Source organism: Triticum urartu, chromosome 3A, assembly GCF_056163025.1.
Source record: "Triticum urartu cultivar PI428250 chromosome 3A, HENAU_Tu73, whole genome shotgun sequence".
Taxonomy (NCBI): Eukaryota; Viridiplantae; Streptophyta; class Magnoliopsida; order Poales; family Poaceae; genus Triticum; species Triticum urartu.
This window is the reverse complement of record NC_141875.1, coordinates 724,501,008-724,573,096: the sequence shown is the minus strand read 5'-3', so window position 1 is coordinate 724,573,096 and position 72,089 is coordinate 724,501,008. Positions and strand designations below refer to the sequence as shown.

Below are 72,089 nucleotides of genomic sequence, written 5' to 3'. Positions count from 1 at the left end.
GAATGGTTGACATTGTTTCTGTGTCGCTGCCTGATTTTATGCATGATATGATCATACCATAAATTTAAATTGTGTGAATCTGCATATTATTAACATGAGATTTAATAATGTGTTCAATATTTTGTCTTATGTGTTAGTTTTACAATCTATTATCTATACAACTGTGGGAGTTACGAAACATGGCGAGCTGAGATATGTTTATCTCCTCTAGTATGTGGTTGTCTGTAGTGGCATCATAACTAAAAGATATGTTTATGATTTTTTATGTGTCCAAGCATTCTAAGAAATATGAACGCTTGTTAGTTGGCTAGGCATTGGTAATTCTTGCTACTATTATTAGGATATGGGTAGTTGACATGTAATGCTGCTTCTTCCGTACTCTGGCTATCTGAGTTGGTTGAGGAAAAATCAAGACTGTATTAAAGCATAGGCGTTAGCTGCTCTCGGGAAGCAAGTAAAAGGAGTCAATTAGGTGGCTTACACTAGAACAAATCGTCGGTGACTGATGATCTTCTTTGGCCAATAGAGCTATGCTATCGTGAGTGAGTAAGGCTGTTTCTATTTGGAGCAATACATGATGTATTGGTTGATGTACTAAATTTACGGTTCACCATGATAAATTTTGGGTTGGTAAAAATAACCTAAAAAGGATGTGTGGATATTTATATCTAATGCCACCCTAGCTAGTGGGTGCTCTACCAAGTTGCATACACAAATTATGAATTCTATTATCAAAACCAAATCTTGAATTTCTTTGCTTGCTGGCCCGAATAATTCTTATACGGATGTCCACTGGAAGTTAGCTATAGCTCTTGTCATCTGAAAAAAAGCTATAGCTCTTTAGTAGATACTAGTTACACTCAGTGCAAAACTGCAAATTATTTGGCATTTGCACTCCGTATAAACTGGTAGTTGGGAACAGTGATAGCCATAAAGCAGAGATGTTGCAATATTCTTTAGAGCGGTTTCATCGACATAGTCGGGAAGTTTGAATATCAAGAAACAACCATCAAAAAGCCGATACAAACACATACCGCCCCAACACACGCACACACCCAAGGCTGAATACATAGGTGCTGAGCATAGCTACACCACCCCTATCACTCCAATGTATGTAATACACACTCTTTACTCTTCAACTTGTCAATCTGTATTTCTGGACACATATTGTACTAAATTTGAGCTTCATGTCATAGTCACTTCGTGCAAGAAACAAGAAAAACCATCTACTGTGAAACTAAGCCAAAACACTTCACCTACAAAATGGGATTCCCACTTCAGACATATGGTAAGTATTTGTACTACGTTATTGAAATGCTTGGCTTACTAAATGACTTGCAATATTAATGTTTATCAATTGATAAATCTGATATAAGCCTACGGACAACATTGATAATCTATTCGGTAGAGACTTGCTTGAATGTACGCACACTACAAAGAAAGATCCTACATTTAGTCTGACTGCACCAAAACAAATCATAAGTACTTTGTAATTTGTGGAGGCTTCTCTTTGGACCTGGCATCTTTAGCTAGAATAATTGGAAACTATAATATTCCTATTACAGGTGATTTGTTTCCTATGCATGCAGAAAAGTTCTCCTATATGCTCCTGGTCCTATTTCATTTTCAGCTACAAGGGCTTAGCCAGGATGACATCAGGGAGAGAGCCAAGGAGCTGGTTTCGAAGGTGAAAAATCGATCCAGGCCGTTGGCGAAGGCAATCTGGGTTAGTTGAATTTGTTTCCGTCCAAGGTTGCCAAGGACCATGTATCTGCTATGGAGACATCTGCTAATGTTGGCAGCACTTTATGTAACCAACCTGCAAGCCTATGCAATGATCAGGGTACCGTGGGAGAATGGGAGTTTCCTTCTCAAATGAATATCGCAAGTGCCCAGCCAGAGGAAAGAAGGCCCGAAATTGGTACATCAACAATCGCATGTGGCAAAGTGGTGTTCTAGATGTGCTTATGACAAGTGTTTACATAGAAAAGTTGGATGCTAATATTCCTTTTACAGGTAGTTTGTTTCCTATGCATGGAGATGGAGGCATGCCTTCATACCCTGCAGCCGGAAATGAAGACAATGCAAGTGAGAACGTGCAAGAAGACAATGCTTCTCTACAGGTGATAGTGCCCGATGCCATACCGACGGTTCGACAACCCTCGCATGCCATGGAACGTCAGCTGGCCATTGCTAGCCCAAGGTGGGAACCAGACGATCTGGACGGGGGACAAAATGATCTGGACGAGATGCAACCAGGCCCTTCTAGCGTTGCGAGCTCACCTCCATAACTCTAGTTTCCTCCTAGTTTGTTAGGGACCTTGTTGGTCTATACATTAATTCCGGCTGTGTTTTGTTACTGGAGCCATCGCTTATTTCTAGTAGATTATAAACTATATGTTCCCGTATTGAATGGTAGATATTATTGTTGTGTCGCTGCTTGGTTCTATTTTTGATATGATCATACCATTTATTTAAATTGAGTGAATTTTCATATTATTAACATGAGAATTAAATATGTGTTCATTATTCTGTGTTTTGTTTTAGTTTTACAGTCTATTATATATAGAACTTGGGTGTTAAAAACATGGCAAGATGAGATATGTTTCTGTCCTCTAGGCTTCTCGTTGTGGCATCATAGCTAGAATATATGTTCATGTTCCTTTAAATGTCCAAGCATTTTAAGAAATATGAACGCTAGTTAGTTAGCTAGGCACTGGTAATTCTCGTCCTTAATTAGTACTAGGATATGGGTAGATGACATGTAGTGCTACTACTTGTGTACTCTACCTATCTACGCTGGGTGAGGAAAACATCATGGCTGTATTAAAACATAGGCTTTAGCTACAATCACGAAGCATGTAAAAAGGAGTCAATTAGCTGGCTTACACTAAACAAAACTTTGGTGAGTGACAATTTTCTTCGGCCAATAGAGCTATGCTATTGTCAGTAACCAAGGGTTTAGTTACTTGGAGCAATACATAATATGTATTGGTTGATGTATTAAAATTTCTTGTTCACCATGATAAATTTTGTTTCGGTAAAAATAAAATAAAAGGAGGTCTGGATATTTATATCTGAAGTCATGCTAGATAGTGGGTTCTCTACAAAGTTGCATACACGAATGATGAATTGTTTTATCAAAATCAAATCTTGAATTTATTTGCTTGCTGGCTAAAATAATTCTTAAACCAAATGCGAAGATAGCTATAGCTCTAGTAGTAGTTATGCTGATTGCAAAACTGGAAACTATTAGGCATTTGGAATCTTTATAAACCAACAATTGAGAATAGTGATAGCCATCAAGGAGAGATGTTCGATTTTAGGTAACTATCTATGTGCGAAGATTGATACTCTAACATACAGACAATTGCGTAACTATCCTATTTATTGGCTGGCTTCCTAATTTGGTTCCTTGGCCTTATCATTCTTTGAGGTAGCCTCATTTAAAACTTATGGGATTCGAAAGTCTAGATTTATTCTGGTTATGACAATGAGTATGTTCTCGTGTAAATATTCCCTCCTTTCCTGTTTATAAGGCTCAAATCTCAAATCTCATCAACCAAGGCATTTTGTGAGTGCAGGAATGTATCTCGTACTTTACAAAACTACCCCAATTAAACTCATGCATTAATTTGAGTTAATTGTAGTGCATGCATTCTTGGCCACTAGATGAGTAGGAACATTACATGCATTGGTGTGTTCCTCTTTAAATCTTGCATGCAAAGTTTTAATGTGCATTGGAAACTAAAAATGAGATGGAGATGAGCTCTCCAAATTGGAAAAACAAAAAAGTTGAAATAAGCCTTATAAACCAGAAAGGAGGGAGTATTCATGTGTGCTAAAGCTAAGACGATGAGTAATTTATATGGTTGACTCTTCCGGTGGGATATGTGAGAAAGTAAACTCTAAATATTCTGCAGTTCTTGCTAGAAGTAGTGGTTATTTGAAGGTTTTAAGCACAAAGTTTAATAAAAAACATGGAGTTACTGCCTCTAGGTGCCCATTGTTCTTATGCTTTCAGTGCACTTCTTGAGTTTTTGTCGGCATCACCTCATCTTCGTAGGAAGTTCGGGCCTTGGTAGAGAGGCTAGTCGAGGTGGCCGAGCAAGGGCTGGCCACCTCAGCCAATCTAGCTAGCATGATGACAAGCTTGTGAGGTCTAGTCAAGGCGACGACAGCCTCCGCTGATTATTGTGTTGGTAGGCTGTGGTCCTTGATGACTGAACAAGGAATATTAAGGCGAGCAGTGGCCCATATGGAGATTCATTTTCTGTAACTACATGCATAATGCCAGTTGTCATGTGGAACTTCTCGACGCTCACGTTTCATCCTAAGGGTTTTTAGTTTTGTCCTAGAACAACGGCCATCGCACGAGGATGTTCATGACACCATTAGCATCATCCAATACTGATGAGCAAAAACATTTCTTATGAAAAACACATTATTTTAAAAAACTTGTCAACACATTAATATAACAACGGCTTTTTTTAACATATACATTATTATGTTCAAATTGCGTCAACAATTTATAAATACATGGACAAATATTTAATTACGCACATTTCCTTAAAAACACATATACTCACCTATCTCCAAAATGCATCCTTGTAATTTCCTTAAAACAAAAGAGAAATAGAGAAACAAAAGCAAAAAAATTAAAATAGAAAAGGAAGAATCGAAGAATTTCTGAAGCCACGTTGGTCTAAACAGTTTGAACATTTCATTTAATTACGCTGTACAGAATTCTTAAAACAAAAGGGCTTTGGCCCATCCATGGTGGGATCAATCTGGGCCGCGAGACATGAACGAAATGACTGAAATCACGATGCTGACGTTGGATCCCTATCTCTTCCCGCGCGGAGATTAAATCATACGCAGAAACATTACTTCCTTCCAATTCTGCCGAGTTTACTTCTTACAGTTTACCATTCTCCCTGAACCCTAGCCCCTCTTACCACCTATGCACGCTTCTATATATATCCAGCCTTTCCGTCCAATCCAGTCACAGGCTCACAGCCATTCCCTCCTTTCCTTCCATACAGTACAGAGTACATTCAAGCTCGCGCCCCAGGCTGTGCGACGGATCCAAAAGCCCTGTCCGCCAACATCATGTATTCAAAAACTTTTTAAACATATATTTGAAAAACTGTTCAAAACATATTTCAATAAACGTTCATCATGTATTTAGAAAAGTGTTAAACACATATTGAAAATGTTCATCGTGTAAATTAAAAACTTTAACCATGTATTTCCAAAATATTTAACATATAATTGGAAAAAAATATTCACATTATGTAAAGAATTTTCATCTGTATTTACTTCTTTCCTAGTATACCTACCCACACTGCTATATATATCCGGCCTTTCCGTCCAATGCAGTCACATAGCTCACAGCCATTCCCTCCTTTCCTTCCTTACATTACAGACTACAGAGTACATTCCAGCTCGCGCCCCAGGCTGTGCGATGGATCCGAAAGCGCTGGCCGCCAAGGAGGAGGACGAGTTCGTCGAGCAACTCTGCAGCAACCTCACCTGCACTGGCGCCCGCCCACATCCTCCCACTACCGACAGCGCAGCCGCCGTCGTCGCCAACAATCCCCCTGGTCCTGCTGTTGGCAACATGTCGCCCATGGCCTTCCTGTCCAACCTCCGACAAGCGGCCGTGGACGCATCGTCCGTCGTCGGCGAGTTCGCCTGCGCCAGACTTCTCATTTACGCACAGGGCTGGGGGCCCTGCTGGTCTGGGTAGGTACACGAGCGGCGCTCCGTCCAGTAGTGTTGGATAATCCAAACATGCCTACGTGCTACTACTACTAAGTTGTGTTTGAGTTTGGCAGTACTAGTTTTATGTGAGTAGGCCTAGCTTAATTGTGATCAGCGTAACCGGTAATTAGGGAAGTGTGCGTTGGTGTATGGCTTGCATGCCTTGAGTACTGTGTTCTGTTAGGTTATGGTGGAGTCGGCTACGTGCCAGGGTTAGGACGATGCATACATATATGCAGCGTTGGGTGAGTTCTGTAACATGGAGAAAAGAGAAAAGAGGGGCGCGGCACACGCCCTTGGCTATCATTTTTCGTGTGCATCTTTATCGTGATTTGATGTGATTGATCCTGTGGCGAATTTCCAATAAGGAGCTCGTCGATGACAAGATCTACCTCGACCGCAACCTGCCAGCCCAAGATGACCGAGAGGAGCAGGAGAGGGGGCGCAAGCGCAACGTTTCCTCCTCTAATCTCAATGGTGCCATCCCCGGGCCAAGTAAGAGGAAGAGAAGCCTCTCGCCGCCCAACATCACTGACCTGGCTGGTTCAAAGGTAGCTGCTGCCGAGGCCGAGGATGCTGGTCTCAAACAAGGTAGTAAGCCTAATTCTTTTATCAAGGAGATTAACAAGTACCTCTCAATCGTATGGTTCATTTCCCTCCTCAACTGATCCTATTACATTTTCAGCTGCAAGGTTAGGAGTGGATCAGGAGTTGCTCCAAGGTCATCAAGGAGAACAAGCAGACGGTGGAGCTGCATCTGCTTTCAAGACACAAGAAGAGGGTGACGAGGCTGAGGCCGAGGGTGCGCGTGCTTCTTTAAACAAGTGTAGAAAAAAGATGTAGAAAGGCTCTCCTATATACTTTTCTGAACACCTGATCCTATGTCATTTTCTTAGCTAAAATGCCACGAGAGGCTGGAGATAGACCTCGGCTCAGCCAGGCTGACATTCAGGTGCTTACCTCGAAGGTGAAAAACCAATCCACCAGGCCGTTCCCGGAACAATTTCTGGGCAGCTTGAATTGGTTTCGATCGTGTGTTGCCAAGGACTAGGGATCTGCTGTGGACACATCAGCGAACGCAAGCAGATATAATGAAGAGGGTACTGTGGGAGCAACGGAGTTGCAACCTCATTTCAATGTCACAAGTGCCCGGCCAGAAGTAAGAAGGCCTGAAATTTGTACATCTACAACCGCAGCTATAAATGTCTAGAGTGTTGTTTGCGTAATCTTGATTTGTGGGATTTGCAAAGTGTTAGTTCTACTTCTATGGCGCGGTGTTCGTCCGGGTCTTACTGGTACACGTAGGCATATATATACATGCTTATATTGTTTATGTCATAGAAGTACTAGGAGGTCAAGAACAACTAAGTTTAGACTTTGTGTAAGGTCGGTGGCAGCTCTACCTATATATGCATAGCAGGTGACTGCGTGTGTTTGTAACGTATTACGTGCTGGTGAGACAAAAGGAAAAGAAGTAAAGAGTGAAAACAAGAACTACAAGTATTTCATGCACGCGTGTTCATCTAGTTTGATGTGACCGTTCCTGAGACGAATTCCAACAAGTATTTAGATTGAAGAAGTGGAAGCTATAATATTCCTGTTACATGTGATTTTGTTTCCTATGCATGGATAAAAGTTCTCCTATATGTTCCTGATCCCATTTCATTTTTAGTTAGAGAATGTCACAAGACAAGCAGCCTCAATAAGGCGTTAGACCTCGGCTCAGCCAGGTTGACATCAGGAAGTGGGTCGAGGAGCTTGTTTCAAAGGTGGAAAACCGAGCCCGGCCGTTGCCGGAACACTATCTAGGCAAGTTGAATTGGTTTAGTAGGCAGGTTGCCTATGACCGTGGATATGATGTCGAGACGTCAGCTAATGTTCTTAGCGCTTTATCTCACCAACCTGCAAAGGCGATGCAGTGACGAGGGTACTGTGGGAGAAAGGGACTTGCTTTCTCAAATGAATGTCGCAGGGGCCAGCAAGAAGAAAGAAGGCCCGAAATTGGTGCATCAACAATCGCAGGTAGGAAAGTGGTGTTCTAGATGTGCCTATTACCAGTGTAGATATACCAGAGTTTAAATCTAATATTCCTGTTACAGATTGTTTTTTTCCTATGCATGGAGATGGAGGCATGTCTTCACAGCCTACCGCCGGAAATTAAGACAAGACAAGTGTGGACGTGCATGCTGTTCTGGGATCAAATTCTTCTATGCGGGTGATTATGCCGGATGTCCTACCCTCGCCTGCCTGGGAACGTCAGCTGGCCATCGCTAGCCCGAGCAGGGAAGCCGACAATCTGGACGGGCGAGAAAACGATCTGGATGAGATGCTACCTGGCCCTTTTAGCTCTGCGAGTGCTCCTCCATAACTCTTGTTTCCTCCTAATTTGTTAGTGACCTTGTTGGTCTATACATTAATTCTGAGCGCGGTTTCACTGGAGTTGACATTTGTTTCTAGTAGATTATAAACAATATGTTTTCGAATTGAATGGTTGACATTGTTTCTGTCCCGCTGCCTGATTTTATGCATGATATGATCATACCATATATTTAAATTGTGTGAATCTGCATATTATTAACATGAGAATTAATAATGTGTTCAATAGTTTGTCTGATGTGTTAGTTTTACAATCTATTATATATACAGTTGTGAGAGTTACGAAACATGGCGAGCTGAGATATGTTTATCTCCTCTAGTATGTGGCAGCTGTCTGTAGTGGCATCATAACTAAAAGATATGTTTATGATTTTTTAAGTGTCCAAGCATTCTAAGAAATATGAACGCTTGTTAGTTGGCTAGGCATTGGTAATTCTTGCTATTATTATTAGGATATGGGTAGTTGACATGTAATGCTACTTCTTGCGTACTCTGGCTATCTGCGTTGGTTGAGGAAAAAATCAAGGCTGTATTAAAGCATAGGCGTTAGCTGCTCTCAGGAAGCAAGTAAAAGGAGTCAATTAGCTGGCTTACACTAGAACAAATCGTTGCAGAGTGATGATCTTCTTCGGCCAATAGAGCTATGCTATCGTGAGTGAGTAAGGCTGTTGCTATTTGGAGCAATACATGATGTATTGGTTGATGTACTAAAATTTCTTGTTCACCATGATAAATTTTGTGTTGCTAAAAATAACCTGAAAAGGATGTGTGGATATTTATATCTGATGCCACCCTAGCTAGTGGGTGCTCTACCAAGTTGCATACACAAATTATTAATTCTATTATCAAAACCAAATCTTGAATTTCTTTGCTTGCTGGCCAGAATAATTCTTATACGGATGTCCACTGGAAGTTAGCTATAGCTCTTGTCATTTGAAAAAAAAAGCTATAGCTCTTTAGTAGTTATTAGTTACACTCAGTGCAAAACTGCAAATTATTTGGCACTTGCACTCCGTTTAAACTGGTACTTGAGAACAGTGATAGCCATAAAGGAGAGATGTTTGATTTTAGGTAACTATCTATGTGCTATATTTGTGCAATATTCTTTAGCGCGGTTACATCGACATAGTCGGGAAGTTTCAATATAAAGAAACAACCATCAACAAGCCGATACAAACACATACCACCCCAACACACACACACACACCCAAGGCTGAATACATAGGCGCTGAGCGTAGCTACACCACCCTGTCACTCCAATGTATGTAATACACACTCTTTACTCTTGAACTTGTCAATCTGTACTTCTGGACACATATTGTACTAAATTTGAGCTTCATGTCATAGTCAATTCGTTCAAGATACAAGAAAAACCATCTACCGTGAAACTAAGCCAAAACACTGCACCTACAAAATGGGATTCCCACTTCAGACATATGGTAAGTATTTGTACTACATTATTGAAATGCTTTATGCTGGCTTACTAAATGACTTGCAATATTAATGTTTATCAATTGATAAATCTGATACAAGCCTAAGGACAACATTGATAATCTATCCGGTAGAGACTTGCTTGAATGTACACGCACTACAAAGAAAGATCCTACATTTAGTCTGACTGCACCAAAACAAATCATAAGTACTTTATAATTTGTGGAGGCTTCTCTTTGGACCTGGCATCTTTAGCTAGAATAATTGGAAACTATAATATTCCTATTACAGGTGATTTGTTTCCTATGCATGCAGAAAAGTTCTCCTATATGCTCCTGGTCCTATTTCATTTTCAGCTACAAGGGCTCATCTAGGATGACATCGGGAAGAGAGCCGAGGAGCTGGCTTCGAAGGTGAAAAACTGATCCACGCCGTTGGCGGAACGCAATCTGGGTTAGTTGAATTTGTTTCCGTCCGAGGTTGCCAAGGACCATGGATCTGCTATGGAGACATCTGCTAATGTTGGCAGCACTTTATGTAACCAACCTGCAAGCCTATGCAATGATGAGGGTACTGTGGGAGAATGGGAGTTGCCTTCTCAAATGAATATCGCAAGTGCCCAGCCAGAAGAAAGAAGGCCCGAAATTGGTACATCAACAATCGCAGGTAGCAAAGTGGTGTTCTAGATGTGCCTATGTCAAGTGTTTACAAAGAAGAGTTGGATGCTAATATTCCTTTTAGAGGTGGTTTGTTTCCTATGCATGGAGATGGAGGCATGTCTTCACAGCCTGCAGCCGGAAATGAAGACAAGGCAAGTGAGAATGTGCAAGAAGAAAATGCTTCTCTGCAGGTGACTGCGCCCGATGCCATACGGATGGTTCCGCAACCCTCGCATGCCATGGAACGTCAGTTGGCCATTGCTAGCCCAAGGTGGGATCAGACGATCTGGACGGGGGACAGAATGATCTGGACGAGATGCAACCAGGCCCTTCTAGGGTTGCTAGCTCACCTCCATAACTCTAGTTTCCTCCTAGTTTGTTAGGGACCTTGTTGGTCTATACATTAATTCCGGCTGCGTTTTGTTACTGGAGCCATCACTTATTTCTAGTAGATTATAAACTATATGTTCTCGTATTGAATGGTTGATATTATTGTTGTGTCGCTGCTTGGTTCTATTTTTGATATGATCATACCATTTATTTAAATTGAGTGAATTTTCATATTATTAACATGAGAATTAAATATGTGTTCATTATTTTGTGTTTTGTTTTAGTTTTACAGTCTATTATATATACAACTTGGGTGTTACAAAACATGGCAAGATAAGATATGTTTCTGTCCTCTAGGCTTCTCGTTGTGGCATCATAACTAGAATATATGTCCATGTTTCTTTAAGTGTCCAAGCATATTAATAAATATGAACGCTAGTTAGTTAGCTAGGCACTGGTAATTCTCGCCCTTAATTAGTACTAGGATATGGGTAGATGACATGTAGTGCTACTACTTGGGTACTCTACCTATCTACGCTGGGTGAGGAAAAATTCATGGTTGTATTAAAACATAGGCTTTAGCTACAATCACGAAGCATGTAAAAAGGAGTCAATTAGCTGGCTTACACTAAACAAAGCGTTGGTGAGTGACAATTTTCTTCGGCCAATAGAGCTATGCTATCATCGGTAACCAAGGGTTTAGTTACTTGGAGCAATACATAAGATGTATTGGTTGATGTATTAAAATTTCTTGTTCACCATGATAAATTTTGTTTTGGTAAAAATAAAACAAAAGGAGGTCTGGATATTTATATATGAAGTCGTGCTAGATAGTGGGTTCTCTACAAAGTTGCATACACGAATTATGAATTCTTTTATCAAAATCAAATCTTGAATATATTTGCTTGCTGGCCAAACTAATTCTTAAACCAAAGGCAAAGATAGCTATAGCTCTAGTAGTAGTTATGCTTAGTGCAAAACTGCAAATTATTTGGCATTTGGAATCTTTATAAACCAGCACTTGAGAATAGTGATAGACATAAAGCAGAGATGTTCGATTTTAGGTAACTATATGTGTGGGAAGATTGATACTCTAACATACAGACAATTGCATAAATATCCTATTTATTGTCTGGCTTCCTAATTTGGTTCCTTGGCCTTATCATTCTTTGAGGTAGCCTCATTTAAAACTTATGGGATTCTGAAGTCTAGATTTATTCTGGTTTGACAATGAGTATGTTCTCGTGTAAATATTCCCTCCTTTCCGGTTTATAAGGCTCAAATCTCAAATCTCATCAACCAAGGCATTTTGTGAGTGGAGGAATGTATCTCGTACTTTAAAAACTACCCCAATTAAACTCATGCATTAATTTGAATTAATTGAAGTGCATGCATGCTGGGCCACTAGATGAGTAGGAACATTACATGCATTGGTGTGTTCCTCTTTAATTCTTGCATGCAAAGATTTAATGTGCATTGGAAACTAAAAATGAGATGGAGATGAGCTCTCTAAATTGGAAAAACAAAAGAGTTGAAATAAGCCTTATAAACCGAAAAGGAGGGAGTATTCTAGTGTGCTAAAGCTAAGACGATGAGTAATTTATATGGTTGACTCTTCCAGTGGGATATGTGAGAAAGTAAACTCTAAATATTCTGCAGTGCTTTCAGTGCACTTCTTGAGTTTTTGTGGGCATCACCTCATCTTCATAGGTAGTTCGGGCCTTGGTAGCGAGGCTAGTCGAGGTGGCCGAGCAAGGGCTGGCCACCTCAGCCAATCTAGCTAGCATGATGGCATGCTTGTGAGATCTAGTCAAGGCGACGACAGCCTCCGCTGATCATTGTGTCGGTAGGCTGTGGTCCTTGATGACTGAGAAAGGAATATTAAGGCAAGCAGTGGCCCATATGGAGATGCATTTTCTGTAAGTACATGCATAATGCCGGTGGTCATGTGGAACTTCTGGACGCTCACTTTTCATCCTAAGGGTTTTTAGTTTTGTCCTACAACAACGGCCATTGCACGAGGGTGTTCGTGACACCAGTAGCATCATCCAATACTGATGAGCAAAAACATTTCTTATGAAAAACAAATTATTTAAAAGAACGTGTCAACACATTAATATTACAACGACTTTTTTTAACATATACATTATTATGTTCAAATTGCGTGAACAATTTATAAATACATGGACAAATATTTAATTGGAACATTTCCTTAAAAACACATATACCCACCTATCTCCAAAATGCATCCTTGTAATTTCCTTAAAACAAAAGAGAAATAGAGAAACAAAAGCAAAAAAAATTAAAAGGAAGAATCGAAGAATTTCTGAAGCGACGTTGGTCTAGTAAAGAATTCTTAAAACAAAAGGGCTTTGGTCCATCCATGGTGGGATCAATCTGGGCCGCGAGACATGAACGAAATGACTGAAATCACGATGCTGACGTTGGATCCCTATCTCTTCCCGCGCAGAGATGAAATCATACGCAGAAAGATTACAGTTTACCATTCTCCCTGAACCCTAGCCCCTCTTACCACCTACCCACGCTGCTATATATATCCAGCCTTTCCGTCCAATCCAGTCACAGGCTCACAGCCATTCCCGCCTTTCCTTCCATACAATACAGAGTACATTCTAGCTCGCGCCCCAGGCTGTGCGACGGATCCAAAAGCCCTGGCCGCCAACATCATGTATTCAAAAACTTTTTAAACATATATTTGAAAAACTGTTCAAAACATATTTGAATAAACGTTCATCATGTATTTAGAAAAATGTTAAACACATATAGAAAATGTTCATCATGTAATTAAAAAACTTTAACCATGTATTTCCAAAATATTTAACGTATAATTGAAAAAAATATTCACATTATGTAAAGAATTTTCATCTATATTTACTTCTTTCCTAGTTTACCTACCCACGCTGCTATATATATCCGGCCTTTCCGTCCAATCCAGTCAAAGAGTTCACAACCATTCCCTCCTTTCCTTCCTTACATTACAGACTATAGAGTACATTCCAGCTCGCGCCCCAGGCTATGGGATGGATCCAAAAGCCCTGGCCGCCAAGGAGGAGGAGGAGTTCGTCAAGCAACTCTGCAGCAACCTCACTTGCGCCGGCGCCCGCCCACATCCTCCCCCTACTGACGGCGCAGCCGCCGTCGTCGTCAACAATCCCCCTGGTCCTGCTGTTGGCAACATGTCGCCCATGGCCTTCCTGTCCAACCTCCGACAAGCGGCCATGGGCGCATCGTCCGTGGTCGGCGATTTCGCCTGCGCCAGACTTCTCATTTACGCACGGGGCTGGGGCCCTGCTGCTCCGGGCAGGTACACGAGCGGCGCTCCGTCCAGTAGTGTTGGGTAATCCAAACATACCTACGTGCTACTAGTACTAAGTTGTGTTTGAGTTTGGCAGTATTAGTTTTATGTGAGTAGGCCTAGCTTAATGTGATCAGCGTAACCGGTAATTAGGAAAGTGTGCATCGGTGTATGGCTTGCATGCCTTGAGTACTGTGTTCTGTTAGGTTATGGTGGAGTCGGCTACGCGCCATGGTTAGGACAATGCATATATATATGCAGCGTTGGGTGAGTTTTGTAACGTGGAGAAAAAAGAGAAAAGAGGGGCACGACACACGCCCTTGGCTATCAATTTTCCGTGTGCATCTTTATCGTGATTTGATGTGATTGATCCTGTGGCGAATTTCCAACAAGTAGCTCGTCGATGACAAGATCTACCTCGACCGCAACCTGCCAGCCAAAGATGACCCGGAGGAGCAGGAGAGGGGGCGCAAGCGCAACGTTTCTTCCTCTAATCTCAATGGTGCCATCCCCGGGCCAAGTAAGAGGAAGAGAAGCCTCTCGCCGCCCAACATCACCGACCTGGCTGGTTCAAAGGTGGCTGCTGCCGAGGCCGAGGATGCTGGTCTCAAACAAGGTAGTAAGCCTGATTCTTTTATCGAGGAGATTACGAAATACCTCTCGATCTTATGGTTCACTTCCCTTCTCAACTGATACTTTTAAATTTCAGCTTCAAGGTTGGGAGAGGAGCAGGAGCCGCTGCAAGGTGGATCTACTTTCAAGACACAAAACCAACCGGCAACAGGGAATGATGAGGCCGAGGCTGATGGTGTTGCTCGGACACAAGGTACACGTGCTTCTTTAATCAAGTCGATAAAGGCTCTCCTACTGTTCCTGATCCTTTCTCCATTTTCTCAGCTCTGGCAGGAGAGGCTGGAGGTAGACTAAAGGGGCTCAGCAACGCTCACATCATGAAGCGACTAAAGGGGCTCAGCAACGCTCACATCATGAAGCGACTCAAGGAGCTCATCTCGAACGTCAAAGCCCAAGCCAGCAGGCCGTTCCTGGAAAACTTTCTAGGCAAATTGCATTGGTTTCGTTCGCAGGTTGCCAAGGAAAGCAGATATACTATTGAGACATCAGCGAAAGTTGCCGCCGCTTTATCTGGCCAACCTGCAAGCAGATACAATGATGAGGGTACTGTGGAAACAACGGAGTTCAAACTTTATATGAATGTTATAAGTGCCCAGCCAGACGAAAGAAGGCCTGAAATTGGTAGATCAGCAATCGCAGGTATGAATTCATGTGCAAAGTGGTGTTCTAGAGGTGCCTATAATCGCAAGTGTTTTTAGTGTAATCTTGGTTAGTGGGATTTCCACGTAGGCATATATACATGCTTATATTGTTTATGTCTACTACATTAAGAAATGGACACGAGACAAGGCAGAAGATGCCGAACACTTGAGGATTAAAGAAAAAAGAAACCAGGCTAAAAGCGTTATTGCGTCATGCTCGTACGGAAACAATGTTCATCGTGCATTTGAAAAACAAATCATCATGTATTCAATATGGTGTTAAACAGATATTTGAAAAAGTGCTCCACGCATATTTTAATAATTGTTCATCATGTATTCAAGGAAGTGTTCAACACATATTTGAAAATGTTCATCATGTATTTCAAAAAAAATATTTAACCGTGTATTTCCAAAAAAATCCAATATATTCAATGTATCCTTATCCTTATCTAAAAATAAAGCACGGAGCCTTTCATAGTTCTCCATCCACCACCTATATCCGTTGATTTTGTGTTAATATAAAGATTGATGGCTGAGATTTTAAAATAGAACTGAAAAAAAAACAGTTTGGACACGTACATGGAAGGAAAGAAAAGCCAATTCCTTCACCGATTCCACCATGGGCTTAGCAGATTTGTACCCGCAAACATAAATTTCTCCCTGTGTTTGGACTGTCGTGTGTGCATAAAATTAAAACCCGGCCAAAAAACAAATCGAATACGCTACCGACAAAGCACGATGCAAGCAGCTTCCCTCCTTCCCCAAGCCGTCGTGGATCTTGCGCTGCTGGAGTTGGCCGCTGTGGTGGCCATGGCAGGCTTGCCAACAACCACCGGAGCCCACATCTCCGAGCTCGACAGGATCACCAACCACCTGTCCGAGGTTCTTAACATGGCCCCATCCAGGCAGCCGCTCGCCTACCTTCCATCGCAATATTTCCACCATCGTCCTGCTTCCCGAGAGTCCATCACGTCCGCGTTGCTGCCAGAAAAACCCTTGCTGGTGGCGCCGCTGCAGGAGCAGCTGCTATCGCAAGAGGAGGCCACGGCGTCCCTATCGTACGACCATGCAGCGTACAGGACGAGACCACCACGGGAGCCCACATCCCCTAGCTCGATAGGATCACGAGCCGCCTGTCTGAGTTTCTCGCCATGGCCCCATCCCGACAGCCGCTCGCCTACCGCGCCGCTGGACCCGCTTGTGTAGGGGTCTTCCATTGCGACTTTGTCGTCGTTGTCCTGGTTACCGAGAGTCCATCACGTCGGCCTTGTCGCGTGAAAAATCCAATGTCAAGGGAGGCGGCGCTGCAAGACCCGTTGCTAACATAAGAGGAGGCCGTGGCGTCCCTATCATGCGGCCAAGTAGTGTACAAGATGCACAGACACACTGCAGCGCAAGATTGACGATGCTAGGCAATGGCATGCCACAGGAGTGGTAATGGTGCAGCACGCCACCGGGAAGTCAGAGCAGCGCGCAGCCTGATAGATCAACATGGGGACCCGGCGAGCATGACCAACGGAGGTGCAATAGGCATGACAACGGTCAAGGGCACGGGCACATTCTAGGAGGCGATGGGCACATGGAGCTTGAGAACAGCTGGAGTGAACTCGTGATCTGGGAGAGGGAAGGCCGGACAGCTGGGAGGTGCTGCTAGGTACGGGATGCGGTGGCAGCGGTGCTTGCCTTGGATGCTGCCTCATGATCACAGACCCAGACACGATAATGCTGATGGAGGAAGGAAAGTAGGGGAAGAGTACACGGCGAGTATAAGGTACCCCGTGCCAGTAGGACTACAAGGAGCTTCAACCTCACCCCATGTTAGGCACTACCGTAGTTCTCATGCCTGCGCATGTGGCACAAGCTTATGGACTTCAAGATGGATCCACTAGAAATTTTTAATTTGTTATCATGTCCATGATTTGCAGATCAATTACCTGCCAACGTCGTGATTTATGCAGCACGCAACCAAGCTTCATCAACGTGATGCACATAGATATGCATCAAGGGACACCTCAAAACATCTTGAAAAATCAAGTCAACATATTGCTAAATTTCTTTATTCACTGCCAAACTGCTCCACCCGATAATAAAGCCACTGTTATCCCTACAGAGGTAAGGCTATTTTTCAAGCTCTTGAATTAGCTTTCAGAAGTTACTGGAATATGACTATTGTCGATCCATGGCAAGTACACTCCACAGCTCTACAAGCGTCCGAGGAAACTTATTTTCCTTCTGTTGATCAGTGTCCGAAGGGATGGACTTGTCTCTGAAGAAAAAAACACTATAATCGACACGAACACAAATACACTGCTTCAAGGTCAGTTGTTCCATTATTTTAGGATTAAAGTGTAGCACTTCATACATCGATTTTGCATGTTTAAGATTGTCGGCAAATACATTACAGGGCTGATGCTACGAGAAATGCCTTGTCTCACATACAGAAGTACATGTGCACGACACACACGCGCGCGCGAATGTGAGTGTGAAATATAGTCTTGAGCCGGGGAGTAATTTTTTGTTTCTCCCGTTGCAACGCACGGGCCTTTTTGCTAGTAATTGAAAAATATGTGCACATCATATGTAAACAATTATCATTTGTATTTAAAAAAATATTACTCGCGTACTTGAAAAAATGATCATCCAAATAATTCTAAAATAAATTTTCATGACACATTTGTACATAAAGGTTAACCGCATGTGAATGAAAAACTGTTCACCGCTTATTTAAAAAAAACTTGGGCAAGAAAAAGGAAAACATCGGAGAAGAAGAAAAAAAAAGAAAAAAATGTATCTGGAAGAAGTGCGCCAAGGAGGATGACTCGAGGAGGAAGCAAAAGGAGAATCATAGCCCAGATAATATCTTTCATTATTACCCATAATTTAGTGTTTACTGTTGCACGTATTATAATGTAACATGAGATCTGAAATACATACTTAACACGGGAATTGAACACACTGAGTTCGCTTGTTAGTTTCTCCCTTGTTTATTCCATTTGCTTTTATTTGCCATATCAACCTTAGTTGGTACCGGGGTCGCGAGAGCTATGGTGGGCTAAACAATTACACACAACTATCTAGCTCGGCCTGTTCTTTGCATATATTGTTTTGAAGGGAAAGCCTCTTGACACTTTACTTCAAATATAACATGTATGGTAGTATTTTAATCATTTAGTACATGCTGTAATGGAAAGCTAGGTGGCACATCATCCCACTAGAAGAGTCATAAGTATGTCTGATATTTTAATCAAACCTTAACCTGATGTTCAGTCATTGACCTAGGTGGTATCTACGCTGCAAGCAGCCAAGTTGGATTCCAAATTTCCGATACGTCACTACAATCTCCACCTCTCACGCAGGCGCAAGCAGCCAAAACACCTATCATAAATTAGGATTTCTAGTTTTGGATGCCCAAAAAATTATGAATTTTTCCAGGTGACTTTGATAAATGCAGAAAGAATTTGTGGCAAAGGGTGGAGCTCTAGCTTGGACTTGGAGTTGCCATAGAAATTTAGAAAAGCATGGAATTAGAAAATAAAAGGCATTAAATAAGTAGGAAAAAGGTTCAAACGGTTTTCTGAAAGAGTTCACATTGCTCAATATGGTGTGAAACATTTGATAGAAAGATGAAAAGAAAAGGAAAAAATAAAGTCCACACATTAATATAATAAAATGTAGTACAAACATGACAAAACTATAGGATTTTAGGTTGGGGAAGTTACACACGTCAACCTTCAAAATGAAAGCATTTTTGCTTCCAGGTTAGAAGGATGAAAATATTGTGCAATTTCATTGGCATTCATTGTACCGTATGTATTCTTTGGCTTGGTGACATCACATATATAGCATGAACATGATCGTCGAGTCTATTAGCCAAAATTTTATCATTGATTTTCCGAACTAGAACACATTGAGCTCGAGTAAATATAAGACTGCCTTTCTCTAGATGGGGTGAGTGGGGGGGGGGGGGTGTTGGAGATGATTAGGAGCAGGGGCTATTTCCTTATGCTTTGGAGGGTGCCTTTACTTGCTATAGTTTATAGGACACCAAGCTATCAGCACTCTAGGGGTAAAGTAGTACATCTTGCTTTCTTAACTAACTCATTCGTTTCTTCTCCTTCTATTATTTTTTTTCTTTTTTTCTACATTTTGTTTTCAATTATTTTTTAGAACATATAAACCTTTATTTTGAAAAAAAATATTACAAAACATGGGAGCACTTTAGTGCTACATTTAAAATTGTGTGAACATTTTCTAAATACAAGGACATATTTTAAATGATATGTGCAATTCTATTAAATTACATGAACATATTTTTAAACAAGCACTTGCAAAAGTTTACTAACATTAACATTTAAAAGAAAATCTGACTTTTCAAAATGATGAACTATTTCAATGTTACATGAACATTTTTATAAATACACATGAAGACCTTATTTTTTACATGAATTTTTATAATGTTCAGAATAAATTTAAAATAATACACATGAAGACCTTATTTAATTAAAAAAAATTAAACATGCGAACACCGTTTTCCAACATATGAACATATTTTTATAATCAGTGGATACCTTTTGAAAGTACATGAACAAATTTAAAATAATAATAGTCACCTATGTCCAAAATGTATTCTTGAAACTTCGGTAAAATAAAAGAGAATAAAGACATTAAATCATGAAGGATAAAAAAATGTGAAAAGAAAGAAACACAGAATTTCCTAGACGAAGTTGGTCTGACGGCTTGCGAGGAGTGCCAAACCACTCGATCGGAAGTCGTACTATGAGTGTCACCCTATGTAACTAGGCCAGGCTCACATATAGTACATATGTTTTGTATGAATTAATGACTTTCATTATTAATTTGATTGTAGAGTATTAGAATACAGAAAGTTGTTGATGCTTGAAGTGTATTGCGTGTTTTGTTAGTTTAGACGGTGTGATAGATGAGCTAGTACGCCATGTAAATATAGTCTATACGTGTCAATGCATGGTCATCTTGTTTTTGTCAAGGATTATGTTGTAATGACTGAACGGAGCTATCCACCACACAATGTACGCTGTTTAAGAATTAATGAAAAGATAAAACGTGTAATCCACAAATTAGAAGCAATGGGGTATCACATTAAGCAGTGATCAATTCATAGTGTTTTCAGATCCGGGGAAAAATATTGTTTCCTTCAAATACACTACTGAATTATGGAGCAGTGTTTCTGGATGGCGTGGCCCCATCTAAGCTGGGCCAATTTTTCTGGATCCCTATGCATATGAGTGCAGAGATGAAAATGTACGCGGAAAAATTATTTGTTTTCAGTTCCATATGCATTTACTCCTTTCCAATTCAGTAACACTAGGGTCGCGCTATTCGTCACCCTGGTTGACGAATAGTTATTCTTCACCCCCCTCTATTTTACCATCAATGCACCGTAATTTTACGTTCCGTAAGTTTTGTCTTGTTTCCGACGTAAAAAGAGACCGTAAGAAAATATATAATCGCCGTAAAAAATATTTTATGTTATGTAAAATTACAAACGTAAAAACATAGTCTAAAATACACATAAACTACAAATTTTCTTGTCTTATGACCTATATTTTTATTTTTTTATATCAAATTTTACGTAGTGAATCAATAGGAATGTAACTATTGGAATTCTAAACGTAATTTACTTATGAAATGATCGTAAGATTACCTCGGGTGAAGAAATACTTATTCTGCACCCCATTCCAGTTGCATCGCAGCCATTCCTACCTTTCCTTCCATTCAGTACATTCTAGTTCACTTTCCAGGCTGTGCGATGCATTCAATAGCCATGGCCACCAATTATGGAAAAAATGTTCATTGTGTATTTAAAAAAACATCATGTATTCAAAAAGGTTTTAAACGGATATTTGAAAAACTGTTCAAAACATATTTGAATAAATTAACGTTCATCATGTATTTAGAAAAGTGTTAAACACATATTTGAAAATGTTCATCAGGTAATTCAATAACTTTAACCATGTGTTTCCAAAATCTTCAACGTACAATTGAAAAAAATATTCACATTATATGTAAAGAATTATCATCTGTATTTAAAAATATTCCCTGCATACCTGAAAAAATGTCCATCAAAATATTTCTAAAAGAAATGTTCATGGCATATTTCTTAAAAAAAATGTTCATTGCATATGTATGGAAAACTGTTCACCGCATATTTGTAAAGAAACTTATGCAAGAAAAAGGAAAAACATCGTAGAAGAAGAAGAAAAAGATAAAAAAATGGATGAAAGATATGCCCCAAAGAGGAAGACTCAATGAGGAAGCAAAAACAGAATCATAGCCTAGATAATAGCATTTATACTAGAATATAATGCGAGATCTAAAATACATATTTTACGGGAATAGAACACATTGAGTTCGCTTGTTAGTTCTCCCTTGTTTATACCATTGGCTTTTATTTTCCGTATGAACCCTCATCGACACCGGGGTCGTTAAAGCTATGGCGGACTGAAGAAGTACACACAACCATCTAGGTTGGCCTCTTATTTGCATATTTTTCTTAAAGGGAAAGCCTCATGGCATTTATTGCAAACTTAACAAAGTTACATCATTCGGTACATGCGGGAATGGAAAACTAGGTGGAATATCATCCCACCAGAACATTACTTTCAAGTAATAAGCATGTTTTGCAAGAACATGTGACAAGTTATTTGCTTCCCAAAGGCAATGGCTGAACCGAATATATGATATTTCATGTGCAAGTTGGAAAGAATGCGATAATCCACTTCTGGGCCCAGGCTCAGCTGCATCCGCCCTGATGAAAAAAAATCAAAACAAATACTAGAAAATTTCAAAAAAAATCTAATTTTTTTGTGTGGTAGATAATTTCATGCATGAGGCTCGCGCCAATTTTCATGTCATTTGATCATCTGAGCAGCTCTAGGCAAAAAGAAAAAAGAAAAATTCGGGGTCTGTAAAAAGTTTAACTGTTCGTGCACTATTCTGGCCCGATTTGTTTTCTTTTTTTTGCTGAGAGCTGCTCAGATGTCCAAATGATCCAAAAATTGGAGCAAACCTCACGCATCAAAATATCTACCACACAAAAAATGATTTTTTTAATTTCTTTATTATTTATTTAGATTTTATTTCTGACCGGATGCAGATTAGCCTCGGCACCGAAACGCCACACTCATAGAATGTCAATATCTCTGAACCTCCATTGCCGGTGGTGATGAGCTCTATACAGTCTGACTCAACATTGATTCTTGAGCATCCAATATCTCGTACCAGCTGAAGACCAAGGCAAAGTGGCATTGCTTCTGGTAATGCAATATCCGAGTTATAATTGAAGAGTTCCACAACACCAACAACTGCTTTCCCGTGGCTGTTATTCACTACAATAGCCATTGGTCTTACCATCTTCAATAAAATATGCATAGTGTTCACCTTGTATGTTTCAGCAAGGGCTTTCTCCCAGCCTACTCTTCTCAACGGCTCCTGAGGAGACTTCTCTGCATAATCTACCATTAGTGCTTGAATGGCAAATGCTAGGCTAAAAGGCCAAACGTTGTCGCCTTTCCTTCTCTCCTTTCCCACCATACAAACCAAGAAGCCACATCCACTGCTTCTTGCACACCAAGCTGCCCTAATACTAGCGGCTTCCTCTTTGGCCATATGAGGATTCCTACAAAAACGATAGAGCCTGACCAATCCACCGTCAATGCTTGATCAATGACTAAATCAAGTCAAAGGTCCTTCCAAACATGTCATGCTCATGTACAAGTAGATATCAAATGGCGAATATCTTTAGGCACAGAACGACAAATAGGACATTGCGGTGAAACATTGATGTGCCTGGAAGAGAGGAATGCCATGCCAGGAACAACACTCTTGAGAGCTTGCCCTATGAAGATTTTTATCTTACTTGGGACTTCCAACATTCACACATTCGACCGAACAAGGTTAACATTTGAGGTCCCTTCACCACTAATAATTTTTGGACCAAACTAGTATTCTCATTGTAAGTAGTAAGTGGACCGAACAGAAAATGAGTGTCATATGGTTGTATGCTATGTCACAAAATCCTCATTTGAGTGCACTGAGAGGGGAATTCTAAAAATTCTTTGTGTATTAGTTGGAAGGAAAATACTTAACAAGTTCCTCAACCGAAGCTCCTATAATGGGATCAATCAACTCATCCACCATTCTTCATAACATGTTCCATTTCCTTGTCTGGAGCATGCTTGTTGGAGTAGAAGGTACCCGGTTACTAGTGCAGAAAATCCTAGCTATGGAGTGCCAAAAATAGCCTTGCTGGCGTAGGAGCCCCACGCCACCAGTATGGCACTAGTGTTAAAAAATAGTGGTGGCGCTGGAGCCTACGTCAGCAGTATTATACGTGTTTCTAGCATACGATGTTTGCAACGCCACCACTATATTCACTCACCTAGCGGCGCATAATGCAATTTGCACGCCACGAACGTTTCATGCACAAAAAAAGGTTTTTCAACACCATGTAACATTTAGCATTTCACATTAACACTAAGTACATACTATATAACATTACACAGCAGAACAGTACTAGATAATAGAATATTAGGAGTTGATATTTAAGTGGTTGCTAGCTAGCTAGATCTCCCAAACATAACCAATTAATAGAAACATTACGAGCTAAAACAGTACTAGAACATAGCGCCAATACATAACTAAGCAGTTCATTCATGTACTGCCCCGCCACACACATAGTTGTAAATGAGGCGATGGCCACCATCATCCTCAAGCCATGGCGCCGGGTGTTCTTGATGATGACTAAGATGGCCCGTCCAATCTAGAGATTCTTTCCAACAAGAAAGTGGTTCCATCCCGTGGCGTTGAACACAGTGCAACCATTTGTGTCCAGTGCGTAAGCACAATTTGTGATGGAGCCCCTTGTGGTAAGGCGTAGTCCAGCAATGCATGCTTCATCCGGGACGATGCCACAGCTGTCACTTAGCCTTTTGCGTAATTTCTGGAGAAAAAAACAAATGTGGTAAATGTGCATGTCACATTACTACACACTAGCTAATTAATTAAGAGCATATTCATGACGTTCTACACTAATTAAGCATATCATGCATTACTACACACTAAGCATATCCTCAAATTATATATATATATATATATATAGATATATCACAACACATTATTCACTACAAGACATGTGTTAATACATGATGGATTTGCCGTGACAGTTTCGGAAATTGTCATGGACAGACTAGTATAACCCGCAAGCCCACCTAAGCCCACCTGAAGCCCTAAACCATTCCCCGTATATAAAACCTAACCCTAGAGACACTCCCACTCTTTCTCCTCCTCCGCCGCCGCCCCCATCTTGCGTCTCTAGTTAGCGACTTCCTGCCCTGCCCGCGCCACGTCACCGTATCCTCCTCCTTTGCACCGCTGCCATCCTACTCCTGCCGGTCGTCCTGCTCCTGCTCCTCCACCGGAACCAACCGGAGCACGATTGGAAGGGATGAAATCCCCGTCTGTCTCTCTACTGGATCTGGATCGGCTCCCATGACTCTTCCTCCTTCTGTTGGTAAGGACACACTAGCTCATCTACTATCTTTTGCAGCGAAGAATCGAACTGAATCTAATTCAATTCAGGCGGACCTCTTATATTTGTGAACTTTTGCACTGATCCGGCATGGAGGTCAAACCCTACGTCGGCTTGGCGGAGCGGAGCGGAGTGGCTGAGCGGTGGCTAGTCTACTGCACGACTCACTTGAGGCAGCAGCGCAGCGGCATTGCCGTTTCCTTCCCCGTCCATGAGGTCTGATCTCCCGCCCGCCCCATACATCGAAACTCAAGATCCACTTGTTCTTTTTTTCATTTTTCTTTGGACTAATCTCATAGCTTCTTGGTTAGTTCGTCTTTTATCTTCTGTAACCCCAAGATAATTTGCACGAATCAGTATCTTCGTTGATTTTGGTCTGTGGCTACCTAATTCTACAGCTAGAATAGAATAGAATAGGTTGAGGGATCAATCTGAAACTGAGTAGGTAAACATTTCAGTCTAGGTTAGTCGGTGGTTTTGGAGCAAAATTGAACGCTCCCAATAGAAATATCTGCACACGGGAGAAAAAAGAAAATGGTATTTTGATACATCTAAACAAAATTTCAATGCAACGAGAGCGCGATATCGATAGACTGCTAGAGCTGCACTTGTTTTCATTTCGTGCTATTCCATTTGCTATTAATCTTACTTTCTCAATGTACAGACGTGCTTCACAAATGTTAAAAAATCTTGATGGTTAACGCTTTAACTTAAGGAGATATTTCCATAAGCAAGTTTAGTTTCTTGCTGTGCTGGGTTCTATTAGCTTATTCTGAATCTGAACATGACATGACAAACCACTTAAACATGATCAGATTAATTTTGTGTGTGTGTGTGTGCGTGTGTGTGTGTTTAACAAGTTCCTTTGATTGATTGGCATACATCTCATGCACACATACTGGATCGCAGCGGCACGGCCAACCTCTGGCCTCTGCTTCTTCCTCCCTGACAGCGACGTGGAACCAACAGTGGGTTCCGCTATCCCCGACCGCGGCCTAACATGCATGGACTGAAGCGTTGGACAGGCACCCACTACTCAGCTCTGCATGTCTGGGTCATCTGAGATACGTTATTCTATCTCTTCCTTAAAGTGAGACTAGGACATATGCCCGTGCGTTGCAACGGGAGAAAAAAAATGACGTTCGGCGAGTGAAACTCGTTCGCATTTCACTCTGATAAAAACGCTAGTTTTTTTATACAAAATTTGGTAGGTAGGTGTCCACCATCTTTTTTTTTCTCGACACATTGACATATTGTTCAGCTATTTGTTTGAAAAGTGAAAACATGAAATATGTATGAATATGGTCATACTCCTCATGCAACAACCACTAATTCTTATATAGAATTATGAATCGTCACATGTAAAATGGAGGTTGATAAAATTTCTATATTATATGATCCCGGCTTTTTTGCGAGTGGGTGTCTGTGAGGACACCTTTCCCCGCTTGGTGACGGCGGTGAGATGGTACAAAAATCGCTTCCTCTCTTCACCTCAGCCACCCAGCCTTTGTGGACTCCAAATATGAAAATGGAGAGTGACTCAGGCATACATGCACTCTTCATTTACTGCATGGCAACCAAGCTCGACGCACACAAAGGAAATCAGCACCGTGGGCTAACAGCTCTATAACATGAGTTCTGCTATGCATACGATCATTTACGTACGATAATAATACGACGATGCATGTGGACCATCAGTTGCGCTTGATGCAAGGTGCTGATGTATGTCGTACCGCGATCAGACAGGTTTCTGTCATAGGCACAACATTTTCGCTATAACACCCCGTTCATCCTTGCTCATGTCACTAGTAGAAAACAGGGCTTTGGTCCAGGCCGGGTCAGCCCATTAGTCCCGGTTCAGTCCAGAACCGGGACCAATGGAGGCATTGGTCCCGGTTCGTGAGCCCAGGGGGCCAGCCGGGCCACGTGGGCCATTGGTCCCGGTTCATCTGGACCTTTTGGTCCCGGTTGGTGGGATGAACCGGGACCAATGGGCCTCGCTCCTGGCCCACCACCATTGGTGCCGGTTGGTGGCTTGAACCCGGACCAAAGGCTCCCCTTTAGTCCCGGTTCATCTCACCAACCGGGACCAATGAGGTGCCTATATATACCCCTCGCTCGTGAGCAGAGCATCCCAGTGCTCTGTTTTTCTCTGGCCGAGGGGGAGAGGGCTTGGTGGTGCTTTATCTCACCTCCTATGCACAAAAGGTGTTCGATGGAATGCCCGAGCCACACTACTTATGTTTTCTCCTCTCCAAGCTCGACCTCCAAACTCCATTTTCCATAATATTTGTCTAGGTTTAGCGGTCCGTCACGCCCCGTCCCCGTCTTCACCGCCGTCGATCACCCGCACCGAGCTCATTGCCGGCACCACCGTGGTGAGCCTCTTGTTCTTATCTTCTTTCTGAAAGGAAAACTATTCTTACTTGTATGTTTACATAGATACTTGTATTATTTTCTTACTTTTATTATTGCATCTTATATAGTGCGATGGTTTTGGTATCCGCCCCTGTCGGCCCTCGTCCTGTCTATGATTCGGATGTGGTATATATATTATCTTTATAACTATTGGTTCATTTATTGTTTATGAAAATTATGCCAACCAACGTGACATAGATTTTATTTATGTAGGATGTATGTGAATCAGAAATGCCAACCAACCCTATTGTCGAGAGGTTAAATTTAGTTGAAGAAGAAAACAATTTGTTGAAGGAAAAAATAAAAAAAATTGAGGAGAAGAAGATGATATTGGAGTTGCATGTTGCGGATGTCGTCGATGATCATAAGATCAAGATGGATCCAATGCGCTTGAAGATTAGAAAGATTAGAAAATATGCCATTCATACCGTGGCTTGCTATCATTATGTCGTTGGATCAATTGTTACCTTGGTTGCGATTATGATCGCATTTGTTTTTGCATTGAAATGTTTTACATAGTTTCAATGTATGGTTTAATTAATTAGATGCTCTGGAGAGCTATATGTTGTTAGATGAGAACTATGTATGCACTTTGGTTTTAATGTGATGATGAACTTCTATTAATTTGGACACTTAATTATATATAATGCACGCAGATGAACCGGCAATGGATGTACGGTGACAGACACACCTGCGAGTACATTAAGGGCGTGCATGAGTTTCTCGATGCGGCTGAGGCAAACAAGCAGAATGGTTTTATGTGTTGTCCATGCACTGAATGTGGGAATACGAGGTCTTACTCTAACTGGAAAATCCTTCACCCCCACCTGCTTTACAAGGGTTTCATGCCACACTATAATGTTTGGACGAGGCACGGAGAAATAGGGGTTATGATGGAAGACGGCGAAGAAGAAGAGTACGATGACAACTATGTGCCCCCTGAATATGGTGATGCTGCAACGGGGGGAGCTGGTGAAGATCAAGAGGAACCAGACGATGTGCCCAATGATGCTGCAACGGGTGAAGCTGCTGAAGATCAAGAGGAACCAGACGATGTGCCCGATGATGATGATCTCCGCCGGGTCATTGTCGATGCAAGGACGCAATGCGAAAGTCAAAAGGAGAAGCTGAAGTTCGATCGCATGTTAGAGGATCACAAAAAAGGGTTATACCCCAATTGCGAAGATGGCAACACAAAGCTCGGTACCGTACTGGAATTGATGCAGTGGAAGGCAGAGAATGTTGTGGCTGACAAAGGATTTGAGAAGCTACTGAAAATATTGAAGAAGAAGCTTCCAAAGGATAACGAATTGCCCGACAGTACATACGCAGCAAAGAAGGTTGTATGCCCTCTAGGATTGGAGGTGGAGAAGATACATGCATGCCCTAATGACTGCATCCTCTACCGCGGTGCATACAAGGATCTGAACGCATGCCCGGTATGCGGTGCATTGCGGTATAAGATCAGACGAGATGACCCTGGTGATGTTGACGGCGAGCCCCCCAGGAAGAGGGTTCCTACGAAGGTGATGTGGTATGCTCCTATAATACCACGGTTGAAACGTCTTTTCAGAAATGAAGAGCATGCCAAGTTGATGCGATGGCACAGTGAGAACCGAAAGAAAGATGGGAAGTTGAGAGCACCCGCTGACGGGTCGCAGTGGAGAAAAATCGAGAGAAAGTACTGGGATGAGTTTGCAAAGGACCCAAGGAATGTATGGTTTGCTTTAAGCACGGATGGCATTAATCCTTTCGGGGAGCAGAGCAGCAATCACAGCACCTGGCCCGTGACTCTATGTATGTATAACCTTCCTCCTTGGATGTGCATGAAGCGGAAGTTCATTATGATGCCAGTTCTCATCCAAGGCCCTAAGCAACCCGGCAACGACATTGATGTGTACCTAAGGCCATTAGTTGAAGAACTTTTACAGCTGTGGAATGGAAACGGTATACGTACGTGGGATGAGCACAGACAGGAGGAATTTAACCTTAAGGCGTTGCTGTTCGTGACCATCAACGATTGGCCCGCTCTCAGTAACCTTTCGGGACAGACAAACAAAGGATACCACACATGCACGCACTGTTTAGATGACACTGAAAATATAGACCTGGACAAATGCAGGAAGAATGTGTACCTGGGCCATCGTCGATTTCTTCCGACCAACCATCAATGTCGAAAGAAAGGCAAGCATTTCAAAGGCGAGGCAGATCACCGGAAGAAGCCCGCCATGCATACCGGTGATCACGTACTTGCTATGGTCAATGATTTACACTACGTAATCTTTGGAAAGGGTCCCGGTGGACTAGCTGTTCCGAATGACACTGAGGGACACGCACCCATGTGGAAGAAGAAATCTATATTTTGGGACCTACCCTACTGGAAAGACCTAGAGGTCCGCTCTTCAATCGACGTGATGCACGTGACGAAGAACCTTTGCGTGAACCTGCTAGGCTTCTTGGGTGTGTATGGGAAGACAAAAGATACACCTGAGGCACGGGAGGACCTGCAACGTTTGCACGAAAAAGACGACATGCCTCCGAAGCAGTATAAAGGTCGTGCCAGCTACGCTCTTACGATAGAAGAGAAAGAAATCTTCTTTGAATGCCTGCTCAGTATGAAGGTCACGACTGGCTTCTCGTCGAATATAAAGGGAATAATAAATATGCCAGAGAAAAATTTTCAGAATCTAAAGTCTCATGACTGCCACGTGATTATGACGCAACTGCTTCTGGCTGCATTGAGGGGGCTTCTACCGGAAAACGTCCGATTAGCCATTGTGAAGCTATGTGCATTCCTCAATGCAATCTCTCAGAAGGTGATCGATCCAGAAAACGTACCAAGGTTAAGGAGTGATGTGGCGCAATGTCTTGTCAGTTTCGAGCTGGTGTTCCCACCATCCTTCTTCAATATCATGACGCACGTCCTAGTTCATCTAGTCGACGAGATTGTCATCCTGGGGCCCGTATTTCTACACAATATGTTCCCCTTTGAGAGGTTCATGGGAGTCCTAAAGAAATATGTCCGTAACCACGCTAGGCCAGAAGGAAGCATCTCCATGGGCCATCAAACAGAGGATGTTATCGGGTTTTGTGTTGACTTCATTCCTGGCCTTAAGAAGATAGGTCTCCCTAAATCGCGGTATGAGGGGAGACTGACTGGAAAAGGCACTCTTGGAAGAGACTCAATAATATGCAGGGACGGATATTCTTGGTAAAAAGCACACTACACAGTTCTACATAAATCTACCTTGGTGACCCCGAATGTCGATGAACACAAGAACAGTCTGCGCTCCAAACACCCGGAGCAGTGCGATGACTGGATTACATGTGAACACATCAGGACTTTCAGCAGTTGGTTGGAAACACGTCTTAGAGGTGACAACACTGTTTGTGATGAGTTGTACTTGTTGTCCAGGGGACCATCTTTGACTGTATTGACTTACAAAGGATATGAGATAAATGGGAATACATTTTACATGATCGCCCAAGATCAAAAGAGCACCAACCAAAACAGCGGTGTCCGCTTTGATGCAGCAACCGAGAGCGGAAATGACACATATTATGGTTACATAGTGGACATATGGGAACTTGACTACGGACCTGATTTTAAGGTCCCTTTGTTTAAGTGCAAATGGGTCAATCTGTCAGGCAGCGGGGTACAGGTAGACCCATAGTACGGAATGACAAGAGTGGATCTGAAAAATCTTGGGTACATTGACGAACCGTTCGTCCTAGCCAATGATGTAGCACAGGTTATCTATGTGAAGGACATGTCTACCAAACCGAGAAAAAGAAAAGATAAGGAAGCGAATACATCATACGATGAGCCAAAGCGCCACATAGTTCTTTCAGGAAAAAGGGACATCCTAGGAGTGGACGGCAAGACAGACATGTCTGAAGATTATGAAAAGTTTCATGAAATTCCTCCCTTCAATGTCAAGGCTGACCCAAGCATCCTGATAAACAATGAAGATTATCCATGGTTACGACGCAATAAGCAAATGACACAAGCGAAGAAAAAGTGAAGACTTTCTCCCACAACTATTATGATGATACCATGCCAACTTTGTAACACACGAACATGCTACCATTGTCCTTTTTGTACATGCACATGCTATGTGGGTGAAATTACGATACCATGCCAACTTTCAACTTTTTCAGAGTTCATTTGAAATGCTTTCATGTCTTATGGTTCGGCCCTCGTAATACCATTATTCAAATTTTAACTATTCAAATTTGAAAACTAATGGCACTAACAGAAAGTTTATATTTTTTTCTAAAACTGATGGCACTAACACAAAGTTTATAATTATTCTGACCTAAAAGCAAAAAGAATTAAAAATGCAAAAAACAAAAGAAAATAAATAATGCAAAAAACAAAAAAATCTGGAAAAACTAAAGTTAATCAAAAACTTGTGATTCAAACAAATATCAAAGAATTCAAATTTTAACTATTCAAATTTGAAAACTAATGGCACTAACAGAAAGTTTATAATTTTGCTCCTCGCCGCTGGCCCATGACCATTAGTCCCGGTTTGTGCCATAAACCGGGACTAAAGGGTTGGTCCTCGTTGCGGGCAAAGTTTAGTCCCACCTCGCCAACCGAAGGGGGCTCACACCGGTTTATAAGCCCTTCCCTCTCTGCCTTGTTGAGCTCCCCTCAAAGTGAAAATAGATGCCCTAATAGAGAAAAGTTTAACCTAAATTCATAGTGAATTTCTCTGAAATTCATAGAAATTTAGTATGAATTTAGGTTGAATTTTCTCTATAAGCGCATCTATTCTCATTTTTTAGTAAGTTAATCACAAACTTGTGATTCACACAAATTTCAAAGAATTCAAATTTTAACTATTCAAATTTGTAAACTAATGGCACTAACAGAAAGTTTATAATTTTTCTAAAACTAATGGCACCAACAGAAAGTTTATAATTTCGCTAACCTAAAAGCAAACAGAATTAAAAATTAAAGCAAAAAACAAAAGAAAATAAATAATGCAAAAAACAAAACAAAAAAACTAGAAAAAATAGCAACAATAAGTATTTTGTTATAATTAGAAACAAAATAAAATAAATAAAGCAACAAAGAAAACAAAAAAACAAAAAAAAGTGTTTTCAAATTTGAAAACTAATGGCACTAAGAGAAAGTTTATAATTTTTCTAAAACTAAAGAGAAAAATAATAAAAAAATAAAGCAAAAAAAAAAGAAAATAAATAATGTAGAAAGCAAAACAAAAAAACTGGAAAAAAAATAGCAACAATAAGTATTTTGTTGTAAGTAGAAACAAAATGAAATAAATAAAGCAACAAAAAAACAAAAAAAAGTGTTTTCAAATTTGAAAACTAATGGCATTAACAAAAAGTTTATAATTTTTCTAAAACTAAAAGCATAAAGAATTAAAAAATAAAGCAAAAAACAAAAGAAAATAAAATAAAGCAACAAAAAAACAAAAAAATGCCACCTACTAGGCCCTCACGGCCTGAATACGACTAGAAACCCATCCAAGGGCCAGGATTCAGGCCCGCAGGAGGCCCAGTTGGCCCACAGGCATAACAGTGACAATTAGGCCCGTAAGCCTGCAATGGAGAGAAGCTCGAGAGGGATGCGGCAGTGGGGCTTATAAACCACTGCGCACCCCTCTCAACTAGCGAGGTGGGACTAAACTTTCGACGGAGCAGCCGCACAAGGCCTTTGGCCCCGGTTGGTGGCACCAACCGGGACTAAAGGGGGGCATTGGTCACGGTTGGTGACACGAACCGTGACCAATGCTCCCCTTTAGTCCCGGTTGGTGCTACCAACCGGGACCAAAGGCCGCCGCTTCCCGCCCTTTGGGCTGCTGAAAAGAGGCCTTTGGTCCCGGTTGGTAGCACACTTAGGAAATTTTCACTCTTATCTTGCAGTTGCCGCCCCCGACGACGCCGACGCCGCCAGGCTGCCCCGACGCCGCCCGCCCCGGCCCGCCCCCGTCGTCGCCGTCGCCCGCGCCCCTGCCCCAACGCGCGCCGCCCCGGCCCGCCCTCGCTGTCGCCCGCGCCGGACCCTTCCCCGACGCGCGCCGCCCCGGCCCGCCGTCGCCGTCGACCGCGCCCGCTACCCCGAGCGCGCGCCCACTGCCCCGTCGCCATCCTCGCCGCCGACCCCGCAGTCCTCCTGGTCCAGCCGGCGCCCTCCCTAGCTAGCATTTTTTTCATATATATGCTATTTTTTTCTTATATATGCTTGTTTTTTATATATATGTATATATGTTCTCTGTGTATATATATGTTCATGTATATATGCAATAGTTTTTTAGAAAAATTAGGATTTTTTTCTGTTCATAGATTTTTTTTGGTGATATTAATTATTGTAAATATGCAAATGTTTGTATATTCATATGAACAATGAATTAGGCAATACTACTTCATGTATTTTTAAGAAGGAAGAAGAAGAAAATTAATGAGAGGAAAAAGGAAATAAGAAGAGGAAGAAAGGAGAAGAAGAGCGGATAGGAAGACGAGGAGAAATAAATAAGAAAAAGAAAAAAGAAGAAAAAGAAGAGGAGAAGAAGAAAGGAATAGAGGAGAAGAAGAGAAAAATAGAATATATATTCTATTTTCTCTTTTCCCCTCTATTCCTTTCTTCTTCTCCTCTTTTTTTTCTTCTTTTTTTTCTTCGACACGTGGGGGGGGTCGAGAACGTCGGACATTCATGAGAGAGGCGAGGAAGAAGGGGAAGAAGAGGGAGAAGAAGAGGAGAGGAAGAAGAGGAAGTCTTCTCCTCTATTCTTTCTTCTCTTCTTTTTTCTTCTTCTTCCTATATGTATTAGTTTTTTATTTAGGTTGTTAATTAGTAGATATTAATTTTGTTCATATATATATGGATGCATGTGATATGTATGTATGTATGTATGTATGTATGTATGTATGTATTGTATGTATCGGGTATGTCGTTGTCGATATACCCCCTACCCAATAACTTCGACATGAGGGGGTCGAGAGGGGGTTAGGGTCGCCGAGGGGTCGAGAGTCGTCGAACATGAGAGGAAGAAGAGGATAAAAAAAGAGGAGGAAGAAGAAAAAAAAGAGGAGAAGAAAGAATAGAGGAGTTCTTCTCCTCTATTCTTTCTTCTCCTCTTTTTTTTCTTCTTCTTCCTCTTTATTTTATCGGGAACGAGGGTCATCGAGGGTCGCTGAGCTGTAGAGGAAACCCTAAATAGAAAGTATCATCGGTGTGAGATACATGTACCGTCGGTGTCGGACACTACATCCACGTCCCACAAGTGGCGCGGGCTTCGACGCCTACGTCACTTGTGGGACGTGGATGTAGTGTCCGACACCGACGGCCACATGTATCTCACACCCACCATACTTGCTATTTAGGGTTTCCTCTACCGTTCGGCGACCCTGACCCTCGACGACCCTCGTTTCCGATAAAATAAAGAGGAAGAAGAAGAAAAAAAAAGAGAAGAAGAAGAATTTTTTTTCTTATTCTTCTCTTCTTCTCTTTTTTTTCTTCTTCTTCCTCTTTATTTTATCGGGAACGAGTGTCGTCGAGGGTCAGGGAAATTTTTCTTCTTCTTCTCTTTTTTTTCTTCTTCTTCTTCCTCTTTATTTTATCGGGAACGAGGGTCGTCGAGGGTCAGGGTCGCCGAGCGATAGAGGAAACCCTAAATAGAATGTATCGTCGGTGTGAGATACATGTGGCCATCGGTGTTGGACACTACATCCACGTCCCACAAGTGGCGTGGGCTTCGACGCCCACGTTACTTGTGGGACGTGGATATAGTGTCCGACACAGACGGCCACATGTATCTCACACCCACGATACTTGCTATTTAAGGTTTCCTCTACCGCTCGGTGACCCTCGACGACCCTCATTCCCGATAAAAAAAGGGGAAGAAGAAGAAAAAAAAGAGGAGAAGAAAGAATAGAGGAGTTCTTACTCCTCTATTCTTTCTTCTCCTCTTTTTTTCTTCTTCCTCTTCTTTTTTTATCCTTGAGCATTGTCGAGGCCACCCCAAACCCTAGAGAAGCAGCGTCGAGGCCACTAATTAATATTAGCTCTACGTTTGCCACTAATATATCCATCTGTCATGTTTGAATAATAATTGCCATGTTGTCAATATTTGTAGAAACTATGGACACCGCCCGAGACGAAGTACAAGAAGAGTTGTTGGGGGACATAATCGCACGAGGAAGTGATGCTGTCGTCTCGTTGTTTCTCAACGATACCGATGGTCTGGAAGCATCTGGCTATGATTATGATGGCTCCAGTGACCTAATGCCGGTGCAAGAAGGAGACCGTGAGGACGGCTCCGGTGACCCAATGCCGGTGCAAGAAGGAGACCGTGATGACGTCTCCGGTGACCGAACCGAGTCCGGCCAGGTATATATATTAGTTAAGCTTCTGCTGATTAGCTAATTGATGCATTCATTGTTTTGGTATGTACACATATTAATTAAGTCTTTGTTATTTTTTTCTAGCCCTCCGGATCGAGCACAACTTCGGTAAAGAGACGAGGCCCGAAGAAAAAGTTGAGCTCGGATGAAAAGTTTGAGATCATAGCAATCGCGCGCAACGACGGCCAACCGATTGAACCCCTCCGGACAAAGAGCGCATTTGTTGCTCAGTGCGGGGTTTTGGTTAGGGACAAGATCCCGATCAGCATCCAGCAATGGTTAAAGCCGGCTACAGAGGACCCTGAGGTGTCTTATGTCAATGATATGCAGAAAAATGATCTTTGGACTGAGCTGAAGTCAAATTTCACCCTACTGCCAGAGGATGATCCAGAGAAGCCAGTTAAAGAGCAATTAATCAAGTCTTTTGCTCTTAAGAGGATGGCAGAACTATTCAGGAGGTGGAAGAAAGAGCTGAATAAGTTTGTCGAAAATAAAGAGACTCCAGAATTCAAGGGCAGATATGAGAAGATCAGAGATCACTAGCCCGCATTTGTGGCCCACAAGACATCGGAAAAGAGTAAGAAGATGTGGCGACAAACAAGCGAAATGCTGTGAAGAAGAAGCATCAACATCGCACGGGGTCAGGTGGCTACCTTGTAGCCCGGCCTAAGTGGGCCAAGACTGAGAATGATCTGGTTGATAAAGGGATCAAACCAGAGACAATTAACTGGCCAGACCGTTGCCGGACTTGGTTCTTCGGGGCTGGCGGAACCTTGGACCCTGTAACAGGGAAGTGCATTTGGATGAACGATCAAATGGACATACCAGCCAGGAAGCTTCAGCAGTATATCGAAGCAGCACAGCAAGGGACGTTCTTTCCAGATAGAGAGAACGACGAGCTCACAATGGCCCTCCGGAATCCTGAGCACCCTGGACGGACACGAGGCACGCCAGGCTCCATTCCGTGGAAGGTTGGGTTTCCGGACGCAGGCGGTTACAAATCCCAGGAGAGGAGGAAAATTTTGCAGCAGACCCAAATGCAGGCACTGCAAGCAAGGGTACAAGCGATAGAGGAACGAGAAGCAAATCGCAGCAAACGTACTGCCGAAGCTTCCCCCGAAGCTACCCTGCCATCTCAGCGGAGAAGCAGCGTGGCTTCCACCGAGCTGCTTCAGCCGGAGCATGCCTTGACGGCTCCTGCCAGCTATCCCGTGGATGCTATCACGGAGTCTCAAAATTGCCACATTATGACGCAATGGATGAATTTGAAGGTCAAGGCGGCTGTTGGCTCTGTTTATCCTACTGAACCCGGCACAACTTTTCACTGCCGGCCGATTCCAGAAGGATATGCTAGGGTGATGGTGGATGAAATAACGGAGGGATTTGAGGACCTCCAGCTTGACCACCCTACCGGTGAAGGGGAGACTAGGCTGGGGTCTGCTCTGAAGACTCCATGCCTATGGCAGAAGGAGCTCATCAACCTTCCGAACTGGACGCCTCCGCCTCCTCCTCCTCCTCCGGCAAGTCAGGGCACTCCGCCTCCTCCACCGCCTCCTTCTCTGGCGAGTCAGGGCACCCTTCCTCCTCCACCGCCTCCTCCTCCAGCGAGTGACGATCAGGGCACTCGACCGGCTCCTTCTCCGGCGCGTGGCGGCACTCCGACTCCTTCTCCGCCTACGCCGACGCGCCCAAGCAGCCAGCCTCCTCCTTCTCCGCCTCGTCAGCAATGGGCGGAAGAGACCTGCCGCCGCTCCGGCTGCTCCGACGCGTCATAGTCCTTCTCCTATGCCTCGTAAGCAAGTAAAGAAGAAAACCGCTCCATCTGCTCTGCCGGCGTCTAGCAGTACAGCCAGAGGCGGGAGGAAATACAGATTCGGTCCTTCTCTGAAGACTCCAGAGAAGTTACCATACGAGAGGACCCCGGAGGAGAACACCGAGATCGCACGAGAAGAAGTGAGGAACTACTTTGAAGGGGTGAAAGCAAAGAAACATCCACCTCCGGAGGAGAAGGTAGATCCGGTGAAAGCGAAGCGCACTCTGGCTGCCCTGACAAAACCACCCAAGTCTCCGCCGAAAGGAAACTATGAGCGCATTATTGGAAAGGAATTTGCCGAAGCGGAGTGGTCGGGAAGTACTGTCAGTGATCAAAGGCTGAAAGAACGACGAGCTGGGAAACAAATTGCCCAGCTCGGCGAACAAGCGAAGCAATCGTGCCCCTCGCTCAAGGTGCCTAGCGACAACATCGCTAATGATCCGAGGATGGTGCCCGGTTATAGCAATCTTGGCGATTACCTGCCCGATGATGTACATTATGATTTCATGGAGGTGCAGATACAAAGATACGAGTACGGGAAGCCTCTCGTCAAAGATGAAAGATATCTATCAACGATTGGTACTTGAAAATCTACAGAGACTCCGGGGGGAGGAGTACTTTGTATGTGAAAGTTAAAAAGGAGCATGACCTCGTTGGAATTGAACTGTTGCCTGTTCCATTTGAGGAGTTCTTTCAGTTTTTCAATCAATTGGCCCTTGATAAAACAACGGTCACTTGCTACTGTCTATAAGTAGTACTACTTCTGTCATTAAGTCTCTCTATATAGCTCAGCTCTTTCATTGCATGTATTTATAATCATCCTCACTATATTATGCAGATTGAAGATCGCCGAATTGAAGAAAACACAAGTCAGTGATATTGGGTTCATTAACACATATCTCATAGATGCAACTCAGGTTAAATTTCATGCCGCAACTACCGAGGCCAACTTGCTACGATCGTTGGTAATAAATGAAAACAAAGATATAATACTCTTTCCTTACAACTTCAAGTGAGTGTTACTGTCTTGTGCGTATTCGGTTTCCCTTATATATTAGTCAAGGTTATAGTAATGTAATTGATGAGTTATGCATGCGTGTGCAGTTACCACTATATTCTCCTAGAGATTAAGCTTGAGCAGGGACTAGTAACCGTCTTAGACTCAAGACGAAAAGATCCCTAGGACTATGCGGACATGACTCAAATGCTCGAGAAGTTAAATCGATCATTATCCACCATATCAGCAACTTTGTTCATTTCCTGATATATCAAGTAATTGTTTTCTTTGTCTGGCAGGGTTTGGAAAAAATTCTCCAAAAAAGCTCCAGGACTCCCGTTGAAGCTGCAATTTAGACACCCGAAAGTAAGTACTATAGTAGCATGTTCCGCTATCTCCTATTGATTTGGCATTCTTATTTATAAGTTTGATTGACCTCTATTTCTTGTAAAGTGGTTGTGGCAGGAACAAGGGAATGATTTCTGTGGATACTACGTTTGCGAGTCCATCCGCCACACGACCTGTGAGCGGGGCTACACTGACGAACAATATGAAGTACATAAATAACAACATTCACAATTTTATTTTATTACCATCATTTGTGTTGAGTTTCATTCATTCATATATATATGTATTGAACCCCTTCTTCAAATTAGATGTTTCGGAAGCGGGATGAACTCCTAGCACCAGCTCGCATGCGAGCAATTCAAGAGGAATTGGCGGCATTCTTTCTTGACCACGTGATCGCTGAAGACGGAGAATACTATGTGGACCATGAGTCCGTATGATTATATTTGTAAGAGATAATTATTGTATATATGTAGCCGGTAGTGTCGGATAGATATACGAGAACTTGTTGTTCGACCAATCTCTCGGAGAAGGAGAGGTGGTCGATATCACTTCTCTCTGTATGCATATATGTTCATGACGATCTTCTGTTTCCTTCGTTTCCTTACTATCTAGCTAGCTAGCGTGTCTAGTCCTCTCTATACGTATGTATAGTACGTAGCGTCGACCAAGCACGGACATAAGAGTGGACACTTCTCTCTATTAATTATAGCTAGCTAACACAATATATGAAACACCTAAATTAACCCCCCAAACCCCCCCTCTTTCAAAAAAAAAACAAAAACCCCAGCCACAGAAATGCTGACGCGTGGATGCCTATTGGTCCCGGTTGGTGCCACCAATCGGGACCAAAGGGTCTCCTGCCTGGGCTCCGCGCACAGGCCACGTGGAGGCCCATCAGTCCCGGTTCTGGATTGAACCGGGACTAAAGGGACAGGGCATTAGTACCAACACTTTAGTCCCGGTTCAAGGAACCGGGACAAAAGGCCCTTACGAACCGGGACAACAGGCCCTTTTTCTACCAGTGTGTCCATCTTGATCTACTCATCTTCTCTGATTCGCCTCCTCAGTTGCCTCACACCTCACATGCCGCTGCCCAGAGCCTCCTAGTGATGCCTCCCCTGACGTACTCCTGCTCCTCTTTCTTCAGTCAAGGGACTCGTCCCACCAATAATGGAACTCATTTCCTAATTTCAACAAAAGATTAAGTAAAACAAATACTGCTAGGCGAACGACACAGGGAGGAAGGACCAAAAGGCAAAAACTGAAATATTCAGTTCAACCATTAATTTGCAAAATCACTATGCCGGTAAAAACTAAGTTTTACAAAAAAAATATTACTCAATGATTGTTACATCAGTAACTTAAAAAGGTACATGCTATTTAGGTGGATTATCCAACAAAGTTCACCAGGAAGTAAATTTGGTTTCCCTAGCAAGCTCATCGGCCATAACATTTGCTTCCCAATGGAAATGTTCAACCTTCAGAAGAAATCTTGAAGAATTCTCTGTACATATGGTTGCATTCCTCATGAATCAAGTTAGTACCTTGCATGAAGTTACTGTCTTCTTGGTCCAAAAAGTCATTGTCTTGACTGCTACTACTATCTATGTTGGTGGTACCATCAGCAGCGGTTTGAACCTCTATATATAATTTCACGTGGTTAGCCACAAAATGAAACATAACCACATTATGTAAATAGATAAGTATTTGTTGAAACTGAAAAATCAACTACACATAGTCTACCAAGAAATTAATCCACAAGATACAATATATGTAACTCATTTATGTATAGTAGTAAATCAATCCCAATGGATTCATTCTTTATTTGCTACTATGAAAGTACCACAGATACCTTGTAGACAACAAAATGTTGTGTTAGTAATATACAACAGTAACATATACACAAAAAATAACAATCTCCCAAGCCCTGGAGAGTCGCAAACAACTTTTAAAAGTATTAATGTCTAGTATGTATTGAGTAGGAGTCAGGGCCATTGAAAGGTTGATGCTTGAAAAGAGAAGTCCAGGTCGCCAGGGCCAGTGAAGTGCAGCTTCACGTCAGTTTTGCAACTCAATGTGGTTTGAGCAAATTTATCATCTTTTTTAATCTGCTTTAGCTTACCATTTGTAATGAATATAGTTCACAAGAACTTAACACTACACCGGAACTAAACTGGGCGAAAGTTTGTATCTAAAGCGTACCTGATGCATTGAGCTCTGGATTGTACTGCATAAATTTAGAGACATAAATTTCAGGCATAAAGTGGTTGGTATTTCATCAAGCAATAACTGATAAAACCAGGCTATTTGCACTTAACCAGGCTATTTCCAACTTGTTAACATACACGTAGAGTCAAAAAGCAGACTTCCGATTGGTATATATATGGCTTCAATTGAGATCACATTGTACTGGATAATCCCCACGAGATCAAATGAACAGCAGACCCTCTCCGACTCTTAGGCCGTCAACGCCGACAGTTTGGAACATCATGGGCACTTGTTTTAGGTGCAAATCCAACATTAGATACACTTGTTTCTTCATTTGATTATCTAAATAATGGTACGAGTTTGATCTAAAAATTCTCAATCCGTCATAGCATGACACATCAAACATGATGTGGGCGGATGCTCATGAGCAGCCCTCATGGAATTTGGGAACTATAATTCTTGATTGTTAGTGATGAAAACACTATCGAAATATTGATTTTTAGTGATGAAAACACTAAATAAAGAATCAAGAGAGTACTTTGGCCGTTGCAAGTCAATATACTGGATTTTCTACTCTCGGGTGTACTACACCCGAAAATAAAAATTTGGAAAAAAACGTGATCATACTAACTCGAAAAAATCTGTAACTTTGAGACATCAAACTTGATCAAATGTTCGAGCTAACTGCCAAATTTCAGCCAGAAATAACATCAGAGGAGCTCTCACCAAAAAAGACAAAATCAATCTTCAAAATTTTGTGCACTGTTTGAGAAGTGATTTTGTTTTTTTTTTTCGTGAGAGCTCCTCAGATGTTTTCTATGGCTGAAATTTTGCAGGAAGCTTAAACATTTGATCAAGTTTGATGTCTCATAGTTTCAGATTTTTTCGAGATTGTTTGATCGCGTTTTTTTTCAAGTTTTTGAAACTCGGGTGTAGTACACCCGAGAGTAGCCACACCTTTCCGTATGAGGAGTATAGAGAGAGTGAGGGGGGTATGGCTAGCACCTAGCTCAGCCGAGAATGGTAGCTGTGGCTACTTGTGGCTCATACTGGATGCTAGTCACAGCTCCTGCCTCAAACACCTGCACATGTGGCCAAAGAAGAATACAGAGAGCAGAGAATTTGAGAACGAGAGCAAGAGATGTGCTGTTCAGCCAGAGCCGCCTGAGCGCCATCAACACCGCACACACCAGGCTCACAGGACGCCGCCCAGCGCCACATCAAGCTTGGTCGGGAGGAGCAGACCAGGATGTCCGCGCACCCCTTCCAGTCCTTCGCCAGTCCTGTATGGGCTGTTGCTGGGGCGCAGTGGAGCAGCAGAAGGTCTAAGCACAGTAGTGTCGGTATCCATCTAGTCGACGCCAAGCAGGCCTTGGTGGCAGCAGGAGCGCTGTGGTGTTCGAATCAATTATGATCGCAGCGATGTACGAGCGGGGCCGGCAAAGAAGCCGACCGTGGCCGAGGAGCACGAGCACGGGTAGCAGTGGTGCGGCTCCAGCCGTGTGGGAGCAAAGACGTGGACAGCGACGCTGCTACGGCCGTAATTGATAGGCAACAAAAGGGACTACAAGCCGGCCATCTGCCGAAGTGCCGCCGCGACAGAGACTGCAAGCCGTCCATGTGCCGTAGCGTCCCCGCAATCTGGTGGAGCTGAGGAATTTGCAATTAAGCTAGTTTTTCCTTGGGGACCCGATCGAGTCCTCTTTATACATGGCTTGACTTGTGAGATACCAAAGAGGCAAAGGAAGGAGTCCATGCCGGGCACTCCGTGGATGCGTGGTGGAGCAGAATTGGTATTATAGTAGATGATGACACATGGCAGCCGCGGCGGCGTTGGTATAGAATAATTAGGTTGTGAACTTCTGATCGATCCAAGCTGATGTGTGTTTGTGCCGCGGGCTGAAGCCCAATACGGTTCACTGTTTGATAGGGACCAAGGCCGAATGCAGCTATGTGTATGTGCCCTGGTTGACCGAAACCACTAATTAAGGAGTACTCGTTGCAAAGAACACTTCACTTTTCCAGGTCGCGACAAGTGGCGCACATGCAGTACGCCACTTGTCGCAACCTGGGAGTTTTTTCTTTTTTCGTAGATCCGTTTATTCAAAATATTTTATCTCTTAAACCGTGCGTCCAAATCTCGAACCGTTTTCATCATTGGATTCCTCGCGTCGAGATCTTCAAAACTAGATCCCATGTTGATAGGTTTTGACGAACTTTTTTTTCACGAAAACAACCGGGCGAAAAAACCGAACCGGGAGCACGGTTTTTTCCCTTTCCGAAAGAGGCACGCCCGTGCCTCTCGCGAAATCACAACCTGTCTCTCGTGGAAGCAAAACCGTGACTCTCGTGGAAGGAAAAAAACAAAAAACATGTTTTTTTTCGTTTTCGAGAGGCACGACCGTGACTCTCGCGAAAGTACAACCGTGCCTCTCGCGGAAGCAAAACCGTGACTCTCGTGAAAGAAAAAAAAACAGAAAACGTGTATTTTTTTCCCTTTCCGAGAGGCACGGCCGTGACTTTCGCGTAAGCACAACCATGCCTCTCGCGGAAGCAAAACCGTGACTCTCATGAAAGAAAAAAAAACAGAAAACACGTTCTGTTTTTCCCTTTCCGAGAGGCACGGCCGTGACTCTCGCAAAAGTACAACCGTGCCTCTCGCGAAAGAAAAACCGTGACTCACAAAAAAAAACAGAAAACGAGTTTTTTTTCGTTTCCGAAAGGCATGGCCGTGACTCTCGATAAAGCACAACCGTGCCTCTCGCGGAAGAAAAACCGTGGCTTTTGCGAAAGGGAAAAAAAGAAAAAGCGTTTTTTTGCGCAAAATTTTTTTTTTGAATTTTTTTGATCAAAAAGCTAAGAAAGACCGAGGGAAAACCAAAACGTCGAAAAAACCCGGGAAAAAACCGTTTAAAAAGCCGAAAACGCGTGTGGAAAAATAAAAAAACAAAATCCGAAGGGAGCGTCCAGAGCGCGACATGTGGCGAATGGCTGAGAGCGCGCAAGTGGCGCTGATCGTTGCGAGGCTCCCGAAGGAGTGCTTGTTAACTAGTTGCTCCCCTGGTTGACGTGACGTACTAGCGAAACGTTTTCTTCCTTGCACAAACGATGTGACTTACCCTACTTTTAAATCTCAACCGTCAATCAATATGCTTAATAGAAAATCAACGGATAAAAATTGGCGACGTATGGAGAACTATAAAAGCCTCCTTTTTTAATATTAGGTATAGATTCGTGTGCTTCTCTGATCGAGTTGTAGTAACTTATACAAGGCCTTAGCTGGTTTTCAGGGAGGAACCTTCATCTTATGGCTGAAACTTGGGTAAAACTACGGGCATGCAAAATACATCTTTGTTTTTGTTGCCTTACAAACATGGTTGTGAACGAACTGAATGTTGGCAAACAACGGGTCTATAGCCCATGTACGACGTCTTTGAGATGAATTGGATGAGGAGCGACGTATTTGACGAAAATATTTCTGGTGCGACCTATTTGCAGCCAACAATAGCTCTAATGCAACATGGCCTTGTTTAACCATGAAATGCAAAACATAAGGGGTTAGTGGTCTGAGTTATGACACGTGGGACCCATCAGTTATCCACATGAATGTGGGACCCACCACTTACTCACATGCATGCGGGACCCATAACTTATCCACATAAGCATGCCCCGACCTGAGCCATCCACGAGCCCGAGCCAGCCCACCCGCCATTGCCTGCGCTTCCCCTTTCCCCTTTCCCCACCTTGTTCTTCCTCTTCTCCGGCAACGAAGCGCGCCGCCGGCGAGTGATGTCTAGGTCAATTTCGGCCTCCCGCCAATCATGGCCGCACTACGGTCCAGTGCCGTTGACAAGATGCCCGATTACCCGCACATTGAGCCTCTGAAGCGTTTGACTTGTGTGAAGGAGGAAAATAGCAACCGTGGGCGCGAGTTCGTCAAATGCTTGAGCAAGCCACAACCGGGGCAGGTTAGATCCGTGTACCGCACCAAGCAGCTGGATCGATTTCTTTATTTTTCCGTCGAATTTGGGCGGTGGATCTGATATAGGGTTCATGCTGCCGTCGACCCCTGTTTACCCTGTTTTTCATACGTCGCCCATTTTTATCCGTTGATTTTCTGGAGAAATATGGACATTTCAAGTGGCTCGATGAGTACGTTGAGAGGTTGAAATTGGCGGCTTCAACACAGGAGCTCAATTTCAATTTTGGGAGGCAGCTTGGTGTGGAACACGCCTCGCATTTGGTGGACGGAGCCGATCCAATGATGGACAGTGTTGAAGTGAAGTGTGAATTGAAGAAAATGGGCAAGCAACTAAAGCAGCTGATCGATTTGAAGCAGCAAGCAAATATGATGGCTGGAGCATTTTATTGCTGTGTCATTGCTATGGGTTTCTTTTACTTGATATTCATCAATCGCTAGAAATTGTTACAGTTTCAGTATGTTTGTCAAGCTAGTTTCAGAGTCAGGGTCCCTAGTTTCAGCTATTGTGTCTAGCTAGTAGTTTCAGTAAGTCAGGGATCATTTGTTAGCTGAATTAGAATTTGTGTGAAGCAAAGCCTGAATTCTGGTAATGATATTCAGACCCAATGATATTCTGGTAATAGGATGCGATATGTGCGCCATGCCAAGTTCTTGTAACTGAATCGAAGCAGAGATATCCAGTGTTCATGCTTCTTCAGTTAACAGAGTGCACACCCCCCAAATTCAGAAAAACAAATCTTGCTGCCAAATAGATGTTGGGCCGTGATAAAATAACCATGTCCAAATTGAGACAAGCCCACCCGCGTAGGGGCACCAGCCCAGTTTTATGGCATAGAGGAGCCCATGTTTAAAAAAATGCTTCGACTAAAACCTCAAAAATAAAATGTTGCTTCGGCAAATAAACCTTTTACAAACATACACTTCTTTACTTGTTTTTTCTTTAGCCAAATTTTGTGTCGAATAAATGTTGGGCCGTATGTATTGTACTTTTTTGTTTTGATTTACATATTTGTTGCTTGTCCACTATTGTTTTGTGATTCTTTTTAAGCATGTCTATGGCTCCATGAAATCCAAGAAAATGTTCATGTTTTGCTCTAAATATAATGTCCAGAGGTAAAATTCAAACCAACATTGTTAGGAGCACAGAAATATTTCTTTTGGGCATTTTAGTTGCATGTCCATGGTTGCACAAAAATTTGTTCACTACACCTACTAGCTAGGGTGACCCTATTAGCCAGGGCCTAGATACATGCATGCACACGTGCAGCACACCACGACATATATCAACCGACCAATATCAACTATATAGAAAAAAGGGAAAAACAGATAGAACACATCACAATATAGTAGCATAAGTAGTAGCATTGCATGAGCTAGATAGTACCACATTAAAGATAGATAAACGGGTCCGAAGCACGACATACATAGTACCATTACAACTTATATAGATAGTTCATAGTTCAACCCAACACGACAATAATAAAACTACACCCTACACAAGATAAAACACCACCGGCTTGCTTGCTTGCTCCAGGGCTCCAAGGACAACTCCTCTCCTCCATGGCCAACTCCCTCACTCGTCGTCATCGGTGGAGGGTGTGCATGCGCTCATCGGCGGGAAGGCGATGTCGAAGTCGTGAAGATGTTGTACATAGTGAATGCAATGAACTCGCATCCACACCAGAAAACACGGGTGAGGAGGTAGTAGGCGTCGAAGGGATTGGTGAACCTCATGATGAGCCCAATAGCATAGCCATTGTTACTGACCTCTTCGACTCGAAACATGACCGGAGAGCCCCTCGGGAGGTGGTGGTAGCCGGCGGAGAGGAAGAACTCTGTCAGCCCCCTTGACCCCCTCCACCTCGAGAACGCCCACGCCCGTAGGGTGTTCTCCACCCGGACTCTGGTAGGGTAGAGCAGATGGTAGGTAGCCCCGGTGAACTACATGGTGGCTCCATTGGGTTTGGTTTGTGGAGAAGAAGGAAGAAGGAGGGCAGATGGGGGAGAGGATGGGGTAGGGGTATGGATGAGGAGGGAGAGGAAGAAGATATGTGTGGCTTAAATAGCCCAAGTGCGACGTGGTTTTCACCGGGTGGAATTAATGAGCGGGCGGCGTTTGGTGGCGCCCCATCGAGGTGTGTACATGAGCGTGGGAAACCAAGGCTGCCATCAAACGCTGGATTAATAGCCAGGATGCGACGCGTTTGTGGCATTGGTCACGGGTCAATGGGTCACTCCTGCATGTTCTTTTATCCCGCTCATCAATTGCCATGTTGCAACGTCCCGCACGCGTCTGTGCCGTCGTGGGTCAAGGGGACACGCCTGCCCCATTTTCTCTGCGTGTGCCGCCATGCATGCATGGCAATGTAGCATGCTGGCTAGGGCCTGGCTAGAGGAGGCAACGTTCGGTCCAAAGGTCTAACGGGTGGGCTTCTTTTACCAGAGCCCAACGGCTAGCCCATGCAGCGTAAGAAAAACAAGGGCAACGGCTACTGCATGGCACTGCATCCTCTAAAAACCACTACAGCAAATCAGAGCATAGCCCGTGGATCGGTGACGTGGCACTGCATGCTAATCCACACCGTTGAACGCGCAATTATCCAGCGATCTAGAGAAGAGGGGGGGGGGGGTTATCTAGCATTGTTGAATGCAGCCAATCACAGAGCATCACACGGATCAGTGACGTGTCCCTAGCGCCTTATCGAGACCGTTCGCTAACAGAGATCTAGCGGCTCGGAAGGATGCGGGGTTTCAGATGGGGTTATGAGGGGTTTTGAGAGGGTTTTGAGGGCTAGGGTTGAGCATAACTATTTCAAAAAAATCATAAAAATATGGAACATTCACCCATCATCATATTATGTGAGTGAGTTGCTGGGAAAATAAGAAACTTGGTCTATGGGTATTTTCATGAGAAACCCTTCACAAAACATAGCTATCATGAATGAGGTTGCATGGGATTCAAACTAGGGTTGAGCATAACTAATTCAAAAAGATCAAAAAAATATGAAACTTTCACCCATCATCATATTATGTGAGTGAGTTGCTGGGAAAAATAAGAAACTTGGTCTATGGGTATTTTCATGAAAAACCCTTCACACAACATAGCTATCATGAATGAGGTTGCATGTGATTCAAGATAGGGTTTAGGGATAAGCTTGTCATAATTTATCCAAATGATTATATATTTGGCATGGACCCTATATTTGCACACTAGATGTCAAGTTTTGATTTTTGGCACATTTATAAAAGGTCAAATTTTTTTGCTTAGGAATGGGGTGTTTAGCCTAGCTTTGGACCTCATTAAGGCAAGTTTTTCACATCAACAATAAGTGCTCAACAATTTTGCACACCAGATGTCAACACTAGATGGCAAGTTTTTCACGTCAACAATAAGTGCTCATTGAGGCAAGATTTTCACATTAACATGCATATGACTAATATTAAAGCATCGTACCATCAATACCACATATTAAACAAATTTAAATAGCATTACACAAATACCAGTTTACACAAATTGAGGCAAGATTATTATTCTACAACACACATCACCATTACACATGTTTGACAAATGAAGTTTTCACTTCTTCTTAGCACTCGATTTCTTCTTCTTCTTACCACTTTTTGATCATACGACACCTAGTTCACTCAACAGCTTGATTTTCATAACTGGACTAGCTAGGACAGCTGGAGTTGGCACCACAACATCTACATGAGGCTCAGTTTGCACAACAACTCCAGTAGCTTCAATTGGTAATACAATTTGCAATATAGGCTCGGTTTGCATCACATCTGCCGCAACAGCTTCAGTTTGTGGAACATCTTCAGTTTTAGTTTCAGTTTGCGGAACATATGACACAACAGCTTCAGTTTGCACCACATTCTTGTAACGCCCCGGACATACCCGCCAGTGGTCGTCACTCCTGGCGGGATCTAGACTGGGCCCACAGATCAATACTAGTCTTTTCTGCGCACTTTGTCCTCACTCGTGGGCACCCGGGAGCAACTTCCTGGTCGGTCACCCATCCTGAAACTACTCCAAGCTGAGCACGCTTAACTTTGGAGTTCTGTTCGAATGGGCTCCCGGAAAAGAAGGAATTCTTTATTGATATGAGTAGTCTACCATCCCTAATAAGCCAGGCTATCGCATACACCCCCACTCAAAGGAACCGACGTCCTCGTCGGGCCTCATGAATGATCCCTCTTGGCACAAACGTCTGTGCTTCCAGTCCAGCACATGTGCCATGCCGTGTGCCACGACGGGTCACAAACATCATGCACAACATGACCGCGCACCTGTCCGCAAACATCCGTGTAACCGCGAGGGTCGGCTGTGATACCAACTTGTAACACCCCGGACATACCCGTCGGTGGTCGTCACTCCTGGCGGGATCTAGACTGGCCCCACAGATCATACTAGTCTTTTCTGCGTACTTTCTCCTCACTCGTGCGCACCCGGGAGCAACTTCCCGGTCGGTCACCCATCCTGAAACTACTCCAAGTTGAGGACGCTTAACTTTGGAGTTCTGTCCGAATGGGCTCCCGGAAAAGAAGGATTTCCTTATTGATATGAGTAGTCTACCATCCCTAATAAGCTAGGATATCACAATTCTGCACCACATCATCATCCAAATGTTGGTCACGATGCATCACAAGATCAAAGACTGCCTCATTTTGCATCACAACATCATCCAACTCTTGCTCATTTTGCACCGCAACATCATCCAACTCTTGCTCATTTTGCACCGCAGCACCACCGCACTCTGGTTCATCACGATAACTTCTCTTTTTTCTACAGCCATTGATTCTTGCCATTTTGATTGCCCAACAATCTTCAACAACAAGGGGTTGACCTCCACGCTTCCTCCTGAAAAACAAAGCTTGTAATTTGGCTAGTAATTAAATAAACAACCAAATTAAAAAAACACAAACGTAAACATACTTTGGCCTTTCAGGAGTGTAACGACATTTTGGAGATCCTTTTCGGTGCCCAAGTTCTTATCACAGCTTGTATCTATTTTTGTTACCTTTTTGGGACCTTTTTGGCTTTGCATCCTTGTTCCCCTTCCCTTTTTTACTACTCCCACATTTCTCAAACCATGCCTTGAATCTACTCTCTTTAGGCCTGCCAGCTTTTCTTTTTGTTAGGGGAGGACACATGGAAAATTCAATTTCCACTTCAAGCCACTAAGACTGATCTGTAAGTGCTGGAATTGGAGTTGCATATGCAGCCTTGAATCTTGCCACTGAGTAGTATTCCAGCAAGTATGGGTGCATGTTTATCTTGGGCTGGGAGGCCAAGAAAAGTATGGCATGGTCACAAGGTTTCCCGGTGTGTTGCCACTCGAGGAAAGTGCAGTCATGCAACTCAGTGTTAACAACATGCCTTCTTCCAGTCTTGGTATCTCTAACTTCAGCACCCCACAATGAAGATTTTTCAACACACAAATGTGAAAGATTCCTGCTCCTGTTCACCACCTGTTGTACCAATGCAGGAAGCATATCCCCTTGCAGACAATCACCAATGTTTCTTCTCAATTCCCACATGTGCATGATCATGATCATGATCTGGTCAACCATGTCATGCACAGGCAAGTTCTTTAACTGCTTTATCTTGTTCTTAAAACTTTCTGCCAATTTATTGTTGATATGATCACACTTGATGGCACTGTTAAATCCTGACATGTACCACAATAGAGAATGATAGGTGTTCAACCATGGACAAACTCACTGCATGCTGCTTTTATCTTATCAAGATGATATGAATGTGTTTGTTTGGTGTAAGATCTTGCTGCTAGCCACATTCTCCCAAATTCTTCCCCTCTGAATTTTTTGATCAAATTCATCCACATATGGCCAAAGCACTCCCTCTGCTCACAATGAGGAAAAATATTCTTCACTGCATTTTCTAGCCTTTTACATGCATCTGTGTGTACTGCCAAAGGTGACACTGGCGCTATGCATCTTTTCAATTGCATCATGAACCATGTCCATGAAACCTCTGTCTCTGACAGAAACAAACCAATACCAACAGGGAACATCCAGTTGTGTCCATCTATGCTGCCAATTGACCATTCCATTTTCCTGTCAATAAAGATGAGTATGTGCTCAAATATGGACAGCACCCTGCTTTCAAGCCATCTATGCAAGGCTTTAAAGCCATAAAGAACTTGGAGAAAAGAACTCTACCATCCTTTGTTACCTCATTATCTATCTCCACAACATTTCCAGGTGACCTCTTTTCCACCTCTGCTTTGAGGTTATAAAGAATCCTAAAAGTATTTGCCCAATCACCATATAATTCTTTCATTGCCCTGTGTTTTTCTTTCCACACTGTGGTATACTTCACCTTAATGGGGTACTTCTTTTCCAAGGCCACTTTAAGTTTCTTTGCTATAGTGTTTGGTTTTCTGGCTAAAATTGGAGTGATCTTTTCTGCAATCCAAAGCTGTGATGTCATGATTGATACTCTCGGTGAACTTGTAATACAAGAATGTGGATTTGGGATTTGATTAACCCTAATGGTACTTCCATCAGGTTGAATTCTAGCAGATATGTACCACTTGCAAGGCCTGACGCTTCCATCGAAACCTCTGCACCTTGCATAAAATTTCTTTATGTCAGTCCACATAGTCTTGGCATCAAACTCATGTTTGACTACATAAGTCTTGAAACACATCCTAAACTCCTTCATGCTTGGGAACAATTTGCCTACTTCAATAACAGGATTTTCTTTGTCATACAAACTTACAAGCTCATCTTCATGTGCATCATCTACATCATCTGCATCATCATTCATCAACTATCCATCCACATCTTCATAAGCATCTCTGTTAGCATCATTAGGAAAACTAGATTCACACCTCTCTTCCTCATCTTGATCATCTACTGGATCTACTGGAATGCCACAATTTTTGACCATCTCAGTGTCAGCCATTGGTGCAATGACCAAATCAGTAATCTCTTCTAATTGTACTGAATTCCAATCAGCACAAACAATCCTTGCAGCACCATCACAACCCTCTTTTACATCTTGATCAAACCCCCATATTACTGTCCCTTCACCCGTAAACATGGGCGTTATCTATCTCTGTGAGGCCCAATCATCATCTACCATATGTGAAGCCAACTTTGAGGGCACATATCCAACCTTAGAATCTGATTTCAGATCAACAAGCTCTGCATGAAAGGTAGTCTATTTGCTTGCCCAGCCGTCTTGCCGATCAATTTCATCAACCATCTCTTCACCATTCTCAATTCTCACATACTCACCCTCCCAATTATCAAACTGTAACAATGCTACCTCCTGCTCTGGACCCCAAAAAAATGCTCTCCCCAATTTTCTCCACGACATTTCTCACGACCCTCTCTTCCATGCTCTGTATTTCCCGAGGATCAATCTTTTCACATTCAAACTCCCATTTCACAATTGTATCTCTCTCCATGTCTCGCACACTACCATCACCTAGCTTCACCTTAGAAGGAAAGAATTCGACAGTGAATTCGAATGGCCTACCCCTGTTTGTCAATCGCGGGCAGTGTGAGCTACCGAAAGCAGATGGCGCACAAATCGCATAGGTTGGAAAGGATGCACATACCTAGTCGACGTTGTTGTCTCTGGCGGCTCCATCGTGGTCAGCCCCCCTCCCCCGCACCCAAATCTGGATGAAATCGACCAAAAACAGAGGAAACAGAGGCGATGCGGGGAGATCTAACTCGACAAGGAGGGGGACAGGACAAGGGGTGGTTCAGGATTTACTCACCACTTGAAAGGTCGGTTGCGCACCTTGACTTGAACAATGGACATGGTGGCGGCTGCTCCATTATACATATAATATAGTTGAAACTAAGGTTGTGTTTCATAGAAAAGTATGGAAAATTAAAGTATTGGAAAACCACAGTAATTTAACAAGTAGGTACAATCGGATGGTGACGGATTGGGGCCTAAGTATATAAAAACATTGTACACTAGTAATTGCATACACAAATAAAAAAAATTCTACACAAAGCTACAATTTCTACACTAGTAATTATCACTAGCTACAATTTCTACACAAATCAATCCATGCAAGTAACTTTGGATTCTACATGACACAAAGCAATCCATGCAACTAACTTTTCATTCTACATGACACAAAGCAATCCATGCAACTAACTTTGGATTCTACATGACAAAAAGCAATCCATGCAACTAACTTTGGATTCTACATGACACAAAGCAATCCATGGTATATATACTAAAATTTCTACACAAATTAACGCAATCCCCTAAGGGCATCTATAATGCCAGTCGCTTGTACAGGCAGAAAAGAATAAATATCAAAATATAAAAAAGGCATCTAAGTTCCCCGGTCTACAATGGCGGCCACTAATTTCCTGGGTTAATTAAACCACCTGGAGCGCTTGATGAGGAAAGAAAACGAGGCTAGCGCTCGGTGCACAAGTTTGTGCCAGCGCTTAATGTGACACCAAGATTCACTAAAATAACTGTTAATCAACTACATGAATCCCGATGGATCCCGCCGGCGTGTTCGTGAACGGAGGACGTGGGAGAGTGGAGAAGAAGGAGATGCGATGGAAGTAGTATAGTGGATCTAACCTTGGTGCCGGAGAGGGGCGGGGACGGGGCGACAACGGGGCCGGCAACGGAGCGTCGACGGGGTGGCGGCGGCGGCTTTGGTCAGGGAGAGGGGTGTGAAATGAGAGAGAGCGGTGACTTAGGTCTTTCACTAAGTTGACTTAGATAGATTATCGCTGGCGTTGGGAGAAACGGCAACACCATAGCTAATAACATGCCAAATAAAAAAATAATAAGATTAATAATGAAAGACTTGACAAAATAAAAGACTCAAAATTTGAACTGGTAGTAAAGAAATAAAATTCCTAAATTAATAAAAACGGTAAAATTAATTATCACGAAAGGCATAATATAAAATTTCTATTATTTTGTGACTAGTATAATAATTAAATACTTAAAACACTTGATCAAATGGAAAAAGTCTTTCTGGCGTACAAAGCAGACAGATGCCAGCACTGACAAACTAACTATGACATTCAAATAAAAGCAACGCCACCAGTGCGTTCCAAACGATGAGTGCATATGGGCCAAAAGATTTGCGGCGTTTCAAAAAAAGCAACACCAACACTAAGCTTGTAAAGCTGACATGCTGATTTGGCCTACGCCAGCACTATTTGGAAAATATAGTGCTAACATTGATGGGAAATGGTGTTCCACCAATGATAGTTGTGGCTAGTCATTTTCCACTAGTGAGTGATCCTCCTAGATATTCATTTTTCTCACCAGAACCAACTCTCCTAATAATGCCCCTACTAAACATTCGCAAACAAGTGAAGATACTCTCCTAGGTAAAGATGATCCCTTTCTTAGTCATAAGGAAACTACTTTGCTCTGAAGACAGTAACATAAAGAGTGTCCTGATGGGTTATCATTCGCCAACTTTGTTTCTATAGAATGGCTAAATCATAGGTATGGAGGTCTCAGAACCCCACACCTTCCTTGTCATTTGGAAGGCATATTCACCACCAAGCTAGCCAATGCATTTTCTTCTCTGCCTCCATGTCCCCAAACAAAAGGTCGGCATTGCATCAGCTATTTCTTTGCATGGTTTCTTTAGAATTTTGAAAACAGCCATGGCATAAACCGCGATAGATTAGATATGTTCTTTCAAAAGTATTTCCTTCCTGCGAAGGACAGCAATTTTTCCTTGCAACCTTTAAGTTGATTCACAACTCTTTTAATGAGCTGAGATAAACTATAACTATGGTCTAAACCCACCATAGATGGTAGAGGATGATATGTGTCAGAGATAGATTCTATCATTATGTTCAATTTCAAATAAACCTGAGCCCTAACCTCCACATTCACATTTGGAATAAAAATAGATACTACATTTCCCTTCGCATGTCATTTTTCCAGATCTTGCACAATATTAATCCAATAACTACCTCAGTGAGATTGGATTATTCATAACTGCATTCATAAGGATTAGTGAATCATCGGCAATTAATAAATGAGAGACTAATGGTGCATTTTTGCGCACCTGAATGTCTTTAATGCCATGAACCTCCTCCTTATGAGCCAAAACACTAGATAAACCCTCGACACACATAACATATAAATATGGTGATAAAGGGTCCCCTTATCAGAGCCACCTTGTAGTGGTAAATTCCTCCGTTTCTTGGTCATTATACTGCACTCGATATTTCACCAATGAAACAGAAGCCACTAAGAGCTCCACAAACTCGTCCTGGAATCGCAGTTATTCCATCATCCTCTCCAAGAATTGTCATTCCACACAATCATAGGCTTTGTGCATATCAAGCTTTACAACAAAATACCCCTCTTTTCCTTTCTTTTTATTCTTTATAGTTTGACTACACTCATAATCTAGCAAAATACTATCCATAATGAGATGGCCTGGAACAAGAGCACTTACAGTAGGGAAAAATTATCACCAAGACATAGCTTAAGTGAAAAGCAATGGCCTTATAAATCACCTTATAAAGCACATTGCAAGGACTTATCGGTCTATATATACTGGGTGATCCTAGTCGGGTTCCACTCTTAGGATTAGAACAATGACCTCCATATTTCAGGAATAGTCTTCTTTTAACAGCATTAAGAACTTCTGCAGTTAAAGCATAACCGAGAATGTTCTTTAAAGAAAATAGCATGCAGTCCATCTATAACGGGAGCTTTGGTATCACGAATAGAAAAATGTGTTTCTTTACCACTTCAGGAGTATATGGTTTCAGTAGAGCTTCATTCGTATCCATCGTCACCCTCAGATTAACATTTTCAAGCAAACAGGGATACGGTCCGTCTATCTCGATGGAGAACAGACCTTCATATTGGGAAATTAGCAGGCTTAAGTATGATGTACCCTCTTGTCAAATGCCTTGATCACCCTTTAGCTTGTTCATATGGTTCCCTCCATAAAACCTATAGGGCGAGGACACAAATGTCTATCATGTTTCCCTCCATAAACCTCTATGGTCTGCTCATGGCACATGGCCCCACAATGGCCATGGTTGCTATTAACAATGGAAATTTGAAAAAAAATGGTAAAAGAAAACGGGTGATCCATCCGCAAAACATCGCTACCCCAAAAATTATTCCACCATGTAATCTTTCTTTTCCAAGCATGGACTTCTCGCGGATTTCCTGTAGAAATGGATAATCTAATTGCATATCTAGAACAAGCAGGGAGAAGCAACTAAAAGCATCAGTTTGCCACAAAACTATCCTAGAATTTTCTAGGCTGCATTAGTTTACCAACATATGGAAAGTTGTAAGCACAACTGAGCAAACAATAATGAAAAAATTGCCCAAGAAATAATGTGGGTAAGAACAAATTTACACTGTGTAGCAAGCAAGTATGTGGCATCATGATGCGATGGAAATTGAAACATCCTCAACCATGAAAACTTGATCATAGATCTTGTCAGCCGCTAGATCCACCTCTGGGCCTTCTTCATCGCCCCATTCGATCCCATTGGGGCTCTCTTGTGTCCCATCAATGCATCGGCATCAGAGACAATGCGGCAACTAGTGTTGCAGAACGTAGTATTTCAAAATTTTCCTACGATCACGCAAGATGTATCTAGGAGATGCATAGCAATGAGAAGGGAAGAGTATGTCTACGTACCCTCGTAGACCGAAAGCGGAAGCGTTATGAAACGCGGTTGATGTAGTCGAACGTCTTCGTGATACAACTGATCAAGTACCGAACGCACGACACCTCCGTGATCTACACAAGTTCAGCTCGATGACGTCCCTCATACTCTTGATCCAGTTTAGGTCGAGGAAGAGTTTCCACAGAACGACGGCGTGATGACGGTGATGATGAAGTTACCGACGCAGGGTTTCGCCTAAGCACTGCAACGATATGACCGAGGTAAAAATCTGTGGAGTGGGGCACCGCACACGGCTAAGACAACTATCAACTTGTGTGTCTATGGGGTGCCCCCTGCCCGTATATAAAGGGGTGGAGGAGGGGGATGGCCGGCCACCAAGGGGGGAATCCTACTCCTACTAGGAGTAGGTTCCCCCCTTTCCTAGTCCTACTAGGAGGGGGAGGAAGGGAGAGAGGGGAGGATGGAAAGGGGGAGCGGCCCCCCTCCCAATTCGGATTAGGCTTGGGGGGGCACCCCTCCTCTTGGCCTTCTCCTCTCTCTTCCACTAAAGCCCATGTATGCCCATTAAGCCCCCGGGGGGTTCCGGTAACCTCCCGGTACTCCGGTAAATGCCCGAACTCATCCGGAACCATTCCGGTGTCCGAACATAGCCTTCCAATATATCGATCTTTATGTCTCGACCATTTCGGGACTCCTCGTCATGTTCGTGATCAAATCCGGCACTCCGAACAACCTTCAGTACATAAAAACACATAAACTCATAATTTCGATCGTCATCGAACGTTAAGGCCGAGGGAGATTTACGTCAGCACGACGGCGTGATGATGGTGACGATGAAGTTACTGACGCAGGGCTTCGCCTACGCACTACAATGATATGACTGAGGTGGAAATCTGTGGATGGGGGCACCGCACACAGCTAAGACAACTGTCAACTTGTGTGTCTATAGGGTGCCCCCCTCCCCATATATAAAGAGGTGGAGGAGGGCGCCGGCCGGCCGGCCACCATGGGCGCGCCCCCAAGGGGGGAATCCTACTCCTACTAGGAGTAGGTTCCCCCTTTCCTAGTCCTACTAGGAGGGGGAAGGAAGGGAGAGAAGGGAGGAAGGAAAGGGGGGCCGGCCGCCCTCCCAATTCGGATTGGGCTTGGGGGGGCACATCCCTCCTCTTGGCCTTCTCCTCTCTCTTCCACTAAAGCCCATGTAGGCCCATTAAGCCCCCGGGGGGTTCCGGTACTCCCGTAAATGCACGAACTCATCCAGAACCATTCCGGTATCCAAACATAGCCTTCCAATATATCGATCTTTATGTCTCGACCATTTCGAGACTCCTCTTCATGTCCATGATCATATCCGGGACTCCGAACAACCTTCGGTATATCAAAACACATAAACTCATAATACCGATTGTCATTGAACGTTAAGCATGCGGACCCTATGGGTTCGAGAACTATGTAGACATGACCGAGACTCACTTCCGGTCAATAACCAATAGCGGAACCTGGATGCTCATATAGGTTCCTATATATACTACGGAGATCTTTATCGGTCAAACCGCATAACAGCATACGTTGTTCCCTTTGTCATTGGTATGTTACTTGCCCGAGATTCGATCGTCGGTATCTCAATACCTAGTTCAATCTCGTCACTGGCATGTCTCTTTACTCGTTCTGTAATGTATCGTACCGCAACTAACTCATTAGTCACATTGCTTGCAAGGCTTATTGTGATGTGCATTACCGAGAGGGCCCAGAGATACCTCTCCGATACACAGAGTGACAAATCCTAATTTCGATCTATGCCAACTCAAAAAACACCATCGGAGACACCTTTAGAGCATCTTTATAGTACCCAGTTACGTTGCGATGTTTGATAGCACACTAATTGTTCCTCCGGTATTTGGGAGTTGCATAATCTCATAGTCATAGGAACATGTATAAGTCATGGAGAAAGCAATATCAATAAACTAAATGATCATAGTGCTAAGCTAACGGATGGGTCAAGTCAATCACATCATTCTCTAATGATGTGATCCCGTTCATCAAATGACAAGTCATGTCTATGGTTGGGAAACTTAACCATCTTTGATTAACGAGCTAGTCAAGTAGAGGCATACTAGTGACATTCTGTTTGTCTATGCATTCACACATGTACTAAGTTTCCAGTTAATACAATTCTAGCATGAACAATAAACATTTATCATGATATAAGAAAATATAAACAACAACTTTATTATTGCCTCTAGGGCATATTTGCTTCAACTAGCCCATGATGTTGTGCCTCCTATCGTGAGCACTGCCAATGACAAGGTCCTTGCCTGCCTTGATCAGGGAAACCATCCCATGACAAAACACCTCATGAAGGAGGCCCTTGCACACCAAGAAGAGGAATCGGTGCACCTTCTTGTGGATCCCCATCTTGTGATGCTCACTCTACCCAAGCGGGTGGCAACATGCCACATGCTAACAGTACTCGATGGTTCGGGTTGTTTTCCTGATGTGGGATGAAGGCATTGGTCAGTCATAGGCTCGTAGTGTGTTGATGCTTCACCTCATGCTTGTGAAGATGTTTGCAGCGCCGGAAACGGTGGGCATCACCTCATCTTCAATGGAAGCTCGGGCTTGGGTAGCGAGGCTGGTCGACATGGCCGAGCAAGGACCGGCCACGTCAGCCAATCTGTCTAACATGATTACATGCTTGTGAGGTCTAGTTAAGGCGGCAACAGCCTCCGCTGGTAATTGTCTTGGTGGGCTGTGGTCCTTGATAACTGGGCAAGGAATATTAAGACGAGCTGTGGCCCATATATGCAGAGGCATTTCTGTACCTGCATGCATAGTGGGGGTCATCGTGTGCAACTTGTCGGCGCTCACCTTCCATTGGAAGGGTTTTTAGTCTAGTCCTAGAACAATGGTCATCGCACGAGGATGTTCGTGGCCCCAGTAGCAGCATCTAAACATTTCTTATGAAAAACACATTATTTACAAAAAATTGTGTCAACACATTAATATTACAACTAACATTTTTTTGAACGCATGAACATTTTTATTATCAAATTGCGTGAAAATTTTATAAATACGTGGACATATATTTAATTATGAACATTTCCTTGAAATGCATGAATTTTATTAAATTACATGAATATATTCTTGAAAATGCACTAGTAAAATTTTAAATTAGAATGTCGTTTTACAAAAATATCTGAATTATTACTACGTGTGAACTGTTTCTTAAGTTACATGAACATTTTTATTAATATGTGAATGCCTTTTTTGTTTACATGGATATTCTTTTGAAATGCAAAAAAATATTTTATAGTTACATGAATTTGTATTGAAAACCCTAGCACCATTTAGTAGTACATGAAGTTATTTTTTTTTAAATGTGCATACCTTTTGAAAGTATGTGAGCATTTAAAAACATAGATACTCACGTATCTCCAAATGCATCCTTATAATTTCCTTAAAATAAAAGAGAAATATATAAAAAAAATAGAAAACGAAGAAACAAAGAATTTCTTAAGAGACGTTGGTTACACTGTACCGAATTATATTAAAATAAGAGGGCTTTGGCCCATCCAAACTGGGATCAATCTGGGCCGAGAAACCAGATCGAAATGACTGAAATCCCGACGCTGACATTGATGCTGACGTTGGATCAATATCTCTTCCCGCGCGGAGGAAATTATACGCGGAAAAATTACTTCCTTCTAATTTTTCCTGAGTTTACTTCTTGCCTAGTTTAGCATTCTCCCCGAACCCTAGCCCCTCCCCCCACCTACCCACGCCGCTATATATTCCCAGCCATTCCGCCCATTCCAGTCACAGGCTCATAGCAATTCCCTCTTCTCCTTCCATACAGTACCGAGTACATTCTCGCCAACTCACCTGTGCGATGGATCCCAAAGCCCTGGCCGCCAAGGAGGAGGAGGAGCTCGTCGAGCAACTCTGTAGCGACCTCACCTGCGCCTGCGCCCACCCACATCCTGCCCCCACCGACGGCGCAGCCGCCGCCGGCCCCATCAACCCCCCTGACCCTGCTCCTGCTGTCCTCAACCTGTCTCCCACGGGGTTCCTCGCCACCCTCCGCCAAGCCGCCGTGGACGCATCGTCCGTCGTCGGTGAGTTCACCCGCGCCAGGCTTCTCAGCTTCTCCCGCGCGTTCGCCCGGGGCTGGGGCCCCGCTGGCCCTGGCAGGTACGAACGTCGCTCCGTCCAGGAGCTCGTCGACGACAGGATCTTCCCCGACCTCAACCTGCCTGCCGAAGATGACCCGGAGGAGCAGATGAGGAGCCGCAAGCGCAACGTTTCCTCCTCCAATCCCGACGGTGCCATCCCCGGGCCAAGTAAGAGGAAGAGAAGCCTCTCGCCGCCCAACATCACCGATCTGGAGGAGGAACTGGCCGGTTCGCAGGTGGCTGCTGCCGAGGCCGAGGATGCTGCTCACAAACAAGGTAGTAAGCCTGATTCTTTTTTCTTGGAGATTAACAAGTACCTCTCGACCGTATGGTTCATTTCCATTCTCAACTGATCCATTTTCATTTTCAGCTGCAAGGTTAGGAGAGCAGCAGGCAGACAGTGGATCTGCATCCGCTTTCAATACACAAGACCAACCCGCCGCAACAGAGAATGACGAAGCCGAGGCTGATGTTGCTGCTCCCATAGAAGGTTCGCGCGCTTCTTTAATCAAGTGTTCAAAAAAGATGGAGAAAGGCTCTCCTATATACTGTTCCTCATCCTATGTCATTTTCTCAGCTGCAATGCCAGGAGAAGCTGCAGGTAGACCTCGGCTCAGCCAGGCTGACATCCGGGAGAGACTCGGGAAGCTGATCTCCAAGGTGAAAAACCAAGCCACCAGGACGTTCCCGGAAAACTATCTGGGCAAGTTGAATTGGTTTCGGAGGCAGGTTGCCAAGGACCATGGATATGCTATGGAGACGTCAGCTCATGTTGGCAGCGCTTTATCGGACCAACCTGCAAGCAGATGCAATGTCGAGAGTACTGTGGGAGAAAGGGAGTTGCCATCTCAATTGAATGTCGCAAGTGCCCAGGCAGAAGAAAGAAGGCCAGAAATTCGTACATCAACAATCGCAGGTAACGAATTGGTGTACTAGATGTGCCTATCAAAAGTGTTTAGATAGACGAGTTGGATGCTAATGTTCCTGTTACAGGTGGTTTGTTTCCTGTGCATGGAGATGGAGGCATGTCTTCACAGCGTGAAGCCGGAAATGAAGACAAGGCAAGTGACGACGTGCATGAAGGCAATGCTTCTCTGCAGGTGTCGGTGCCTGATGTCATACCGAGGGTTCCTCAACCCTCGCCTGCTATGGAACATCAGCCGGCCATCGCTAGCCCGAGAAGGGAACCTGACAATCTGGATGGGGGACAGAACGATCTGGATGAGATGCAACCTGGCCCTTCTAGCTGTGCGAGCGCTCCTCCATAACTCCTACTTTGTTAATGACCTTGTTGGTCTATACATTATTTCAGACTGTGTTTTGTTTACTGGAGCCATCGCTTATTTCTACTAGATTATCAACTATAAGTTCTCGAATGGAATGGTTGACATTGTTATTGTGTCGCTGCTTGGTTCTATGCTTAATATGATAATACCATTTATTTTAATTGTGTGAATTTTCATATTATTAACATGAGAATTAATCATGTTCAGTATTTTGTGTTGTGTTTTGGTTTTACAATCTATTATATATACAACTTGGCTGTTACGAAAAATTGGCAAGATGAGATATGTTTCTGTCCTCTAGGCATCTTGTTGTGGCATCATAACTAAAATATATATTCATGTTTTTTAAGTGTCCAAGCATTTTAAGAAATACCTATGCATAGTTGACATTTAGTGCTACTTCCTGTAAACTCTGCCTATCTGCGCTTGGTGAGGAAAAATATCATGGATGTATTAAAACGTAGGCTTTGGCTACTATCACGAAGCATGTAAAAGGAGTCAATTAGCTGGATTACACTAGAACAAAGCGTTGGTAAGTGATGATTTTCTTCGGCCAATAGAGCTATGCCATCGTCAGTAACCAAGGCCTTAGTTTCTTGGAGCAATACATAAGGTGTATTGGTTGATGTATTAAAATTTCTTTTTCACCATGATAAATTTTGTTTAGGTAAAAATAAAATAAAAAGAGGTCTGGATATTTATATCTGATGTCGCGCTAGATAGTTGGTGCTCTACCAAGTTCCATACACAAATTATGAATTCTTTTATCAAAATCAAATCTTGAATTTATTTGCTTGCTGGCTTGAGTAATTCCTATACCAATGGCGAAGATAGTAGTTATGCTCAGGGCAAAACGGCAAATTATTTGGCATTTGGAATCTGTATAGACCAGCACTTGAGAACAGTGATAGCCATCAAGGAGAGATGTTCAATAAAGACGACATTGAATATTTGCATGGTTTAAATGACATATTCGCGAAGTTTGTGTGTGAAGATTGATACTCTAACGTAGAGACAAATGCATAAATGTGCTCTTTATTTGATGGCTACCTAATTTGGTTCCTTGGCATTATCATTCTTCAACGTAGCCTTATTTTGAACTTATGTGGTTCGGAAGTCTTGATTTATTCTGGCTACGAGTAGATATTCTAGTGTGCTCAAGCTAGGACGTAGAGTAATTTATATGGTTGACTCTTCCGGTGGGATCTGTGAGAAAGTCAAGTGTAAATATTCTGCAGTGCTTGCTAGAAGTAGTGGCTATTTGAAGGTTTTAAGCACAAAGTTTAATGGAAATCATGGAGTTACTGCCTCTAGCTGGTCATTGTTCTTATGTTTCTAGTGCACTTCCTGAGTTTTTGTGCACTCACCCTTGCACTTATTTGGCTTAAACATAATAGATAAACGACATGCCTGGAAGACGGACGTAGTACCTCTATATCACTTCAGACTTCACACACTTCCATATAATGTTTTGTGGATAACTATACTTCCACCTAATAGTCGTACAATATTAGTTGTTATTTTGTATTGCCTAGTTGATCCTTGGTGATTTATTCGTGTGGATCTACAGTTTATTTGATATACTTCCTGCCTCAGAGACTCAATGATATGTACTGCACTGCGTGGACATATGTTTGAGTTACAATGTTACTTCTTGTCGTATATTTGTACATGCCAGTCATGGATACAGTAGTTTACAAGAGAAACTCTTTCAATTTTTTGCAAAATTTCCAGGCATAGCAAATAGTAGCATTATGCGGTCTCCAGTGTGTTTCAAACCTTGGCTGTTATAGTCACTTTGATCCGGGTGAACATTATCTGAATGTGACTGATACGAGGCCAAATACTAGCAGCACCGCAAATGAGTGAAGCATTCTTCACTTGTCCTTGTGTTCAATATGTGCTCGGCCTGCACACCCACGGATGCATCCCATGAATCGAGATAGCGGTAAAGGCATGCATCACACAATGCATACGGGCTAGAGGAGTATGTGGTACGTCTTGTTTATCATTTTCTGAAGGATTATTTTTTATTTTGAATGTGTTTTAGTGCTTTTTGCATGATACATCATGCATATATAGCTAGCTAACTCGTTTGATCACTTCAGGTTTTATTGAGAGCATACATATGGTTCATGCATATGAGCTGTTATAATTACGGCCTTATTGGACTGCCGATAATTTACCTACACACATGTTTAAAGAAACGGTGATATAGTTAGTACATTATATGCCTTTGTTTTGGCAGCGTATATATGGAAGCAACGTAATTACATTGAAAAGAAAATTAAATTTGTAAATTAACTCAAAGCTATAGAAAACGTACAACATATTACATACACTATGATCACTAATTTTTAAGGCCTCGCAATCAACTGAGGTAGTCAATTTGGAATTGGTTCACCTGATTTTGACCGGGCCAACAATTTCTCAATGAGGGCTTGCATTCAATTCATCTAATTCACTATGCTTTCTAAGTTTGAGGCTCTCTCAACATTTTTCAAATTAATCGGCAGCAATTGACCAATAAAATTATATCAATCCCGTGAACCTTCTCACCTCCTAGAAAAAAGAACCGCCAATACATGATACTGTAGCACTGATACAGTGCATGCAGCCAATGACACAGAAAATTTTCTCACATAAATATTACTTGATTAGCAGATAACACAGAATCACACTTCGAAAGGCCCAACAAAAAACCACATTATAAATTAAAAAACACACTCCATCATCTCGCCCACTCGTCAAACCAAATATTTCGCCAATTCCAAAATATAACATTTTTTAATAGTCAAATTTCTTTTACTTTGACCAACTTCAGAGCCAAAAAAAATGAATATCCGCATTAGTAAATAAATACACTATGAAAATTATTTTCATGATGAATCCAATGATACCAATTTGATATTATGTACTGATATATTTCTCTACATATTTGATCAACCTTAAATAGGTTTAACTTTTCGGAAAACTAATACACCATATATTATGAATCACGGGGAGTAATCTTTTTACCAAACCCAACAACACCAACGCCGCTGCAAAACGTGCCCAAACCTTCTCGTTCATACCAATCTGCATGCACATATATGTGTTCGAGATATGAATACCATGAAATCCCAATTTGAATTATATAAAATATCTAAATAAAGCCCACTAATGAGAAAAACGCTTACCATTGTCCCCCACGTCGCCAGTGGCTGCACACATGAGGAACCACGCTTACCATTGTCCCCCATGTCGCGAGTGGCTGCACACATGGGGAACCCTAAACCGCCAACCCTCATGCCCTCTTCCTAAAGTCCTTCTCGCATCGCCGCCACCTGAGTGAGTCGATGGCGAAGCTGGGACGACCCTAGTGAAGGCTGCGGTGGGGCCGGGCACACTCTAATCCAGGGCCTTGCCGACTTAGCACGTGGAGGCGTAGATCTTGCCGCGACATTCGTTGCTTCGGCGGTGGGGCACGGAAGGTGGTAGACATGGTCGACGGTGTCTGACGAGGCTGTGGCGGCGAAGGTTGCCCTCTATGTTCTGGGTAGGAAGAACTGATGTTGTGTGGGAGGCTACTCGGGACCTTAGGTGCACTACAAGAAATGTGGCCATTTATGACAAAAATATAATGACCGTGCTTAATTGGTCATGGATCAATGGCAAAAAATTACAAGATGGTCATGGGATGTCGAAGGGGGTCTAAACTCCTCACCATTGTGACCATCTATATTAGAAAGGTCATAGTCTCATCACTCCAATTGGTCATAAAACGTATAACACTATCCATGGCCTTATTTTTGGCCCAACATGACAAAATTAATATGGTCACATGCTTGAATAATGATGATTGGGCAGACACATCAGCAATTTCCCCTTGTATCATTGTATATGTGTAGTAATTTTGTTTACGTGTCATGTATACGTGTGAAATCAACATGCGTGTGCATGAAAAATGGGGTATATCTACGCCTGGAATGAGTGACCCGGATATTTAGCAGGTCCCAGATTTGATGTGTGGGTCCAACAAACCTACGAGACCCACTAACCCACCGGACATGTGGGATTAGCTAGCATGCAGGGCACACATGTATGACGAGGGGCCAAATGACCAATGGACCCACCTTACACATGGGATCATCTGACTTATAAGTACAACTGAATACCAAGAAAATAAAAGGAGCTCCAACGGCTGGGCTAGGTCCATTACAAAGAAGAAGAATAGTTGAGAGGTTGCCTGCTTATGATCAAGGCTAGATTTCTGTCCAAAAATCTAAGGACTTCCCTTTTATATTTGTATTTTCAATTTAAACAACTTAAAATTGTTTGAGGATTATCTAAATTATTTCATATCTAAATAAAAACTGTTTTTTGTAGTCACGTCATATTATCGATATTTGTCGTTTAGTGAACGTGCATTATCCTTATAAAATTGGACAAAATTTTATAACTTTGACTTAGAACAAAAGCTAAAAACACACTTATTCGCGGACGAAGGGTGTATAAGTCAGCACGTAATACCATTGATTCAATGCTAATTTTTTTATCACATATTACCCATATTTGGATGGTCTAGTTTATAGTTAAAATTAAAATTTAAGATGCATGCATTCATTGGAATGGAGGGAATATCTCCGACAATTTTTGAGCTCGCGCCATATGTCTCACCGTATTTTCCCACAAAATGCATTACGCGCGCGAGACCTTCCCGGCCCAAAGGCCCGAAACCAGACCAACCCAGGTCATATAAAAAGTTCTAAAACCCTAACTCCTCCCAAATCCCCTCCAGCGCCGCTCCCCCTTCTACTCTCTCCACGATCCCCTCCCCTCCCACCCCACCTCGTCGAGCCTCGATCTGGCCGGATCTTGCCAATCCACACACGGATCCGGCCTAACCATCCTGCAGCTGCGGTGGCGGGCCACCAGGACGACAATGAGGATTGCCCGGATCTTGAGACCTCAACGACGGCGGGTACGAAGAACCGATGTTGCACCAACCGCGCGCGTCACAAGGAGGGCGGGTGTGGTTGCTGCCGGAGTAGTGAATGCTGCGCTTGGTGCTGGACCAGCAGGGGCTGGGTGGGCCGCGACGCTTGATTGGGTCGTTTCCAACTGCCCCGGCATCGGCGGCGACGAGATGGTGCGCCGGCCAACATGGCCATTCACGTGCAAGGGCCCCATGAATCCCGTGTACGCGACCAAGGTGACCATGCCGCTCGCAGCTCCATCTGGGCAATCCTCATTGTCGTCGTCGCTTTTGATTTCAGCATCGGCCGATCTCTTTCTTTTCTTTCTGAACACTATCGATTGATGAAGTTGTTTGGGCTGCCCAAATTGATGTTTGAATGTGCCAAATCTGCTGCTCTGTAGGTGCCAGCGTCGATGACATAATTTATCAATGGTGGGTTCAGTAGTAACTCAAATCTGTTGCTCTGAATGTGCCAGCGTGTGACGGAATTTATCATTGGTGGGTCTAGTAGTAACTCAAATCTTCTGCTATGTTGTTTTCAGCCTGGTACGATAGTTGTTCATGCCACTTGCTTAACTGTGTTACCTATTTTCAGCTAGTGTACAAACAAACAAATTCTAGACATGCATGAGTAGTGCAAGTATGCACTTGATAGTGCATCTTACCTGAGATGGACAAAGTCTTGCTTTGTTTAATTACACATAAACATGGATGGTAAAAACAAAATCCTGATTGATTACAGAGAAAGCAAGTTGATACTCCCATTACTGAGAACAAGCTTGGTTAGTTGAGAGTGTTCTATGCGAACTTCAGTCAGTTTTCCTGCATTTTACTATTCATAGATCATGCGTTCCGAACGCGGTATATTGAATCAATCCTATGGAAACTAAGTTCCTAAAGTTTTCCCATGGAATTACTCCACTAAGAACATGCCCTAAGTAGTTTTATTTGTGAACTGACTATGTACTAATGTACTTCTCCGTGGCCTAATTGTCAATGTGCAAGATGTACATTTGTCGTGCATTTTGTGTCACTTGTTCTATGTTTCTGTTGTCTGTAGTTACCCAGTAATCACTCGACACTAATCTTAAGGTTTTTTATTTGCCCAATTCTATAGGTGATAACAACCCATTGTTTATTTTTTTAAGTTTGTTTTCATCAGAATTTTCACCATAAGTACCAAGGCATTGAAGCATAGTCACCATTTTTTTGCTTGTATATGTGTGCATTAGACGTTTTGTAATTAACTCATCAAAAATTAAAATTGGACATGTCCATGCCATATATGCTCTCTTCTGTTGAGACATTATGATATGCCACTTTTAGTGTCATGTTAGCCTGGACAACCTTATTGTCTGAACCGTTGTACTTGATGGTTTCCGTCTATGTATCTAAGGATGCACCCAAGAGGTAGTATAGAATGTTTAATATTTTTCTCAAATATGGGAAGTGAAGTTATGGAAAATTTCTTTTGAGTAATTTGATACTATAACAGGTAGTAATATATTTAATCACATATATTGTCCTTTTGTCTTTCGTGTGGACATACATGTTACTTCGCTCACAGAATGTTACTTGGCTCACTGAAAATTTGCATACTTATCAAACAGCTGCTGAGCTCTCTTTACTTTGGGCACTGTTTACCAGCATCTCAATCCCGACCTAGCAGGTCTGCTTACCAGCATCAACATGTACTGCTCTCTCCCCTTCTCCTCTAGGAAAAATGCATGAATAGAGAATTCACATCAGTTTGTTACATTGAATCTCTTTGTGGTTAATTTCCCCATTCTGGAGGATTCATGCTTGTTCGCTACCCCCTTGTGTATTTTTCCAGAACACAACATTGGCTAAACAAACTAAACATGGCTTCATTTATTCTGAGCATATTCATAGTATAGTGATATTTATTTATTTATTGCACCAGTATGTGAATCATACCCTATTGAATAGTATGTAACCACAACAAATGCCATGTATTTATTTGATAATAGAGCATGTAAACTAGAACCTATCCCACATTGCTATTCTTTAAGTTTGATGAGTTACTCATCTTGATAGTCAGAAAATTGCAACTACACTTACGTTTCTTGCTTTGATATGATTCTTGCTTCTACTGATTGCAACACAATATGACAATGAGATTTTAAGTTTGAATTCGTATATCATTGTATGGTTTATGATTTACATTTTCAAGGGTTGTTAATTATAATGTTCTGTTAAGTATGTGGTTGTTTTTTTGGAGACTAGGAAACAAGCTAACATACATTTTTGTCGGCAAGACTTTTACCTACCCTTTGATGTTACAGATTGCTAATCTTGCAATACAATTTTGTGCAAATGGAACATGCACATTAACTCGTTGACATGTTTGGTCCAAACAATATGGAACACGGAGGGTGTCTTGTCCTGAGACCTGAGCCATTCACATGTATCGTAACGCTTTCCCTTACCTCTGGTGCATCATGCAAATGTATTTCTTTTTTCTAATTCCCCAACTGCTAATGAGTTACCTAAAGTTGAATCTATATTGAATACTCATTTACTTTAATAACTTGGTCAATACATGATGTGCTCCTAGAAAAGTGTAGCTACACATTGGAATTTTAAATTTTATTTCAGGGTGGCATTTGTATTCTTTATCTGGAAATAATACTTGCTTTTTAACCTCTATTGTACTATCATGATAGTCGTTGTTAAGCTACAATGAGAACATTTCGTCCAACATTTGTCCTATAGTGGGTGGTTGTCTTATGAAAAAATACCTCGGTACTGTACTTTCTTGTGAAAAAATACCTTTGTACTGTACTATCATGACACTTTGGTTGTCTTATCATAATTGTAGTTGTTTCCTCTTATTACAGTATATGCGTCTTACAACAAAGATGTTTCAATTCAATTGCTATGTGGTCTGCATGTTCTTCTCATGTGTGATCTTTCTTAATGCCAGTATAATCTACTATCCAGAAGAACTAGCTACTCAGAAGTGGATGACAGTGAACATGAGAAGCTATGGTTTCCTGATTTGTTGTTATGTGTAGTGTTGTCATGAAGCATAGTGGTTCTTGCTTTGTGTAAAATCATTATAAGTATTGTACCTCTTTAGAGGAGTTCAACGTTGAACTATGTATGTGATTCATGTACCTGAAGTATCCACTATGATGCCTATTGCTGAAACGAATATAACAATTTACTGATAGTAATAGTTTCTGGCTAGAATTATCCACGATGCCTTTTTTTGAGGTAAATCTACAATGCCTAGTGTAACAAAAATGTGCAAAATAACGACTCGGCCAAATTAACAAAATTAATGGGCTAAAATTGATAGGATCGGTCTCTGGATGTGGCCCAAAAATGAAACGGGCTAAAATGAATGGGCTGTATTGTTGGGCTTTGCTCATTTAGAAACCTTATTGGACTGGCCTGGTGAAAATTGTTACCTTATTTTTCAGTCATCAGTAATGCCATCAAGGCTGCCACATCATCACCTTAGCCACATGGCTGAAGCCATGTCAGATCCTACATGGTTCAAGTAGACCTCTAGTGACGAAAACAATTAGTCAAAGATGTACTGACCAAATGTTTTTTTGTCATAGAATCTTTGACCAAAACATTCAAAAGGTCATGTTTGTTCGTTCTTGACAGCCAACTGTTGACCATCCAAATATGGTCATAAAAAGGTCATAAATGGATAACGACGACGATTCTTTGGCCAAAATTGAGGGTCATGATTGAGTGTTTTTCTTGTAGTGGTGGCAGGCGGCACAGGCTGCGCCAGCGAACTCTGTCGCGTCTTGTGTGGTGGTGGCTGCTGGCGGAGGTCCCCCAACAAGTTGGTGTACGCGGGTAGCGGTCATGGCAGCGGTGTGTGTTTTCCCTAGATATGATACTCGGCGAAGGGTGGTGGCACAAGTGGTGGCGGTTATCAGGGAATTACTGAGAGGGGCCCAGACGTTGTCAGACTGATTGCCACTGATGGTGTCCTGGACTAGGGGGTACTCACCACGTCGTCTCCCGATCTATTAGATTGGGCCGAGGACCCCCGTGGCCGTATACTCATGGGCCAGTTCGGACGGCTGCCGCATACAAGGAAGATTCCACAAGACTTGGCGATCAAGACAAGGACTTCTCCCCACCGGCGTATTCGGCTAGGACTCTTGTTATCCCAGGCCTTCGGTGCATTATATAAACCGAGGCCAGGCTAGTTGGTAGATATACAATATATACAACAATCATACCATAGGCTAGCTTCTATGGTTTAGCCTCCTTGATCTCGTGGTAGATCTACTCTTGTACTACCCATATCATCAATATTAATCAAGCAGGAGTAGGGTATTACCTCCATCGAGAGGGCCCGAACCTGGGTAAAAACATCGTGTCCCTTGTCTCCTGTTACCATCCGGCCTTGACGCACAGTTCGGGACCCCCTACCCGAGATCCGCCGGTTTTGACACCGACATTGGTGCTTTCATTGAGAGTTCTGCTGTGTGATCGACAAAAGGATCGATAGCTCACCTGCAGATCAACTGCGACTTCGGCGTCTTCGTCACCAGTTCGACTGGTCACCTTGGTTCGACCAAGAATTGTGCCCCGTGTTCGGATCACCATGTTCGGACGAGGGCCTTCGTCAAACATCAACTCCGATCTCTATCAAGATCATGGAGGAATTAGCTATGGAGCTCGGGGCCTCAACGTCAACATTGCCCTCAAGCGACCGTGCTGTTTTTTTGGACAGCGAACTCGTATCTGCCGCCGCCACCTCCTGGAGTATCGCTTTGACGATCGCTTTGGTGGAATTGTGCAGAATTGGGTCTATAACAACCCTGGAAAATTTCGTCGAGTTTCGATAGAGGAATCTCTGGCTATCCACGATATACCGGAGCCCTGTCAAATCTGGATGGGAATTTGGATGAGTTTAGGGCGTTGATCGGCTGCTAGCTCGGATGTCCTTTGGAAGATCCAACCGTTGATCGGCTGCTGAATTCCTATATCTACCAGCTCTCAAAATTTCAGCTCGATCCGACCGTCCAAACTCCGGGAACCTTCCGATTAGTGCATCACTTTTCGGATCTATTTTCTGCGCGAAAACGAATCCGACCCGAGTTCATCTTTTTTATGAATGGGATTTCGGACATCCCTTTTGAAGGAGGTTTT

General features: G+C 42.8%; 1 protein-coding gene across 1 annotated transcript; it reads left to right on the top strand.

Annotated features, from left to right (window-relative positions):
• The first annotated feature begins 13,603 nt into the window (after nt 1-13,603).
• On the top strand, nt 13,604-61,960 carry LOC147982228 (uncharacterized). The gene is made up of 7 exons (XM_087516244.1): nt 13,604-13,915; nt 14,275-14,494; nt 14,588-14,704; nt 14,776-15,150; nt 36,637-36,660; nt 61,282-61,608; nt 61,686-61,960. The coding sequence occupies exons 1-7, from the start codon at nt 13,604-13,606 to the stop codon at nt 61,958-61,960; spliced, it is 1,650 nt and encodes a 549-aa protein (XP_087372370.1).
• Nucleotides 61,961-72,089: the final 10,129 nt, after the last annotated feature.

Coding starts and splice junctions, on each gene's coding strand:
- LOC147982228 (XM_087516244.1), top strand. CDS start 13,604: ATGGATCCAAAAGCCCTGGCCGCCAAGGAGGAGGAGGAGTTCGTCAAG. Junction 14,705..14,775: donor TGGTGTTGCTCGGACACAAG/GTACACGTGCTT, acceptor CCATTTTCTCAG/CTCTGGCAGGAGAGGCTGGA. Junction 36,661..61,281: donor CCTGCCATCTCAGCGGAGAA/GCAGCGTGGCTT, acceptor CTGCAATGCCAG/GAGAAGCTGCAGGTAGACCT.